Raw genomic sequence first — 72,089 nt, forward strand, 5'->3', positions numbered from 1 at the left:
TTTATTTTAACTCAATCTTCTTAAATCAATTTTGGTGACCAATTTGTAAGTATCTTAAAATATTAATTAATCTGATATTATGATGACCAATTCCATAATTAACCCAATTTTATTTGGAGATTAAATCCAATATGTTAACCTGTGAGGCACCTCGCACATATATTCATTTTCCTCTTTTTTTCCCAAACCCTAGTGTTCACTAGAGTGGAGACGATCGCTGAAAGCTTCAAAACAAGTTATATTATAGTGCAGTCTGAAGTTTTATAGGTATGTTTTCATATCTTTCTCTGTTTTATTTGGCTTAATAGTTGATATGTAAAGTTATTGTGTGTATCTTCACATCTAAAACTCAAGAAAACATCATAATTCTTTCTAGAAATAGATGGGAAGATAAAGGTAACAATCGGAAGTATATGAGCATCAGTAAGAGAAAAATAAATAAAATTTGCCAGAAATAAAACAAAGGTTTCTAACAATTTATGCAAAAGAGTGTAATAGTGGAAGTAATGGGTTTTTGAGGAAGAACCCATTAATAAGTAGAAATACACTTTGACAATGAACTTTTGTTTTCATAGTTATTGTGTGACCTTTAGTTTGTGGAATAGACTTTAGGTATGTTAAAATTTTGAATGGTGGTTTAGCAATAATATCAGTTATGATATGTAGCATCGAAGGGATTTCGGATCTATGTTATTGCCTTGTAGTCCAATTTGTACCGTTCGAAATCTTCATGCTGTTAAATTTTCTACTCTGTCAACGGAAAGGATCATTAACAAACCTCACTAAAGTCTGACATTGATGTCAAAACTTTAGCCGGCAAATTTATTAGAATAACGTAGTGGAAAATGATTGTTCATATGTATCATAAACCACTAAGATAAATGTTATATCGTTAAATTAAAGTCGTGTGAATCATTTAATATATTTAAAAGATCGATCGAAATATTTAATATTTTCAAACATTTCATTACTGCTAATCAGCTCTTACGCTATTTATCACTGTAGATATGGTTGATTTGCATTGTCGACTATTTTTCATGAAAGAACAATGGAATGTAGGGTCTCCAACGTTTATGTTCTTTTATGTTCGTGTTCATTTGTTCGTGTTCGTTTAAGTTCGTGTTCGTTTATGTTCGTTTATTTATTAAATGAACATGAACAAGTTATATTCCTTAATAAACGAACATGAGCAAAAAAAATTTTGTTCGTTTATGTTCGTGTTCGTTTATGTTTCGTTTTTTTTTAAATGAACGAACATGAACATACCTTCGTTCGTGAGCGTTCGGTTCGTTTACAGACCTAAGCTTGGCAGATCAGCAAGGCATCACAAACGACGTCTCATCTGAAAATGGAATTAGGAAAAACTCATTATTGCAAAAAGCTTGAAATCGAAGACAAGTATATCAACAAAAATGAATCCTGGGATTTGGAGCAAACTATCAATGGAACTTCAAGAGCACATACTTTCCTTTTTGACTTATATAATGGTCTTGAATTTGAGGTTAACTTGTAAGCATTTCAAGTCTCTGTGTTCTCCCTTTCTTTTATTTCCAAACACTCTGCTTCTCATTTCTCTTCGCTTTTTGCTTTCCTATCCTCAATGCTATGGCCATTTCCCTCTCTATGACACGATCTGTGCGGCTTGGCGCAATTTATCACTACCCTTCTCTTTCTTGTCGCCTTCTGTTGCTCAGTTCAATCTCCTTTCGTCGTGTAATGGACTTTTCTGCTTCTCTATCCCATGTTCGTCTTCTTTCATTGTTTGCAATCTCTTGGCCAAATCTTCTAGGGTTATTCAATTGCATTTCTTCTCATATGCTTTTGAGATGCTTACTCTGCTTTCCACGATGAATGGATATAAACTCTTTTTGGTTTGCCCTAAATTCTCTTCCAACTATGCTTTTGTGTACGACTCCAAGGATCATTCATGACATCGTAAGATAGTGTTCTGCCGCTCCTCATTGAAAATTTCCAACAGAGAGGTGTGTCCTTCCATGGGTCTTTGTGTTTTGCTATTCCTGAACCCTATTGATTTGTAGCGTCGAGGGAAAAGAATGGTTTATGGATGGGTTTTGAGAGACGATGAATAAGACAAAGGATATACATTAGAATAAAGATAGATAAAAACAAATTTGATCACATCGGCAAATGAACCAAAAAAAATGATCAAGTTACTTAAAGACCACCGACAAATCGCAAATCATACTCGAGCAATGTGAAAAACTATCAACGAATGTAAATCGGATATCCAAATCCAACCTGATGGTCCAAAGTAAGAAAGATCAACAAGATAACATATAAGCGTCATATTGATTAGTCGTAACGATGTCAAATTAATCCTTAGAAAATGATAAATGAAAACGACGGTCAAATTACTAAAAACATGCTATAAAGACATATAAAAATGTCATACATGAAAATTTAATAAATAAAAAAGACAAAAAATTAAAGATGTGATATAAGAAAAAGATAACATAAAAAATATAAACAGTCAACAACCAATATTAGAATTAATACTATCGTGGATAATAAAGACAAAAAAGAAAATTGATGAACCGCACACCAAGGATAAAAAACTAGGTTACTAGGTTAAACAGAATTCGTTGTTTTATGAAAGTCAATTTAATATTGATTCTGTTTAATCTTAAATTTAAGTATAAGATGAAAATATCGTTATTAGAATTATACTTTTAATTTTATTCAATTTTAAATATAATTAGAATTTATGTAATTACAAATATTTAAAAGTCATGAACCAGAAAGAAGAAAAAAACTAAAGTATATTACATAAAGTAAAAGTATTTATGCCTTTATGCCATTTTTCTTAAATATAGATATGCTTTTTTTCTCTATCAAACTTATTCTTTTAATAATTTATTATCGGATTACATTTAAAAATGGTTTCTGTTGATTTACCTGGAATCCTGGGCAGAATCATTTTTTTAATCTTTTTGACCATTATGAAAGGGTTTTTAGCTGGATTCTGGCTAAGTTGCTAAAGCTTAGAAGTGAGGCTTGGAGACTGTTTTGCTCTAGCAGTAACTTGTCCCAAATTAAAGTTGGGTGGATATGGGACAACGTTCGGAGTAAGCTTGATAAGGTCAGTTGGCATCGTTTGGTGTGGTTCCCAGGGCATGTTCCAAAATTCTCCTTGATCTCTTGGATGATTATTTTGGACAGGTTGCCTACAAAGGATAGGCTTGCTAGGTTTGGCCTCAATATGGATGTCTCCTGTGGGCTGTGTAACTCTGGTATTGAGTCCCGAGATCACCTATTTTCTGTGTGCGTCTTTGCGAAGAGCATATGGAGTGATGTTCTTCTCTCCTGTGATCTTGTGCAGGAGCCTCTTTGTTGGAGTGATAGTCTTAGATGGTTGTAGAAGAATCTCAAAGGTAAGTCTCTTCTGGTTCATCTACTCAAGTTGGCTTGGACCGGTTTTGTTTATTACACTTGGGAGGAGCGAAATCACAGGTTTTACAGAGGTCTAACTCGGTCGACTGATACTATTGTTAATATAATTAGAGATGCCGTGAGAATTAAAATGTATAGATCTCATATGAACATATTAGACGCTGTAAATATGCAATTGTGTGCAGCTTGGGGGTTGGTATAGTTGTTTTGTGTCTGTACAGGGGATACGTTGTATTGCAGCTCGTCTGCTTCTTTTGGATGAATGAATTTTTACTTATCCAAAAAAGAAAGGGTTTTTAAAAAACATTATTTTAACAAAAGGATTTTTAAAAAACATTATTTTAATAAAAACTTTTAATTAATAAGGCGTATGTAAAAAAATCTCTCTTAGAGATTCACCCCTTAAAATCAGGTGTGCAACACGAATCAATCGAATTAATCAAAACAAAACTTTGAAAACCGAGAGAACAACAAGAAAAAGATAATTATATTTGTGTACATTCAAATCTATACTCTCTTAAGTATTATAACTATAATAACACTAATTAAATTAATACTCAGAAATAGTTAAAACATTTAAAGTTGAAGTTAATGAAAAATAAAATATTTTAGTATTATTTTGAAATGAAGTTGATTTTCCATTTATTTATAATATATAGCATACCGTAAACAATTTTTTTTTATGAAAGTGTGAACAAATTAATTATAAAAGAGTGGATCTTTCTAAGTTTCTTATGTATCTAACGTTACAATAATTGAGTTAGAATTAAGATTTAGGATTATAATATTTTTTAAGGTTATATAATTTTATTTATTTTAAAATTAATTTTTATCTAAGATTAAATTTGAAATTTAAGATTTTGATGAGTACATGCAATATAATCATACATATTTTAATTTAGTTTCTTTTAAATGTAAAAGTTATATAGGTGAAGTACACAAATGGTTCTACGAACTATAAGGCGTTATTTTATTATTGAATGTTATAAAATAGTTCATCGATTATAAGGTATTGTTTATTTTAGTTATCTAACTATTAAAAAAATATAAAATGATCATTCAACTACGCATATGTTTCAAACTAGTCATTTTTCGTTAAAAAATTGACGACAGTCTGATCTGGATGTTAATCAGTTGACTAAGATATGATAAAATATTATCCTAAAATCTCAAACGACTATATAACTTAAACGATTATGGGTTCAAATTTTATCATATCCCACTCTGCATGTTAACATCCATATCAGGCAACCATCAACTTTTTTTTAATGAAAATGACAAATTTGAAACATATAAATATTCGAGTGATCATTTTATAACTTTTAATAATTGAGAAATTTAACAAAGCAGTGTACTATACTCGACATGGACGACAAACAGGTGAGGCGGATGCAAATAACCATTCCCCCTCCCCATACCTACATAATATTTCCGTATACACCAACTATACACCACGCATGAATTGTGAAAATTTTAAATGTACATACGTCCACGCTGTTACATTCTTAATTTCACCCCACACCTACTACACAACTAGATACATATCATTCATCTTGTACCCGCTCATACTCGCATGTGGAACAAAATAGAAATTTGCGAGTACAAATGACAACAGGAAAAAAATAGAAAGGGATAGAGAAACATTTATCCAAAAAGTCTATGGCGAAAAAGAAACCATTTAGATAGGAGAAACAACGGTCTTCAATTCTAAAAATATTTATACCCTAACATTTGAATAAATTACAAATCATGCCCTATAAAATCTTAAGATTTACAAAATAATCTATGAAATTATACATAAATTGATAATGGTTTAAACGTTATGAATAATTAGTGGGCGGACAAATGTTAAGGAGACGAATATGAGGTGGATAAAGTCCTGAACCCATCATATGTATACTATATACGGTAAATATGATCTTTTACATCCATACCTACTCATTATCCACTAAAATTATACCTATCACAGTCCTAATTAGGTTTCAGATTGTCCGAACTTCCTGTACGTACAAGTGGTCGTGATTTGAAACCAATTTAATTATTATGGTCATTCTCAATTTACCTACTGATAGTTTTTCTAATGAGGAACTTATAACTTGAGGGATCAGATTTAAAACTATTAAAATTTTATTTATTTATAAAATATTTAAATTATTCACCGTTTTAATTCTAAAATAAAAAAATAATTAGGTTTAAGTTTAATATTTTTAAACTATTACAGTAACATTGAAAAAAAATTATTTTTCTTGAAATATATTTATTAAAAATTTTCATTTATATAAATGGGTGGATTTAAAAAATAACATGGGTCCCCATATTTGCCGGATCTCCATACGACTACGTCATATGAAAGTGCACCGCTGCAACTCCCTAATGCGTTTGACTTTACCCATTATCTCATCAAATAAATATCTACGTGTATCAAACCATATAATACATTAATGAAAAAAATTATTGTTTTGTCCAAAGTATGTTAGGGATAGGGTCGGTTTTTTTTTCACCCGACTCGACCCGAAAATAAGGATTCTTCCATCCGAGATTTGATCCGACTAAAATAAAATTTCATCCGATCTAACTTGAAATAATAATAATATTTTTATTTTTATTCAATAAAAAATAATGACTTAATTGAAAAAATAATATATAGAGGGTATTATTGTAATTATTCTAGATATATAAGGTAAAATTATATTTTTTCGGGTCGGACAGGGTCGTTTATTTTTCGCCTAATTCCGTACCCGAACCCGATCCGAACATCACAATTAAAAAATCGACCCGACATAACCTGAATACGATTTTTAAAAAAAAACCCAATTCAATTGGGTCGGGTCGGGTCGGGAGTTTGAGTCCCATGCACATCCCTTAACTATATTGTCCATTTCAAAATTTCTAAAAAGAAATGTATAGAACTTGTAGTTAAAGGAAGATTTTGAAAGCAATAAATAGCTGAAAACGATAGACAGGCAATCCATGCGTGTAAACAAGACCCCGATAAAGAAACCTATGATTGCTAAGGGTTGTCAAAAATGCCCGAATAATGCAGTTGAATCCTTTTTTTTTCCATATAATATATCTATATTTTTATTTTCTCGATAGGATAAATATTATGAATATCTATTCTAGACATAATTTCTTAATAAAATTTATTTTATTTATAATATTAAATTTAAACTCTAAATACAAATGTAGTTATTTATAATACTCGTTATCTAAAAATATCTAAAGATGATTAAGCGCGTATCGTGCATTGCACTCAAGCCCCAAGCCGACAGCGACCCATCCTAATTTTTTCAATATTTTATAAACATTATATTGAGAAAAGGAAAAAAATCACGTAAGAGTTTGAATTTTGTTTTGTAATATTCAAAATAATAATTTTCTCATTCCAACTATATAGAATAAATTGTGATATTATTCAATATGCTAAAATAAATTATATAGTATAAATCAATTATTACTATTTATATTATGTTTAAATTATAAATTTAATATTTATATATATTTTATTTTAATTTATATCTTTTTCAGATTTATAATTTCATTTAACTATTTCATTATTATCATTTGAATTAAAAATATCATTAACATTTTGTTTAAAACGGTAAGTAGAAAGAAAAATAAAATGTAAAACTTAAAATGATAAAATAAAAATAAGGGTAAATTATGTGTTTAGTACCTCAACTATTAGTTTTTGTATGTTTTAGTATCTAAACTTTTAATTTTTTTCAAAATTATACCTAACATTTAGTTTTTATTTCATTTTAATACATCGTCGTTAAAAACTTAACGGATTATTTGCACATGACACCTTTTTTATGGGTAAATTGTATCATTCATCACTAAATTATCTTATCACTCATATTTTGGTCACTAAAGTTTAAATTTTCTTGATTTGATTATTTAACTTTCAAATTACTCCTAATTTAATCACTTTAACTTTCAAATTTATTTTTATTTTTTTAATTATATATTAATAAAATAGTAATAAAAATGTCATATAACAAAAATTATTAATAAAATAAATTAGAGTGATTAAAATAAGAGTAATTTAAAAGTTGATAGTTAAATTGAACATTTTAAACTTTAGTACCAAAATATTAGTAAAAAGATAGTTGAGTGATGAATGGTTTAATTTACTCATAAAAAGTATATTGTTAAATTTTTAATAGTGAGATACTAAAATGAAACAAAAACTAAACGTTAAGTATAATTTTAAAAAATTAAAAATAATTATTTAAATACTAAATACGTAATTTATGTTAAAAATAATGCCAGTACTGCAAATTTGTTTTGTTAAAAATGTATGAAGAAAATCAAAATTTGCATCACATCCAAAAAGGAAATATCGAAACCTGGGGAAAGAACAAGAAAAACCCTATCGGTTAAAAGTTTTAAAATATTCACCACCAGAAGTAATACAAAAAATAATTATATTAAAAGAAGTAAACGCGTAATAAACCCGCTCAATCCCCTATTTCCCCAAAAATAAATAAAAATAAAAATCCAAAGCGGCTGCCACTTCCTTCAAAGTTCAAACTCCCCTGATTTCAATTTTTCTTTTCGGTTTAATGCGATGTCTCTCCGTTACGGCCCCGGCACTCAGTCGGGTCCACCGCAAACGGTGCCGCCGGAAGATGAGCCTTACACATAATCCCTGTCCACAACCTGCTGGCCGACCACCCTTCCCTCCGTTTTCCCGAAGTACGCGCCGCAGCCGCCGCTCTACGCGCCGTGGGAGATCTACGGAAGCCTCCTTATGCTCAATGGCAACCTTCCATGGACCTCTTGGACTGGCTTGCTCTATTCTTCGGTTTCCAACAGGACAACGTCAGTAACCAGAGAGAACACCTTGTGCTCCACTTGGCCAACGCTCAGATGCGGTTGACTCCTCCGCCGGACAACATCGACACCCTCGACGCTAGCGTCCTCCGTAGATTCCGCCGTAAGCTTCTCAAAAACTACACTAGTTGGTGCTCTTACTTAGGCAAGAAATCCAACATATGGATCTCTGATAGCAGCCGCTCCAGCTCTGATCACCGGCGTGAGTTACTTTATGTGGGACTTTATTTGCTGATATGGGGCGAATCTGCGAATCTTCGCTTCATGCCCGAATGCATCTGCTACATCTTTCACAACATGGCCATGGAGTTGAACAGATTCTCGAAGATTACATCGATGAGAACACTGGTCAGCCGTTATGCCGTCTTTATCCGGAGACAACTCGTTTTTGAATTGCGTCGTGAAACCCATATACGAGACTGTAAGGGCTGAAGTTGAGAGCAGCAAGAACGGAACAGCACAACATACTGCTTGGAGGAATTATGATGATTTGAATGAGTATTTTTGGAGTAAGAGATGTTTTCAGAAACTCAAGTGGCCGATTGATGTGGACAGTAATTTTTTGTTACTTCCAATAAGAGTAAGCATTGGGAAAACTGGATTTGTTGAGCAAAGGTCGTTTGGAATCTTTACAGGAGTTTTGATAGGCTTTGGGTGATGCTGTTTTTGTTTCTTCAGGCGGCGATTATTGTGGCTTGGGAAGAGAGGGAGTATCCGTGGCAAGCATTGTCAATTAGAAATTGTCGTGTTAAGATTTTGACACTGTTTATTACTTGGAGTGCGATGAGGTTTTTGCAGGCTTTATTAGATGCAGGGATGCAGTATAGCCGTGTGTCGAGAGAAACATTGGGTCTCGGCATTAGGATGGTGTTAAAGGTGGTGGTTTCTGCCTCATGGATCGTGATTTTTGCGGTTTGTTATGCAAGGATCTGGCAGAATAACCATGGTAGAAGATGGACTGCTGAGGCTGATAGGAGGGTGCGCCTCTTTTTACAGATAGCCTTTGTTTACGTGTTACCTGAGTTATTGGCATTGGCTTTATTTGTGATTCCTTGGATTAGGAACTTCATTGAGCAGAGGAATTGGAAGATCTTTGACCTGTTGTTTTGGTGGTTTCAGAGTAAGAGTTTTGTTGGTCGGGGATTGAGGGAAGGGCTACTTGATAATGTTAAGTATACCCTGTTCTGGGTACTGGTGTTAGCTACGAAATTTGCATTTAGTTATTTCTTACAGATCAAACCAATGGTTAGGCCGTCCAAACTAATGTTGAATATTAGGGTGGAGTATGAGTGGCACGAGTTTTTTGGTGAAAGTAACAGATTCGCTGTTGGTTTGTTGTGGCTGCCTGTGGTCTTAATTTACTTGATGGATATTCAGATTTGGTATTCAATATATTCCTCGTTTGTAGGAGCAGGAGTGGGGTTACTCCAGCACTTAGGTGAGATTAGGAACATTCAACAGTTGAAGCTGAGGTTTCAGTTCTTTGCTAGTGCAATTCAGTTCAATCTGATGCCTGAAGAGCAGTTATTGAATGCCAGAGGAACATTCAGGAGCAAGTTTAATGATGCTATCCACCGGTTGAAGCTGAGATATGGGCTTGGGCGTCCTTTCAAGAAGCTTGAATCAAACCAGGTTGAGGCTCACAAGTTTGCTCTGATATGGAATGAGATAATTACCATTTTCAGGGAAGAAGATATCATCTCTGATCGTGAAGTTGAGCTGCTAGAGCTGCCTCCGAATTCTTGGAATGTTCGGGTTGTTCGCTGGCCATGTTTCTTGCTATGTAACGAGTTGTTGCTCGCTCTCAGCCAGGCAAAAGAGTTGGTTGATGCTCCTGATAAGTGGCTTTGGTATAAAATATGCAAGAATGAGTATAGACGTTGTGCAGTGATTGAAGCGTATGACAGTATCAAGCACATGATGCTTGCAATTCTCAATGTCCAGTCTGAAGAGCATTCAATCCTCACTTATTTGTTCCAAGAAATTGATCATTCTGTTGAGATCGAGAAGTTCACCAAGACATTCAAAATCACTGCACTACCCCTGCTTCATATGAAGTTGATAAAGCTTGTTGATATTTTGACCAAACCCAAGAAGGATGTTAATCAGGTGGTTAATACTTTGCAGGCCCTCTACGAGATTGCGGTCCGTGATTTTTTCAAAGACGGAAGGAACATTGAACAGCTGAGGGAGGATGGATTGGCTCCTCGTGACCCTGCTGCCATGGCTGGGTTGCTGTTTGAAAATGCTATTAAGTTGCCTGATTCCAATGACGATAAGTTCTATCGGCAAGTTAGGCGTTTGCATACGATTCTTACCTCCAGGGATTCTATGCAGAGTATTCCAGTTAATCTTGAAGCTAGGCGAAGAATTGCATTCTTTAGCAATTCGCTCTTTATGAATATGCCTCATGCTCCCCAAGTAGAGAAGATGATGGCTTTTAGTGTCCTCACTCCTTACTACAATGAAGAGGTGCTATATAGCAGAGATCAGCTCCGAACTGAGAATGAAGATGGGATTTCAATCCTTTATTATTTGCAGACCATATATGATGATGAGTGGAAAAATTTCATGGAAAGAATGCGACGGGAGGGAATAGTAAAGGATGATGAGATATGGACAACCAAGATGAGAGATCTGAGGTATTGGGCATCTTATAGAGGCCAGACACTTTCACGCACTGTCAGAGGAATGATGTACTATTATAGAGCTCTGAAGATGCTGGCTTTCCTTGATTCTGCATCAGAGATGGATATTAGAGAAGGGGCACGAGAACTTGGTTCTATGCGGAGAGATGGTGGTTTGGATAGTTTCAACTCTGAGAGTTCTTCTAGGAGTTTAAGCAGAGCAAGTAGTTCTCTGGGTCTGCTATTCAAGGGCCATGAGCAAGGCACATGTTTGATGAAATACACATATGTGGTCGCTTGCCAGATTTATGGGGCTCAGAAGGCCAAAAAGGATCCGCATGCTGAGGAAATCCTGTATCTGATGAAACAACATGAAGCTCTTCGAGTTGCCTATGTTGATGAAGTTTCAACCAGGAGGGATGAGAAGGAGTATTTCTCTGTTCTTGTGAAGTATGATCAGAAATTAGAGAAGGAAGTGGAGATCTATCGGGTCAAATTGCCTGGTCCACTGAAGCTTGGAGAGGGCAAGCCAGAAAATCAAAACCATGCCCTTATCTTCACCCGTGGTGATGCTGTTCAAACTATTGACATGAACCAAGACAACTATTTCGAGGAGGCATTGAAAATTCGCAATCTCTTGGAGGAATACAGGCACAACTATGGTATACGAAAGCCAACTATCTTGGGAGTTAGGGAGCACATTTTTACTGGTTCTGTTTCATCACTTGCTTGGTTTATGTCAGCTCAAGAAACAAGTTTTGTCACTTTGGGACAACGTGTCTTGGCAAATCCTTTGAAAATTCGAATGCATTATGGCCATCCAGATGTCTTTGACAGGTTTTGGTTTTTGACTCGGGGTGGGATCAGTAAAGCTTCCAGAGTAATTAATATCAGTGAGGACATTTTTGCTGGCTTTAATTGTACTTTGCGAGGAGGCAATGTCACGCATCATGAATACATCCAGGTTGGCAAAGGAAGGGATGTTGGGTTGAATCAAATATCTATGTTTGAAGCCAAGGTTGCCAGTGGGAATGGTGAGCAAGTTCTTAGCAGAGATGTGTATCGTCTGGGTCATAGACTGGACTTCTTTAGGATGTTGTCATTCTTTTATACTACAGTGGGATTCTTTTTCAACACAATGATGGTCATTCTTACTGTATATGCTTTTCTGTGGGGCAGACTTTATCTGGCTCTTAGTGGTGTTGAGAATTCTGCCCTGGCTAGCAACAGTGACAACAATAGAGCACTTGGTGCCATCTTAAATCAACAGTTTATCATCCAACTTGGTCTTTTCACTGCCCTTCCAATGATAGTGGAGAATTCCCTTGAGCATGGATTTCTTCAAGCTGTCTGGGATTTCTCGACAATGCAGCTTCAGCTTTCATCTGTTTTCTACACCTTCTCCATGGGTACCCGTACTCACTACTTTGGCCGGACTGTCCTTCATGGTGGTGCAAAGTATCGTGCTACTGGCCGTGGTTTTGTTGTTCAGCACAAGAGTTTTGCCGAAAATTATAGACTGTATGCACGTAGCCATTTTATAAAGGCTATTGAGCTTGGTCTCATACTCACAGTTTATGCATCTCACAGCCCTGTAGCTAAGGCCACATTTGTTTACATAGCTTTGACTATCTCAAGTTGGTTTCTGGTTCTATCGTGGCTTATGGCCCCCTTTGTATTCAATCCTTCTGGTTTTGATTGGTTAAAGACTGTTTACGACTTTGATGAATTTATGAACTGGATTTGGTACCGTGGTGGTGTGTTTTCAAAGGCTGAACAAAGCTGGGAGAAGTGGTGGTATGAGGAGCAGGATCATCTAAGGACAACTGGCCTCTGGGGAAAGTTACTGGAGATAATATTAGACCTCCGATTTTTTTTTTCCAGTATGGTATTGTATTCCAATTGGGTATTGCAGCTCATAGTACCAGTATTGCCGTTTACTTGCTGTCTTGGATCTATATTTCGTGGCATTTGGAGTTTATCTGGTAATCTCATATGCTCGGGACAAATATGCTGCTAAGGAACATATATTTTCGGATGGTTCAGTTCCTGGTCGTTATTCTTGGAATACTTGTTATTATTGCACTGCTTGAATTTACGGCCCTCAGATTTGTTGACATTTTCACCAGTTTATTGGCTTTTATTCCGACTGGCTGGGGACTTTTGTCAATCGCTCAAGTACTTCGACCTTTTCTGGAGTCCACCCGGCTTTGGGATTCTGTGGTTTCTGTAGCTCGGCTATATGATATAATGTTTGGAGTTCTTGTTATGGTCCCACTGGCATTTTTGTCTTGGATGCCTGGGTTTCAGTCAATGCAGACAAGGATCTTATTTAATGAAGCGTTTAGCAGGGGCCTGCGAATTTTCCAGATTGTTACTGGGAAAAAATCCAGCGACTAGTATTTTGAGGTAATTTACCAACAATTGTCTCTTTTATGGTTTCTGTTGCCCAGAGATATAGTAAAATTACTCCGATGCCTAACTATTTATTTAGTAGTTTAAATGCTAAGGGGTTATTTGATTTGTGAGTATAATTATACTTTAGCATGATTCTGTTTGGCTAGTCTTAGGTTTTGGTTTTTTTTTCTTTCTGAAGTTTTTAAGTTCAAGTGAGATTAATTTCTTTTTCACTCCATAATTTGTCACTTTCTTGTTCATAATTGTCTTTAAAACTCTGAATTTCATTCAATTGTCTCTTTCTGCTTTGGTGCTAATTTTCTGTATCATAATGGTATTAGACGCTATGGGATTTATTCCTTCTCTTTTAGGTAAATTGATCCTGTTTGTGGACCATGAAGTTTTTTATGCTTTTGCAATTGCATGGGCCGTCCTTTTATTTTACCTTTCTTTGTTTGGTTTTAGGGTTTCATATTGAGCTTCTTAACTTCATTTATTGGAATAAGTTGGGGCTAGGTTGGTTCATGCTGCATCCTAAGCTCTGTTTTGAATTTGATTTGTTATGCAGCAGGCTGCAGATTATGGTTATATATTTTTGGGTGATAGAAATTGGGGGGATGTGGATTTATGGATTCTTGCCATGAATGCTGAATTTTTGTAGCCATTTGCTACTTTACTGTTTGGGTCAAGTTTGGTCCGGTTCGATCAGGCGTTTTTGGTTTTTGGAATTGCCCATGATATTTTGGCTCTATTCGGTTATCAAATTTTCCATATTAACTTCGGGATTTGGGTTTCTGGATTAAGTTTTGACAAAATGGGTTTTGTTTTAAGAAAATAACTGCTGCTCCAAGAAAATTCTAGTAATACATTTGATTGATGCAATTTTGCTGTGCATTCCATTTTGAGATGTATTTTGTCCTTGAGGCTTTGATTTGGTTGTCTGTCCATCCATGTTTGTTGAAGTTCAGAGTCCAAAACTAGCGACAAGCTTGATATGTAATGACCATTCGGTCATTCTCAGTTCAGTATCCCTGGAAACATGCATTAAATCACATTTCGTAACTTGTCCTGTAATTGTCTACTTACCATTTGAAGTTTCTACTTTCTATTATCACGTTTAAACAGCAGCTATTGCTGCAGTTATATAATGGTACTTGGTGAAGCTCTCCTCGCTGTGTTTTAAGTTCATATCAAACTACTGAATTTCCAGTTGAAACCTGTTTTGTTTTCTTAGCGACTTATCGTAGAATATAGTACCTTAGTTTCTGATTTGAATACCAAGTTGTAGAGAAGGCTAGAATCAGACAAATTGTTTACCGTTGGAGTCCTTTTGAGCCTTGATGTAGAATGTCATTGTCTGTCTTCCAAGTTTCTCGGGCCAGTGCTGATTGAATTGTCGTGGCTTATAAGTAGGGGAGCTTTGGGAGTATTCCCATGTAACTTGGGTGCTTGCTGAAGCTGTTTCCATGCCGTGTTTTTATAGATGCGAACCTGCTGCACACTAGGCCATTTATTCGGGTTTCAAAACGCTTCTTGTTGATCTTCTTGGAACATTTAAATCAAACAGTGAACACTTAAGCAATGTCATGGATACCTTATGGTTGCTTGGCATTATGTTTTGCAGGTTCATCGCAAGACTATTCAAACTAGAGTTGATTTGGTAGATTCTTGAATGAGAGAGATGTGGCGGCCATGCCGTTAGTTCGATTCTGAACTTTGTGGGGAAGAATCTGATCGCCATCATAACGACATATAGTGTTCATAATGGCCTGCTCCATCAGATCTGTTTGCTCTTATTGTAATTAGGCATTTCATTTTGTTTATTCCCACGACTTTTGCTGGGGAACTTGGATTCTACTTTCAAATTTTCCCAGATTTCCAGAGGTACGCATTATGTAGTGTTTGTTGATAGCCAGTATAGCTTTGTACTCTGCTGAGAGATGGTTCAATCAAATATTTGTTATTCTTTTGTCTGAAATACACCACTTATTCACTTACACCCTACATTTTCAATATTATATACCAAAAGTAGTCATAACCAAGTTGGACAAAATTGCCTTCACCTAAAGGTATACTGTAACAGCTCTAAATTATAGCTTCTATAATGGCTTAAGGCATCCCCCATCCTACATTTTATTTAGATCTATCAGCTTAACTAGCCTCAAACCGCTTGCAGTCTGTTGATCCGTTTTTCACAAACTCTTTAGCCATCACATTGATCATCTTAGGTATTGTTCCTTTAAATTCCTCCGAGCTACCTTGTACGATTTTGTTAGGGTCTGCAACACCGTCTTTAACCACAATGGAGCCTACGTAGCACCCTCTTCATATGCTTGACATGCCACAAGGATGTCATGTGCACGGTTGCAAAAATGACCAGTAACAAAGTCCTCGAAATGCTGTAGAGAAAACATGACTGATTCGATCAGGTCCAAAAATATCAAGAGAACGTAAATTTTACAGAACATTGTGCATAGAAAAAAAAACTTGCAGTGCGACAGCATAAAAATGACAGTAATAATATTTAACAAACTATGACTATATTTAAGACTGAACAAAGGCAGACAGGGAATGAAGATTAAAGTAAAAGGGGCGTTTCTCAGTGGCAATGTATCTTTCAGCATCTTACCAACAAAAACGGACTTCATAAAAATAAATGACAATAAAGACAGAAGAAAATTAACGGATAAACTAGCTATTGGAAGATACCTTTGGTGGTTTTCTTAGCGTGTAAATCATCGTCTTTAGTGATAGAATAAATGCTTCCTCATTGTACCTCCTGGACTTTCCTTCACCTTCAACCCCAATATACGAACTTTCATGCCTGGGTTTAAAGAAAGGTCGAGCATTCAAAATAAGAGCTAGCATGGTTGATTGCCCTGGAACCCACATCTCATTCTAGTTTCCATGCCAGGTGCCCAAAAGGCTTAGGCATACTTTACCACAGTTGTATAAATTTGGATTTAACCGGAGGCCACCAGAGTAATAGTAAACCATCTGACAAGAAATTACCGCATATCCGTTTAGCAGTGTAAAATAAGGTTATACTTAATAGTACTCTAACATGACAATATTTTGGGAAGTGCACAGATGCACACTAAACATACCGGTGGCTCATGTGGATATTTTGGAGGGAAGAGACAATAAAAAACAAAAAGGCCATCGTGGTATGGAATACCAGCAGGTCCTATAATGATAGCCCTTAAGAGATCCATCCTTCCTTCATAGACTCTCACATATATAGTTTCTGTAGAAAAACGGAGAGAGAGGGAGCATGAGTCATTCGAACAAAATAACTCCAGGTGTTACGAAGCAAAAAGTAGTAATTTTCATAATAAGAAGCTACAAATTTCAGAAATCAATGCAGCTGTCCTACAGAGTTTGATATGTATAATTTTAAAGATGTTATTCAGCTAATGAATGTTCATACAATCAGTTATGAAAGTAGGTGGCACTTGATAAAAGTAATTTAACGAGCAACAATTAACTCCTTATCAATTACTATGAAAATGGCACCTGATTTCAGAAAAAAATGCATCCATATATCAGAACTCACCTGGTAAGTCCTCCATAATCTTCCACTCCTCTTGTATTTGCTTCGCCCACTCCTTTGGTTGCCATCAATAGAAAGTGCAAAAATCAGATTATATTAATGACAAATTTAGCATGACAGAGAAACAAGATGCATACTCACCCCTTCTGTTGAAACTGAGGAACTTTTGCATATCCCCATTTTCTTCATTTCCTTCTTTGCAATCAGACCCTGAGTCTCTTGGGACTGTTGAAGTACTGGTAGAAGCTGGCTTCAGTTCGCTATCAGCCAAATTTGATGTCATGGCATTCTTGCTTTTATACAGATTTCCAATAAGAACAGAGTCTTTCAACCAAGGAACTGAAGCCTATACCCCAGGAGGAAGATCCACATTATCAAAATGGGATTGCATAATTGAATAATCATCTTGATATAAGAAATCACCATTGCCACCATAATCAGAAACATAATCAGCATAGTCATCAAAATCCTCCTCCTCATCAGCATAGGACAAATCAGAGTTAGAACTATTGATATGGAAAATGATTTGATTAATTAAAGAAGTGTTTAAAAAGAAAGAAGACTGATCTTTCCCGCTCACCCGTAAAATGCAAAAAATATTTTCTATAGAGAGGGGAAAACCCAATAAAAAAAACAGAGTGCGAAAACAGTACATGATTCTATTTATAATTTGGGTAAATTAACTATTTGGTCACCCAGTATTCCCGTTTTATGTTGTAGTCATTTAATTATTTTTTTAAATCATATTCAATGTTACATTTTGTTTTTGTTTTAGCCACTAACCATTAAATTTTTATCGTTTATTTAGTGAAAATGATAATATGACATGACATAATAATAATTTTAATTTTCAATTGATTTATAGTTTAATATTTTTTTTAATATTTAAAAATTCTATTAATTTCACTATATAATAAATGAAATCGTTTAACATTGTTATTACGAAAAAAAGATTGATCTCACTCCATCGTAAAAAGCATTAAAGCAAAAATCATTTTCTATAGAGAGGGGAAAACTTATAAAAAGCTAGAGGGAGAAAATTGTACATGATTCTTATTTATAGTTTGTGTAAACTATCTATTTGGTCATTCATCTATTCCTATTTTTTATTTTAGTCACTCAATTGATTTTTAAATTATTTTTAATAATATGTCTTGTTTTTTATTTAGATCACTAACAATTAAATTTTTACCATTTAATTAATGAAATGATAATATCATATGATATAATAATAATTTTAGTCCATAAAATGTACACATCCTGTCAAATTAGTTATAATTTAATAATTTTTTAATATATACAACTTATTAAATTATAATTAATTTAAAATAATTTTATAATATTTAAATATCTTATCAATTTAATAAGATTTTTAACAGAATTGAATTGAGAAAGCCCAATAGAAGAGAGAGCCCAAGAAGTGGGAGAGCAGAAGGAGAACCCCATTAAAAGATGAGAAAATAACCTCAGTGACCAAAAATCTCATATAATATATGATTTTAACCAACTTTTTTCGGATTTTCCAAAATGACCAACAAAATCGCAATGCGATCGATAATTCGCAACGCGATCTCCGGTATCGCAAATCAGTTTCCAGATTCGCAACGCGATTCTGACTATCGCATTGCGATTTCCCAAATTCGCGTTGCGATTACGTAAATCGCAATGCGAATTAGGAAAATCGCAATGCGAATACGTAAATCGCAATGTGAATCTGACTATCGCAATGCGATTTACATAGCGCCATTCGTATTAACGCGTATTTTTTTTTTCAAATTCCAAACACGAATTTTTTCTTAATATATCGGAAACTGAACCGTCCACAGCAATCGCAACTCATAACCTCAAACCTAAAATCACAACATTCAGTCCCATCTCCATCTCTCACTCTCTACGACGAAATCTGTCCCCATCTCCGAAGATTTCCGTCCCCATCGCCGGCGAAATCCCTCACAACCATTCACGGTCAGAAATCCCTCACAATCATTCAGAAATGGAAAATCAACCTCCGAGGGTTAGTTTTTTTTAATTATTTTTATTTTAAAATTTTTGCATTATTTTAGGTTTTTCATATTGAAATTGATGATAAGTTTACTGGTAATTTCAATAATAGATTAACCATTTCACTTAGATTTCTTATTAAATTCATTCGATTGCTGCCAATACTGCTAAACTGTTTAGTATTTAACCTTGTGAAGTTAGTATTTGTCTTTGTTTTGTCTTTTGGTTGAAGTAATGCAGAAGAAGAATAGTTTTGAGAATGAAAATCGCAACGCGGAAATGACTATCGCAACGCGAAATGAAAATCACAACGAGATAATCGCAACGCGAAACCAAAATCGCATTGCGATTTTCATTTTGCGTTGCGATTCTCTCGTTGCGATAGTCATTTCCGCGTTGCGATTTTCATTATCTCGTTGCGATTTTCATTTCAACCAAAAGACAAAACAGTGTTGCAAATTTTAGTTTCAAGAATAAACTACTATTTATGTTTATTGTTTTTGGTATATCTTCACAGTGTAGTTTTTGGTATATCTAACTTGGTATGTTTATTGTTTTTGTAGAAATTTTTTTCGGCTTCATTGACATTAAGGAATAAAGTTAGCCTAGCCACTACAATTGCTTCGAAGCTTTCACCTGCACAAAGAAAATTGTTTGAGGAAACCTGCTTCGGGCCATGGCTGAGAGTACAGCATCCGAGTGAAGATGCTAATTTGACCCATTTGTGGCTTCAGACCATGACTAGCGATCTACCCGACAGTATACAACGTGGTGAGGAAGTGATATGGTTTCATTTTCCACCGGCGTATACTTGTTTTGGGCGGAAGGAGTTTTGCTTAATCACTGGTCTACGATTCGGACACGATGATGTAGGCCGGTACACTCGTCATATCACCCGCCCATCATGGTTATTTCCTGATGAGTCAATAGAGAAGCCGAACTTACACGTCGACGACCTGAAGAAATTGTTTAATAAGAAAGATGGTTTTACTCGGATGAATGACGTCGATGTTGTCCGAGTATGCCTTCTACTACTTTTGTATGCCGGCTTTTTAGGCAGAGAGGCCAGATAACCTATTTCTCAGGAGCAATATTATTGGTAGAGGACCTAAATGCATGGAATCTGTTTCCGTGGGGTTCGTATATATGGAAAGCTACATGGACTAAGTTGTCGTCTGCCTTTGATGACAGCAAAAGTTTGCGGGGCGATGGGTCGAAATACACTTTGTCAGGCTTTTTTGGGCCTTTAAGGTAAGAATTTCTATATAATGTTTTCAAAATTATAATTAATTATTTTAACAATTACTAATGTTTGTTATTATATTGTTTGTAGATTTGGATATTCGAGGCTTTCCCCAGCATGTAGACATATGCATTAAAAACCTCAAATGATATTCCTAGGGCTATTTCCTGGAAGAGGAAACGTCTGTTGGATTGGGAAGACTTAATACCATATGCGACAATAAATAATGTAAGTTAACACAAATACTATCATATATAAACAAGTTATTAATAGTAGACGTTTAACTTTGTATGAGTTTTTATATTTTTAGGAGGCCAACACTCCATTAATGAGACTGACACCCACGGAGGCTGAGCTTGCCACTGATTGGTGGCAAGCTAGTCAGCATTTTCTTGATGGCACGAATGATGAGCAGCCTCCAATTCCTCCACTTCGAGAGCCATCACCTCACCCAGAGCCATCACCTGATCGACCCGACTATACACCTCTATAACGAGAGCCATCACCTATCCCGTCACATCATCGAGCCTCTTCTCCACCATCACCTCATGATAGGCGACCGACAAAGATGCCACGACTTCTATCTCCCTATTCTCCACCTCCACCTCCACGGGATGAGTCAAGGGAGTTACGTGATGAGGTCAATGCCTTGCGTGAGGAGATCGGTACTCTACGCGATAACGATGGTGCATGGTGTGTGGAGGTGTCTACTTTACGTGGTGAGGTTGCCGCTCTACGTGAGATGGTAGTATCGTTGCAGAATGAGGTTCATACTCTACGCAACGAGGTAAGTTTAAGATTTTCCATATTTAACTTGATGATAAATTTACTCGTAATTTCACTTAGATTAACCATTTCACTTAGATTGCTTAGTAAATTTATTCGGTTGCTGTCAATACTGATAAACTGTTTATTAACACTGTGAAGTTAGTATTTGTCTTTTGGTTGAAGTAAATTTATTCGGTTGCTGCCAATTCTGCTAAACTGTGTATTCTTTAACACTGTGAAGTTAGTATTTGTCTTTGTTTTGTCTTTTGGTTGAAAGTAAATTTGTTCGGTTGCTGCCAATTCTGCTAAACTGTGTATTCTTTAATACTCTGAAGTTAGTATTTGTCTTTGTTTTGTCTTTTGGTTGAAGTAATGTAATCCATTCAAGTTTCAATTTGCATAAGAAGAAGAAATAGTTTATTCTTGAAACTAATTTAGTAACACTGTTTTGTCTTTTGTTTTGTCTTTTGGTTTCGCGTTGTAATTTTCATTTCGCGTTGCGATTCTCTCGTTGCGATTTTCATTTCGCGTTGCGATAGTCATTTTTCACGTTGCGATTTTAAGTTCCAGAAACTATTCTTCTTCTGCAAATTGAAACTTGAATGAATTGCATTACTTCAACCAATAGACAAAGACAAATACTAAGTTGACAGTGTTGCAAGTTTGAAACATATTTGCCTTTGTTATCTGATGTATTTTGTGAACTATGATAGAATAATGACTTGGGTGAATTCAATGCAAGTTTGAAACATATTTGTCTTTGTTTTCACAGTTTAAATATCATGTCTGTTTATTTACTGATATTTGTATTTAATTATTTAGCGGCCCGATAAGGTGGATGCTTTACGTCGGGTTTTTCTTGCACAACAAAGTTCATGCATCAGACGGCGTGCACGTGCTATTAAGTCTCCGTACACCCCAATAGTGCGAAGACACCGCAAGAAGAAGCCTGAATCGCATGTCATCCCTCAAGAGTCCACTCCTATCGTTGAAGAGGCCCCTATCATTCCTCGAGAGTCCCCTCCCACCGTTCAAGAGGCCACTGTCATCGTTGAAGAGGTCCCTCCCACCATTCAAGAGCCCGATTCACATGGCGTCATATGTAGGATTCTTGAGAAACCCTCTGACGTGCCGGACATGATGGATTCAAGTTGGCTCTCGTATGAGTTACCGGCCAGTACCATACCGGTATCTGAAGTGGAGAGGAGACAACTACCGGACACAATTCTGGATAACACCCTTTGGGCTAAGACCGCAGTTTATTTTTATCTACATGAGCGGAGCCAGGGGTGTTTCACTGACATATGCAAGCTCAACGATGATATCTATTTGTTGCTTGATCGGTCTTGGTGGGGCGTATTATTAGGGGTCGAAGACAATGGCTATTTTGATGGAGGGGTAAGTCTTATATTTTTCTTATATTTCAATTTGATTATTTTTTTTAAATTTATGTAAGTTACTAATATATGTCTTTTTTTGTAAAACAGCATATCGATGCGTGGGTGTCACATCTTCTAATAATTAGGAAACTTAAGGAAAATAAAAGAAATACACGATATACAATTATGCCGACGTCTTTTAACGCCGTTCACTTGAAGAATCAACGAGATGAATCATTTGCGTTGGGCAATGGACAAGCTAAACTTTATCATGCATGGTGGGAGGTCGATAAGGTTAGTATTTATTTTAGATTGAGTTTAAAGGTATTCATAAATAAGTGCGCAAATGAATGAATTATTACTTATGATTGCAGGTGTTTATCCCTGTTTTAGAACGTAAACATTGGCTTCTCGTCGAGCTTCAGCTCCCATCCCTTAAGACAATAGTATATGACAGCATGATAAATTACATATCATTGGCTGATTTAAGAGATATTATTAAGGGATGGAGCTCTCATTTGGCTAAAATCTTGGATGCGATAAATTATTGGACTCGTTCTGGAAACAAGAAGCCAAAGAAGCTCAATATTACAGTTAGCAGAGACGAGACCACACCAAAACAAACGAAATGACCCATAGGGGATTGTGGTCCTCTCGTATGCTTGGCGTTGGAGCGTTTGATCACAGGAAGTATAAAGTATCTACCTCCCACCGATAGAGATAGAGCTGCAGTAGGCTTGTGGTTTCAGTATTATATGGCTAGATCGATATATACGAGACGCTGCCTACCTGCATCCGCGTTATAAAAATGTCCATAAACAATTGGTAAGTTTATAGGCTTGTGGTTTGAAAATATTTGGTTAAGTACCTAGAATTCAATAATTTGCTGTTTGTAGGTTTTAGATGTGTAGAAAGTGTTGTTTGAGCAAATGTTTGGTTTCTGCAGGTTAATCTCAGAAGTGAGCTGCGTGAAAATGATGTATGACTGCAAAAGTTGATTCAATAGTAGATGAGGAAATAAGAATTATTGCTTATTTTTTGATTGTTTAATTGATTTGTAAAAGTTTATTTGTTTAATTGATGTGAACATAATTCTTATTTGTGCTTGTTTAATTGATTGAAATGTAATGGTTGATTTTGTTGATTTCAATCTGCATTATGTTGAAGGAAAAAATGACTATTGTAACATCCTCCATGTCGGGTTAGTGATTAAATTGCAAAGTTTCAACATTTGGTGATTTAAGTAAAATGATGGAAGAGTGTAATGATCTATTTGAGTTATTTGGTGTATGATTGAATTATAAAGAAGGGGAATTAAGAGGGTAAAAGAGTAATTGAGTAAATGAAATAATTAAATATTACTTGGGGATTATATTAGAACCACGTGGGCATTAGGTTCCAGAATTGTCTTATTTCTTCTTCCTTCTTCCTTATTTTCTTCTCTTCCTTCTCCCAACGTGAAGCTTGCAAGTAAAGGTAAAAATCTGAACCTTGGTAGTTTCTTTGATTTTTAGATTGGAAATGGAAGTTTGGATGTTATATAAGCTAAAGGAAAGCTTATATGACATTAAGACAACAAGATGAGTGTTTTAGATATAGATTTGGAAAATGAATTTTTAGATGAAATTTTGATATGAATGAGTTTTTGAAGTTTGAATAAGATTTTTGACTTGTCAAGAAGCTAACTAAGAAGTATAAGGTGTTAGAATTCAAATTAGAACATATTGGAATTTGGGTTAGATTCTTAAATTCTACATGGAGAATTAGATTTCTAAGTTTTAGAGGTATTTAATGGATAATAATTAGTTAAAGTAAGTGTATGAAAGCTAAGAGTAGTAAAGAGAGTGAAATATGTATGTTTGAGCTGAAATGGGATGATTTCCGAGCTCAAAATAGGATTTCTGGGTTAGGGGAATCGGTACCCATTCAAGGGGAACCGATACCCCCTCAACGAATATGAATTTCCAGAATACTAGAGGGGAATCGATACCCCCAGGGGGAACCGATACCCCCTCAACGAATATGAATTCCAGAATGCTAGTGGGGAATCGATACCCCCAGGGGGGGAACCGATTCCCCCATGAGAAAAAAAAAAGAAAGAAAAGAAAGAAAGACTAAGCTATAAATTCCTTAAATTAGTAAGCTATTAAAGCTTAATTTCAAGACATAGACATCTGATGATCATCTTGAAAATTATGTTTATGTAGATACCGAGTCTACTCGAGTTCGGGAACAATCTACAAGTAGAATCGATCGAGGAAAAGGCAAAGAAGTATAGGTGAGTGCATATGCATAGCATGATTATAGAAATATCCTGCATTCTAGACTTGTGATAAGTCTAGATTTTTATATCTTGATACATGAGCATATTCTGTATTATGAGACATGACATGAGTTCATATGAAAATGCATTATATGACATGAATATGTGGGAAAAATTATGAGCTATGTGAAAAGGTAAGAAATTACATGTCTACGCGATATAGACTACGTGAAATGTAAAAGCCCATGTTATGTAGATGAGAACTATAGGTATAGTTGGCATGCCAAGGGTAGAGGGTGCAATTCTACGCGGTTCTTTAGGACATATGTATATCCTTTGGAACATGTGTGAAGTCTTGAAAGACACATACTTGATCCATAGTATATGTATATGATTCTTAAGGAATTCTATGTGGTCCTTATGGACATCATTATATGGCACTACGGTGCAATTCTACGGGGCACTTCGGTGCATTTATACGAGCTGTGGTGACAGTATAGTGCACAACCTCACATTACTCCGATACCTTAGGTTCTCAATATGCTATCATGGGCCAATAAACTTATTAATACAGATTCATGAATGTTACAGTCATACGCTTACAGGTATGGATATTGATGAAGTATACTACATTGATTAAGTACATGTTTGCATCTCATCTCATATGATACTGACATTTTCATTACATTACATTGCCTTGTTATTATTATTGCCTCACTAAGTCGATGACTTAGCGTGTGAGTGTTTCACACGTAGGATCCGAGGAATTAGACGAGACAGGTGAAGCAGTTTGACAGTATTACTCCTGCAACCATCAGATCAGAAGCAACTTAATCAGTAGGTCATTTTGTTATGTAAATAGCAGTTGGCATGTAATTAAAGGGTTAAGTTGTGTATGCTCTGAATATTTTGGTAAACTTATATTACAGTATGTATATTATTGTATTTTCTTAATATAAGATCAAATATTTTACTATTATTTATTAAGAGTTGTGTTTTAAAGTCAATGTAGTATCTCTGACTCATATCCGGGTCGGGTATGGGTTGGGGGTGTTACATTTAATGGTATCAGAGCTATGGTTTAGCCGATTCTAGGCATAAACCAGAGTCTATAGAGTCTTTAAATGAAATACATGCCAACAAATAGTGAGAACTTCTGATCTGGTATAGTATGAGTATGTTGTTTTGCTAATAGAACAATGTGTTTATTCTTATTAGATGTCCTGACATAATAGCTCCCGAAGTGAAGCGGGAGAAGATAGGCATGCTGAAAGCAGTAATTCACCTGCCCTGGCCAGGCAGGGTGAAGAACAGGCATCTCAAGGGGTGCCTGTGCAAGATCAAGATACGTTCTTCAGAACGTTAGACGCTATTCTGACGCGTCTTCAACCTCCTGCTCCACTAACTCAAAGAATTAATGTAGCAAAAGAGTTGAGAAGTTTAGGAGCTCCCGAATTTAAGGGAGAAGCTGAGGAAGGTCCAGTGTCAGCGGATCTTTAGTTGAATGATTTGAAAATCATGTTAGATGGTCTCCACTGTTCCGAAGTGGAAAAATTAGATGGAGCTGTGTCTTTATTGAGGGGTCAGGCGAGGATATGGTGGACGAACGTCACCATGAGGATGTCAACCGACCAGTTGACTTGGTCTTTGTTTTTAGAAGAATTTAAAAACAAGTATATTGGAGATCAGTTTATCCGACAAATGAAGCAGGAGTTTATGAATTTGAAGCAGATGAGCCGCTCTGTATATGAGTACGAATGTGAGTTTAATAAGCTGAGCAGGTTTGCAGCTGAGCTTGTGCCTACTGAAAAAGATGCTTGCGAGTGGTTTGTGGAGGGCTTGCGCCCTAGACTTAAAGAAATGTTGATAGTATTAAACTTGTCCTCGTTCCAGGAGGTGATCAATCGTGCAAAAGCTCTTGAAATGGCTCAAAATGAAAGATTTGGAGACTCAAGAGTTCAGATATCAAAGAGGACGACTACTTCTTCTAGCTCAGTACCAATAAAAAGGGGAAGAGACTCGGGATTTAGATCGCAAACTAGATCAGAATCAGTTGCATCGTCTGCTAGGGGAGCAAGTCAGGCAAGACCTAGACAGACGCAGTCAGTGGAATCTGGTGTTGGGAGATCTACTCCGAGTCAAGGGAGACAGTGTCAGCACTGTGGGAAAAATCATTATGGGACTTGTCGTATGGCTGCTGGGACTTGTTTTCGATGCGGGGATGCCGGACATTTTGTCCGGGATTGTCCATTAATTGTTGGTGAGCCGGCACCATCTGGAAGAGCTGGTTCTTTCTCACAAAGAGGACGAGGAAGAGGCAGAGGAAGGAACCCGTCTGAATTCTCTGCTCAACCTGAAGTTCGATCCACTGCTCGAGTATACAACCTAAAGACCAGTGAAGACCGGATGACCCTGATGTTATAGCAGGTACTTTTCAGTTGTATGATAAATTAGTATTGGTGTTGATTGATCCGGGTTCTAATTATTCTTATATTACAAGTAAGTTAGTAAAGGAGTTGAGGATTCCTATAGAAGCTACGAGTAATGTGATGATAGTAACTAATCCGTTAGGGTATAGTACTCAGGTGGACAAAGTCTGTAAGGGGTGTCCCATAAAGGTTCAGGGAATTGAATTCCCTGCTAATCTGATGGAATTACCCTTTGACGAGTTTGAAGTGATTCTGGAATGGATTGGTTGTTTCATTATTATGGGAATGTCGACTGTAGATTGAAAAAGGTAACCCTGAAGAGTCCAGAAGGAATAGAAGTTAATGTGATCAGTGAAATGTGTAATCCTTTAGCAAATGTAATATCTGTGATGTCTGCCAAGAAATTATTGCTACAAGGATGTCAGGGTTTTCTTGCAAATGTGATTGATTCAAGAGCTCAAGGGAAAAGTTTAGAGGAGATACCAATTGTTCAAGAATTCCCTGAAGTTTTCCCGGCTGAGTTGCCAGGATTACCTCCGAATAGAGAGGTAGAATTTCAAATTGAAGTAATGCCAGGAACCGCTCCGATTGCAATGACACCTTATCGGATGGCTCCGAAAGAATTGCAAGAGTTAAAGAATCAATTGCGAGATTTGTTAGAAAAAGGATTTATTCGACCAAGTGTGTCACCTTGGGGAGCTCCGGTGTTATTTGTTAAAAAGAAGGATGGATCAATGCGTCTCTGTATTGATTATCGACAGCTTAATAAGGTGACCATCAAGAACAAGTATCCCCTTCCGCGCATTGATGACTTGTTTGACCAACTAAAAGGAGCTTCGGTATTTTCGAAGATCGATCTACGTTCGGGTTATCATCAATTGAAGATCCAGGAGAAAGACATTCCGAAAACAGCTTTCAGAACGAGATATGGTCATTATGAATTCATCGTAATGCCATTCGGAGTAACGAATGCACCTGCTGCTTTCATGGATCTTATGAACAGGATTTTTCAGCCTTATCTGGACCAGTTTGTTGTTGTCTTTATTGATGACATACTGGTTTACTCGAAGTCCATTGAAGAGCACAACACACATTTGAGGCTAGTTTTGCAAATTCTCAGGGATAAAAATCTCTATGCGAAATTGTCTAAATGTGAATTTTGGCTAGACGAAGTAATTTTCTTAGGGCATGTGATCTCGGCAGTTGGGATTAGAGTAGACCCTCAGAAGGTTAAAGCTATAATGGATTGGGAAGTTCCTAAGAATGTGTCTGAAGTTCGGAGTTTTCTGGGACTTGCCGGTTACTATCGAAGATTCGTTAAGAATTTTTCTATGATTGTGCTGCCTCTAACAAAGTTAATGAGAAAGAACGTACCATTTGTTTGTACTTCTGAATGTCAAGAAAGCTTCGAAGCTTTAAAGAGAATTCTGACGGAAACTCCGATATTGGTTCAACCGGAATCTGGCAAGAATTTTGTAGTATACAGTGACGCATCCCATAACGGGTTGGGGTGTGTATTAATGCAAGAAGGAAAAGTGGTAGCGTACGCATCGAGACAGTTGAAACCACATGAAAGGAATTACCCCACTCATGATTTAGAAATGGCTGCTGTAGTATTCGCCCTCAGGATTTGGCGTCATTATCTTTATGGGGAGCATTGTTACTTATATACGGATCATAAGAGCCTGAAGTACCTGATGACTCAAAAAGAATTGAATTTGAGACAACGTAGATGGGTAGAGTTCTTAAAGGATTATGATGTGATAATTGACTATCATCCCGGAAAGGCTAATGTGGTAGCAGATGCTCTGAGTAGAAAGACGTTTGCAACTTTACGAGCTATGGATGCAAGATTATCTTTAACGGGAGATGGTGGTCTTTGTGCAGAATTAACCCTTAAACCAGTATGGTTGGAACGAATAGGAGAATTGCAAAGTAAAGATGAAAGGTGTTTGAAAAGAATTGAACAAGTAAAGAACAAAGAGATTAAAGACTTTGAGGTTAAGTCAGATGGAAATTTGTATTTCAAAGGAAGAATTGTGATACCCGACAATGAAGATTTGAAGAAAGAAATATTGACAGAGGCTCATTGTAGTCCATTGACGATGCACCCGGGTGGAACCAAGATGTATATGGATTTGAAGGATCGATTTTGGTGGTCAGGGATGAAGCGAAGCATCACAGAATTGGTGTCTAAGTGTTTGATATGTCAACAAGTCAAAGCTGAGCATCAAGTTCCATCAGGATTATTGCAACCGCTTTTCATTCCTCAATGGAAATGGGAAAATGTTACGATGGATTTTGTTTCGGGGTTACCCTTGACCCCGAACAAAAGAGAATCAATCTGGGTAATTGTGGATCGATTAACTAAGTCAGCGCATTTCCTTCCGGTTAGAACGGATTTCTCTATGGAAAAGTATGCAGAGCTGTATATTAGAGAAGTTATTAGATTGCATGGAGTACCTGTTTCCATAGTCTCTGATCGAGACCCTCGATTCACTTCTAGATTCTGGAAATCTTTGCATGGAGCGTTGGGAACTCGTTTAAACTTTAGTACGGCTTTTTATCCTCAGACTGATGGGCAATCAGAGAGAACTATTCAGATATTGGAAGATATGTTGAGAGCATGCGTAATGGAATTTAAAGGATCATGGGAAAAGTATTTACCGCTGGCAGAGTTCGCTTACAACAATAGTTATCAGTCTAGTATAAAGATGGCCCCATATGAAGCATTATATGGAAGAAAATGTCGTACTCCATTAAATTGGTATGAACTCAAAGACCGAAGTGTTCTTGGTCCGGATTTAATTCAAGATGTAGAACAGAAAGTTCGAGAAATTCAGCATAACCTCAAAGTGGCCTCTGATCGGCAAAAGTCCTATTCTGATCTTAAAAGGAAAGAAATTGAATTTCAAGTTGGAGATAATGTGTTTTTAAAAGCGTCTCCATGGAAGAAGGTGTTGAGATTTGGTCGAAAAGGAAAATTGAGTCCTCGGTTTATTGGACCATATGAGATTGTAAAGAAAGTAGGACCTGTAGCATATCATCTAACTTTACCACCTGAGATGGAAAAGATACATGATGTCTTTCACGTTTCAATGCTTCGAAGATATCGATCGGATCCCTCCCATATTGTAAATCCAGAAGAGATCGAGGTACAACCGGATATGACTTATGAGGAAGAACAGATTCAAATTTTAGCACATGAAGTTAAGCAATTGAGGAACAAGACTATTCCTTTGGTCAAAGTGTTGTGGAGAAATCACAAAGTAGAAGAAGCAACGTGGGAGCGTGAAGAGGATATGCGACATCAATACCCTCATTTGTTCGTGCAATGAAAAAATTCGAGGACGAATTTTCTTAAGGGGGAGAGATTTGTAACATCCTCCATGCCGGGTTAGTGATTAAATTGCAAAGTTTCAACATTTGGTGATTTAAGTAAAATGATGGAAGAGTGTAATGATCTATTTGAGTTATTTGGTGTATGATTGAATTATAAAGAAGGGGAATTAAGAGGGTAAAAGAGTAATTGAGTAAATGAAATAATTAAATATTACTTGGGGATTATATTAGAACCACGTGGGCATTAGGTTCCAGAATTGTCTCATTTCTTCTTCCTTCTTCCTTATTTTCTTCTCTTCCTTCTCCCAACGTGAAGTTTGCAAGTAAAGGTAAAAATCTGAACCTTGGTAGTTTCTTTGATTTTTAGATTGGAAATGGAAGTTTGGATGTTATATAAGCTAAAGGAAAGCTTATATGACATTAAGACAACAAGATGAGTGTTTTAGATATAGATTTGGAAAATGAATTTTTAGATGAAATTTTGATATGAATGAGTTTTTGAAGTTTGAATAAGATTTTTGACTTGTCAAGAAGCTAACTAAGAAGTATAAGGTGTTAGAATTCAAATTAGAACATATTGGAATTTGGGTTAGATTCTTAAATTCTACATGGAGAATTAGATTTCTAAGTTTTAGAGGTATTTAATGGATAATAATTAGTTAAAGTAAGTGTATGAAAGCTAAGAGTAGTAAAGAGAGTGAAATATGTATGTTTGAGCTGAAATGGGATGATTTCTGAGCTCAAAATAGGATTTCTGGGTTAGGGGAATCGGTACCCATTCAAGGGGAACCGATACCCCCTCAACGAATATGAATTTCCAGAATACTAGAGGGGAATCGATACCCCCAGGGGGGAACCGATACCCCCTCAACGAATATGAATTCCAGAATGCTAGTGGGGAATCGATACCCCCAGGGGGGGAACCGATTCCCCCATGAGAAAAAGAAAGAAAGAAAAGAAAGAAAGACTAAGCTATAAATTCCTTAAATTAGTAAGCTATTAAAGCTTAATTTAAAGACATAGACATCTGATGATCATCTTGAAAATTATGTTTATGTAGATACCGAGCCTACTCGAGTTCGGGAACAATCTACAAGTAGAATCGACCGAGGAAAAGGCAAAGAAGTATAGGTGAGTGCATATGCATAGCATGATTATAGAAATATCCTGCATTCTAGACTTGTGATAAGTCTAGATTTTTATATCTTGATACATGAGCATATTCTGTATTATGAGACATGACATGAGTTCATATGAAAATGCATTATATGACATGAATATGTGGGAAAAATTATGAGCTATGTGAAAAGGTAAGAAATTACATGTCTACGCGATATAGACTACGTGAAATGTAAAAGCCCATGTTATGTAGATGAGAACTATAGGTATAGTTGGCATGCCAAGGGTAGAGGGTGCAATTCTACGCGGTTCTTTAGGACATATGTATATCCTTTGGAACATGTGTGAAGTCTTGAAAGACACATACTTGATCCATAGTATATGTATATGATTCTTAAGGAATTCTATGTGGTCCTTATGGACATCATTATATGGCACTACGGTGCAATTCTACGGGGCACTTCGGTGCATTTATACGAGCTGTGGTGACAGCATAGTGCACAACCTCACATTACTCCGATACCTTAGGTTCTCAATATGCTATCATGGGCCAATAAACTTATTAATACAGATTCATGAATGTTACAGTCATACGCTTACAGGTATGGATATTGATGAAGTATACTACATTGATTAAGTACATGTTTGCATCTCATCTCATATGATCCTGACATTTTCATTACATTACATTGCCTTGTTATTATTATTGCCTCACTAAGTCGATGACTTAGCGTGTGAGTGTTTCACACGTAGGATCCGAGGAATTAGACGAGACAGGTGAAGCAGCTTGACAGTATTACTCCTGCAACCATCAGATCAGAAGCAACTTAATCAGTAGGTCATTTTGTTATGTAAATAGCAGTTGGCATGTAATTAAAGGGTTAAGTTGTGTATGCTCTGAATATTTTGGTAAACTTATATTACAGTATGTATATTATTGTATTTTCTTAATATAAGATCAAATATTTTACTATTATTTATTAAGAGTTGTGTTTTAAAGTCAATGTAGTATCTCTGGCTCATATCCGGGTCGGGTATGGGTTGGGGGTGTTACAACTATCGCAATGCGAAATGAAAATCGCAACGCGAAATGAAAATCGAAACGAGAGAATCACAACGTGAAATTAAAATCACAATGCGAAACTAAATTCGCGTTGCGATTTTCATTTCGCTTTGCGATTCCCTCGTTGCGATTTTCATTTCGCATTACGTTTCTCTCGTTGCGATTTTCATTTCGCATTGCGATTCTCTCGTTGCGATTTTCATTTCGCATTGCGATAGTCATTTCCGCGTTGCGATAGACATTAAGATGATTGCGAACGTCATTTCCGTGTTGCGATAGTCAAATGATTGCCTAATAAGTGATAGCAACTGAACAGATCATAGCAATTTTCAAACTCAAGTTACTAATACATCCCTAACTGAAAATGTTAAAAGTTCACACATAAAATCTACATAATACAACGTTTGCATTTAAAAATCACCTAAGTTAACAGTCCCAAAAGGTGAAGCCAGTTGTGATTGGGATTTTAAAGATGATTGCGATTTTGATTGCCTTTTGCTTGACACCATATGAGCTTTGGATTTTGATGAGGATCCATATTTTGGTAGAGGAAAAGATGATTGTGATGGCACTGGTGATCCACATGTCAACCTTGTATGACCACTTTCCTTGCACCGACTACATGTCGATCTCTTCTTCTCTTCACCCTTAGACGGTATACGATCGTGACTTTTTGGTCGGCAAGGTAGCCTTCTGTCCATGGCTGGTGGCAAAACTGTTTGTAAGTCATCTGGTATGTCCCACTCAGAAGGATGTGGAATAGGGTAGACAATCTCGCCATAAGTCTGTCGATATACTTCTGTAGTGTAGCAATCCATAGCGTATGCGCTTGAATCATCTTGGTTTAGATGAAGAGAAACTTTTATAACATGGCCACACGGATAACCAGATGTTTGCCATTTCATACAACTACACGTCTTTGCATTTAGATCGACAAGCCCATTTAAGTTATTATCCAGTATTTCAAACAAAGTGTTTAAACAAGGTTCAACTCTCCATGACGTTGACTTCACAACACGTTCGTTATCTTTTTTTCTGTCCATGGTGTAACACGATGTTCCAATGTTCCTGTAAATTTAAATAAATAATACTTAGTAAAATATATGATAAGTTACGAATTTAAAGAAATAATACCTGCATGGTTTCTTTTCTTGTAGTACCACTGTTGAATAGAGGCTCGAAAAAACTCCATTAACATAGTAATGGGTAATTTCCGGGAATGACGACTTAGAGCGTTGATTGATTCTGCACTATTAGACGTCATGAAACCATATCTTGCTCCAAGTTGATGTACTTTTGACCATCTTTCAAACCCGATATCTTCTGGTGTTTGAGCACATTGAGGCAAAACACGTCTTAAACAGTTTATATACTTATTAAAATCCACTTCCCGATAAGCTTTTACAGCCTTCCAGTATGTCCATTTGTGATTTTTTATACCAGCAGACCTTGATTTTAGATTTCTATACAAATGAACACCACAAAGTCCATGAAAAGCATCTGGGAAACACCTTCTAACAGCGTTGTCAATTGAGTTTGCCCTATCGGATATGATTTTCAGATTGCTAATAGAACCTATACAATCCCTAAGATGCCCCATAAACCATGTCCATGAATCAGAGGTTTCAGATTTGCCAACACCGTAAGCTATTGGCAATATCCCATTGTTAGCATCCATGGCTACTGCTAATAAGTTTACTCCAAGGTATCGACCTTTCAAATATGCTCCGTCAACTATAATAACTGGGCGCATGCAAGTAATAAACGAACGAATCTACAAAATAATATACACAAGAAATATAATCATTTAAATGTGAAATACATGTAACTAACAAAAATGAGTCAACATAATTATATTGATTTACTAACCGCAGCACCAATGGCGATAAACAACAACTCAAAGTGTCCATCTCTATCTGTTTTGATATGAGTTACCGACCCAGTATTTTTCAGCTTTAAATTGTGACAATAAGCCGGCAGTTGGGCAAACGATGCTTCTGACGACCCCTCAACAATTCCAAAGCATAATATTTGGCTCTCCAAGCTTGAGAATATGATATACTAATCTTGAATCGAGCATTCATGTCAGTCATAATTTCATGTCCCCGATATACCCTGCCATTCAAAAACATTAACTCAGCCAGAAAACCACTCAACACCTTTTTGTTTGTCTGTCTATGGTGAGGAAAAACTTGGGTTCTTGAACATGTATGTTTATCAATAAAAGTCCTAACTTGAAACATTTCGCAATCTTTTATCCTCTTTGCAATCATACGCCACGTACAATTTTTGTCAATCATACACCTTGTTTCGAAACGATCTTTGCTTGATTTGTTAACTTTTAGTTGATAGCCATCTTCCACACATTTCGTATACAAAGCTATCTTCAAGTCTTCCTTTGTATCAAAACAATCATCTTCCTTGATACGAATAACTTTTGTGTAACAATCAACTGCTTTCTTTACCAACTCCTCTTCCGGTATCTGAAGTAATTCTGGCATATTCCAGTTATACTCCCGTGGCATTTTCTTTTCTTCGGGGACTTTTTCTTCTTCTTTTTCTTCTTCAGGATTATATGAATTACAGAATGGATGTTCAACATGTTCATTCACAGTCGTAACTTCCTCCTCATTATCATCAACAACATCTTCCTCGGCAACGGCTGTTTCATCATCAAAATTCGGGTATTGACCAATATCAAAATCATTACACGCAGTGTATGTTTCTTCTTCTGAAACATCATCAAAATCCGAGTATTGACCAATATCAAAGTCCGGGTACTGACCAAGATCAAATTTCGAATACTGACTAGTACTCACAATTTTTTCTGTTGGCTCATCATCGTCTAATTGGTCAATACGAAAACCGGAATTTGGTGCTGAAAGTTGATTGGGATTTGGATTAGAGAAAGGTTGTGGGTTTTGAGAAAAACTTAGTTGATTACTACCCGCTACTGACCCAACAATACTACTTCTAGGTTCAACAACATACAATGTAACATCATCACTTGAAACACTAATGTAAGCAATGAATCGTTCAACATCTTCATTGTCGGTTAACAAATAAACTTTACCATTTCTCTGATAAGATAGCCTAAATCCACTTAGGGGCTCTAAATTCAATTTCTTTGAAACATGTAACATTAGAGTTTCATAAGTTAACTTTTTTTAATGACAGTTTTAGTTGAAGATTCATGGGTAAAGGCATATATTGTAAAACACCATGAACATTCTCCCATGACCCTCCAAAACACAAATCTATCCAAACATGATCAATATTAGATGATTTCATGGTTGTAAATTAATTTACTAAACAAACGAGCTGCGAAACTAAGACCTGTTGCCGGATGGGGAAGGATGTAGAAACGGATATAGGAACGGATGTCGCCGGAGAGAGTGATAGATGGAGATGAAATGAGTTGCGATTTAGGGATTTAGGTTATGAGTTGTTGCTGCTGCGTAGATATATACCCAAAAAATTTGTGTTGCGAAACTAAAAACCTATTGCGAACTTTGAAAATCGCATTGCGATTCTGTATTATCTCGTTGCGATAGTCAGAATCTCGTTGCGAAAGTCAGAATCGCGTTGCGAAAGTCAGAATCGCGTTGCGAAAGTCAGTATCGCGTTGCGATTTTGTATTATCGCGTTGCGATAGTCAGTATCGCATTGCGATTTTGTTTGTCATTTTGGCATATCCGGAAAAAGTTGGTTAAAATCGTATATTATATGGGATTTTTGGTCACTGATGTTATTTTCTCTTAAAAGATCAAGAAAAAAATTCTAAGCATCTTTGCGGTGAGCGTGGATCGAACACACGATCTTCAATCCGACGCTCTCGCAACTGAGCTATCCCCGCTGTTGTGCTATGGATTATAACACATTTTTATATCGATTATTCTTTTGGCTGCATTGATGAACACTGGACAGCTTTTAATGTAAACCCAAACTTACAAACATTTGCCCAAATGGGAAAAATAGAAAAAAAAATTAAGCTCGGAAAATCCTTAATAAAAAATGATACTTTTAATTAAAAATAATTTATAGGCAAAAACTATAAATTTTTAATAATTTTAGTAAATAATACTTTTAATTAAAAAATGACATGACTCAAATTTAAAACTCTTTAAAATATATAAAATATGCAAGCTTAACCCCGAACTTAAAAATAAAAGCTTCTGTAACAAAGAAAAACCTTTTCACTTACAGTTGGTTTAGAGGGGGGAAATCTAATATATATATTTTGATTTTTGATAGTAAAAGTTGATAATTATTTTAAAATTTAAACAATGCAATAAATTGTCTCTTAGTACAAAAAATTATGGTAAAAATTCAAATTGAATGAGTGATGATTTCATTTGCTTTAAAGAAAGCAAGCAGTACATATCTAATAAGGAAAGACAAAATTGTTTATAACGTATAATAATCTCCAATTTGTAATCTCCAAATCATGGTTGTTCCTCTCGGCCCCGGCAAGTTCTACGGCAGCAGTCTCCCTCGGCTAAGTGGCGGATGTACTAAGCCCCGTAGAGGCCAAATACATTCCATTATTTAAAAAAAAATAGTTAAATTTAACTTAATGTGTTAAGGAGAAAAATTAAAATTTTTCCTTGCCTATTATTTTTAAGAAAAGAAAATTAAAATTTTAGATTTCATTCTTAAATTTTTTTGAATCCGTCGCTGCCTCGTATCTATACCGTGACCCGGTTCAACTCTGAACGCGTGGATCCTCCGGTTCCGGTTCTTGATCCGCTGCTGTCCTGGGCCAATGAAGCGCATTGGTCCATGGGCGGTCTCAGTTTCAAGCGTCTTCGTCTCCAAGGGCGGATCGAAGGCAACGTTAAGAGACTGAGCCCAGAGCGAGAAGCTCCTTAACGACAAGGATGATGATCCGATTCTTAATAAAACCAATAGGGATGCTTCGGTGTCTCCCCATTCTGCTCCAACGGCCGTCAAGAGGAGGAGATTCTTTGACCTTAATGACGATGGCGAGAAGGAGGATGTGGATGGCGATGAAATGGTGGTGAAGAGAGAAGCTAAGAGGGTGCTGAGGAAAGGGGCTGTGAGGAAACTGGGAGATGATTTTGAGAGAGTGGCCAATGATAAGGATAGCGCAGGACGAGTAAAGAGGAGTTTCAGCGATGGTATCGGTATTGATGTTGAGTCCGAAGTGGTGAATAAGAAGTGGATTGTAAAGGGGTTGAAGAAGGGTAAAGACGAATTGCAACCGAGTGGGACAAAGACAATAACAAGGTGTTATCCGAGATTGGCAAAGCGTGGTTGATAAGTAAGCTTAACTTGTGTTTAGAATATCACAGGACGTTCAATGGTGAAGGGACTTCAAAATCCCAACCTTAACATAATCACTCTTTGATTTGTAAACTTTGCAGTTTCGTACAATTAAGAGAGCTTTTAGCAATGAAAGAATTACTGGATTGGATTCATTCAAGCTATTTTATTGGCTGTGAATGTAATTTCTACTAAAACCCACCATTAAATGGGGTTCATTCAAATTTCTAACAAGAACCCAGAATCAGAATCATTGTAGATAGTTCGCAGCTGCTAGGAAAATTTGGCAGCAAACTTGCAATCATGTACCATATATATATATATATCTGCATATCTACTTAGCTATATAGTAATTTGTATGGATTTGAGGAAAAAAAGAAAAGATACAATACCAAATAAACTTATACCTCGCACAAACTACTTAGTCAGAAATAATCAAATCGAATTTTCTGATTGTGTCGTCTTCACTTGGAACACAGATGTTTTAAGTTTTTGTTTTCTTCAACAAGTCCTTGGATTCTAGCCAATTTGCACGATTGTTCTACGGTCAGTTTGTAGATCCGAGGGAACTCCCATGGTACGATCCCAAAATCATCGCTATATTCTGCCATTCCTTCAACAAAGTATTGCCAGACTAAGGCACCTGCCCCAGACCCTTTCTTCTTTGCAGATTTATAAATGATGTCCAGAATGGTTCTATAAAACAGCTCTCTTTGGGTTGGCTGGTAGTCTCTGTTCTGATCTGACAAGCCATATTCGGTGAACATAACTGGCTTCTTCAGTTCCTTGTCGCAATCTTCAATGTGCGAGCGCATCCACTTGGAAACGTAGTTCAGTTTTTCTTTGAACCCCAGATGATGAAACCTACCAAAGAGGGTACGAAAAAAAAAAAGATTAGAGAAAATGCTCATTGAAGAAACAGCAGTGCCTACTAGAAAATGATAAGGCTTCATTCTGTATCGTGCAAAAGATCTTTTACATACATACTGATACAATTTCATAAAGAGCGGTCGATATTGCTTACCATTGGTCGGCGTATATATGAACAGAGGCAAAATCAACATGTGTAATGTTCGAGTTGCGCATAAAATCAGACCCAAGGAGTGAGGCCCACTCTTCCGGATTCACAGTTTTCTTCTTGGGGCTTTTTGGACCATAAAATCCTTCTAAGCCGATGGTCAATAAATGGTTTTTATCTATTGATTTTATGAAAGAGGACATCTCTTCTAACCAATCCTACAATGGAATGCCGTAAAATTGAATTCACATTAAGATACGAAACGATATATCTTGGAAGAAAGTAAAACCTCGCTCTTTGAGGTGAACACATACAACATATAAAAACCCGTTTTCTGAAATATGAACATTTTGCACAACACAGTCGCATTCATCTAAGTTAAGGATAATTGGTCTAAAGATTATACAGACTTGGTGCTTAAAAGAGCATGTGTACGGTCTGATCTCATAACTTACTTGAAGAGTATCCCCAGAAGGATCGGTCATGCAACGAGGTTCATTCATCAACTCCCAAGCAAAGATGGTGGGATCATTCCGATATTCGGTCCCAGTGATGGTGTTCCTCCTGGTGAGGACAGTCTAGGAGAAAGAAAAACATCACAATAAAATTTCATTGCACCTTAGAAAAGCATTTTTGAAATTATTATCCATCAAATATAGAAAAAGAGTATTGTCAGAAGAAACTACATTATCATATTTCTTAAAAGTTCGTAATGAGGTTCGGTCCATAGTCCATACTCTAAATTAGTAGAAGAACCCGGAAAGATACTGTTTTCCAACTTATTGGCCGGCACCCGAAAAGAATCTTACTTGTGCCATACTGTCTAATATGCTCAAGCTCATAATGATGAATAATATTTTTGCATTTTCAAAAGGCAGAAATTAGGCTAACATAACCCTTATTTTTTAGAAAAGAACGAAAAATGGAACTATCCTACAGATTTCCCTTCTGTCCAAAAATGAGAAAGAAAAAGGAAAGCATAAAAAGCTTCACACAGAGTATCAACACATTTCCTTTCACTTCCGGTTCTCTTTCACAATCAAATTGTTCAAGTTACTTTTGTGTTTGTCATCAACAGGCGAAACGCCTGGTAATTGTTGTTTACAGGGCTATATCCAATAAGGAGTAAATTAATAAGCAAGTTGATGCGACATTTGCAGCATCGGATTCCCCTTTGAACATTAAGATTTGTCTATTTCAATAGTGTAATGTCAGCACTCCAAGAGCAATTCACAGAAGATATGCAGTTATAGATATGCTTTGTGATGCAGGGGAAGAAAATTCTCATCATTCAAATATGAGAAAATAAGATTAGTGAAACTTAGATAGACGATGAGATACCAGGACGTAATTCTTGAAATATTTGCGGATTGATGGATCAAAGAAGAAGGAATCATTAGAAGAACTCAAACCAATGCCTTCTTGCCACGCCCAGTTGACATACTGCGTCTTTCCGCCATATGGTTGCAAGTTATTTACTAAGCTAAGAAGCAGCCTGACTCCATGTTGCCTTGCTTCTGCAATGACATAATCCAAGGCCTGGAGAAACTGATATTCGTCAACATAAATGAAAATAATTGAGAAAATATACTCTACAATCATACTAACTGACATTAGAGAGCGAAACTGAGTTGATGAATCAAGGATTTTTGACAGACTTCTAATCAAGCAGCCTAGAAATAGAAGCAATTTGAAATCTGAATTGCTTATCCTGCTATTCTCTTTCATTTCCAACTATCTAGGTTACATTTTTAGAAAGCCCTATCATATTTATATTCAAGACAATCCTAGTTCAGATTAGCAACTGTACAATAATCTACATCTTCAATATGCACATTGCATATCTCTTGTAAACTTGAAACCGAAACCACGCATGTATTAAACACCCAGATCATATAGGATTGAGATTATACAGCTGATAATTTGCAATGCAGATATCAAAATATACAAAAAGAAAAATCTGAATCTCTAACAAATACCTTGAAAATTCGCTCATCGAATTGCCCTGGGGAAATCTGGAGAGCATTATAGCCACCGTCATTAAAGGCCCAGGTTCTACAAACAGTGAGACCCATCCTTGCACCAGCTTGAAGCATTGCACTGACCTTAGGCCTAGTATTTTCCTCCACAGAATGGGACATTAACCAGTAAGAATTCCAGCCATTAACGTACAATGGTTTCCCATCTAAAAAGAATCGAGTCCCATTCCTTTCCACAAAACTTAATCCCCGTTCCCTAGGGAAACTACTAAGCTTCAAATCACCAAAAGACATGTAAATAAAAGCCACACACGAGGCAAATCCAAGAATTGGGTATAACATCCCATTGCCAGCCATCGTCTTCCTATATATAGTAAGCAATCTGAAAATCAATTAACATGCAAAAATCCCAGAAAAAAAATAAGAAAAAAAGATAGATTATTTGGGTACCCTTCTGGCTCTATTTTAACGAAGTTCCAAAATTTGAGGATACCCAAAGTGAAGATTACATACTTACAGTACCTTAAACTCCAATGTGAACGCATATCCTTCTTCATAAGGTCACGCACACAAAAAAAACAGTATAAAAGATGACTCCTTTCAAGGCATAACAAACAGAGGCAGATAGATTTGCATTGCAAGTTTAAGGGGTTCTATTTAGGATTTGGAGGGTTTTAATACCAGAAAACGAGACCACATTAAGGAACTGAAAAGGAAGGGCAAAGATTAAGACAGTTTCAAAGACAAATGTAAGATTGGGATGGAGGAATGTTGGTATCATCAATCTCAGATATAAGCACTGCACCTGATTTCCCCACAGTTTCCTTGGATTTTACTTAGTTACTGAAACAAGCAAGTCTCTTTTATTCAACAACACCCGTGGATTGGATGGCCCATGTTATTACCTCCCCCTGTGAAAAAAAATGAATATTTACTGGGAAAAAACACTACGAAAATTATAATAATAAAGAAAAAGAATCCCGACCTTCATGTGCAAGGGAACTAGGATTCTCTTGGCGTTTGCAACTGTTAAAGTCTTGAGCTTTTCCTCTTGTTTTCTGATTTAAAATAGGTTAAAATAAGAGTGTGGGATTCCATTTGTTTTGGGATATATGGTCGCATCTGATATGAAAAATCTGATTAGGTGAAGGCAACCTCTTAATGATGCCCGACAAAAGTTTTCCCATGTGAAGAGCCCGACAACGTGGGCTACACTCATTGCACGTCTATACTTACACAACTTCTTTCTCTCGTGAGAATTTTTCCTTTGATTGTTACTTTATTTGACAAATTAATTCTCGGTCATGTAATCAGCCTCTACTTTGAACTATTTCGTAGGCAAACGCAAGACTTTTTCAGATTTGGTATTTATAAAAGTTTTGATTAAATTTGGACTTGAAAAAGTAATTTTATTAATGTAATAAAATTTATTTAATTATATTAATTTCGTTCTTTAATTAACATTGATAGTTAATAATAATAATAATATGACGATTCATGCTTATGATGTAATAATCTACGATACTGACAAAATGATTCATATATAAATAATTACATTTTTTTGTGTAATCATTGGTTTTTGATTTATTAATCGACTAATCCGGATTGTGTACTACAAAGGCAAAGATAATCCTCCCAATCCAATTTGCTCAATTCGCAAATGTCAATATTCAAATTCCTGACATTTGCTTAAAGGATCTAGTTCCTCATCCCACTATACCAACTGATTGTTAGTTATATGAATATTACATTGACACAATACTTTAATTGATTTTTTCTTAATTTGATACATAATTTATTATAATTAAACTTTTGATGAATTATTTAATTTTAAAATAAAAAAAATATTATTGACATTTTAAAAGTATTAATGATTATATATATATAATTTTTTTTTTCAGAAAATAAGTAAAAATTAAAAATATCAAAGCTATAATTTTAAAACTATAAATTTCGATTATATACTATTATTTATTGAACATGTCTTTATAGTAGTGATATTTTAAAATATAAAATTTTAATTATATAGTTGTTAAAAAAATTACAAATATCTATAAAGTACTCAAAAATTAAATAATTTCATCGAAAAAGTATTCGATTATTTCTCGTCAATATATGCCTACTATTATTCATTAAATATGTTTTTAATAAAATCAATCGATCTATTGATTGACTAGTCTGAATTAAACATTGTAGAGACTCACTATCGGAAGATCCCACTACCTACTTTACTTCACTCACAATATCGCAATTTAAATATTTGAACTTGCTTAACAATTTAGTGTATCATCGCACTAAATAAAGTGATTACTTGTATAAACAATCTGTCTTAGTTATCACACACCTTGTAAACGCAACTGCACGAACCTAATATCTCTAACTTGATGAGTTTGAAATAAATTTTAACTTCCATTTATATTACAAATCTTTAATATAATCATATTATATTATTCAAATTTTATTAATAATAAACTAATTCACTCACGTTACCACTGTTACATAATTTGAATAGAAAAAGTGAAATAATACTTTTATTTAAAATAACTTTTACATATAATCATCAAATAATATTTAATTGATATTTTGAATTTAATTAAAAAATTATAATCTAAATGATTTTTTTTTCGTCTGATATAATTAGAATATAATATATATTCATTGTTTTTTTTATTGTGTAAAGCCAATGTTATGATTTGGAATGAAAGGTACAATTGTCTAGCAACGAATAAAACAAAAAAAATAGAAAATTAATAATAAAAGGCAAAAATTTAAAGAAGGAGATTTATGCATGCACGCAAAGAACAAACATGGATAGATATTAATTGCTAGGAAATTAGGTCACTGGCCAGCGTTGGGGGACCACATGTAATTACACATTAATGTACTGATGTTGCTATGATCAGTATTATTAATTTGAAGGAAATATTTAAAAGTTGTTTAAATTTTAATGGATGATATGATTTCTTTATTTTATTGATAATTTATGTATTATTAATCTTTTAAATATAAATACAAAATTATTAAACTTTGTGATTAATTAATAATTAGCACTGCAGACTGATCAGTGGTTGGGTCGTTACAACCAAATGTTTGGTGTCGGCAATCTTTATTCATGTGGCACTACCCCAAATTACTGATAAATCCTTTTTCCTTTTAAAAAAAGGCAAAAACGTATCGTTTGAAAACTAATTTTGATAATTTATAAATATTCAATCTAAATATATGAAAATAGATCGATTATATATAAATATTGAAATCTATAATAATAGTAATGAAACTAAATTGAGTAATGAAACTAAACTCAGTTATTTATTTAGTAGCTTTTGTTTATTTAACTGTATATTAGGTCCTGTGGGACAATAATAATGCAGCTGAAAAAGATTCAAACGTTTTGCTTTAGAATAAAGGAAGAGTTAGGTGACGAGTTAAATTTTTTATAATTTTATAATATCATTTTTTTTAACTTTATTAAAAACATATTAATTGTACAATGGGTGTTAAAGACAGATTTGGACCTTGCAACCCACATCTTGAATATAATGGCATTGTTTCAAAATTCTCAGTCAAAACCAACAGACGATGCATTCCATCATCATCATCAGGCTGCTTAAAGTTACACCTTAATTCTCATTTTCCACTCAAAACAATATGACCCTAAATTTAAACAAGTTTTTTTTAGTATATTCACTACAAATTAATACCCCAGCTAATACAAAGGCTCCTATTTACATCATCCCTCTTACCAATACTCTTATGAACAAGCTTAGTTCTCACAATTCCACAAATATCGTCTAGAATGACCCCCAAATCCCTAGCAACATTCGTGAATTGCCTGCTATTCATTTTCTCTCAAACACAGTAAACAAGTGCATCCCCAGCAATCCTAAGGATAAAGGAGATTAGAGATTTACCTTTAAAAAAAATAAGAAAACCCATTTCAGCTCCTCATCCTAGTTCATTACGTTCCTGGAGAGATTACATAAGGTCAGTATAGCCTAATTTCCATACATGTAGGAGTATATCATGAATTACCCATAACTCCTCCATAATAATTAAGTATCATCCCAAATTATGCGAGAAGTCGAATTTTCAAGAGTCACTAACATGTCAATTTATGCCATCATAGGAGGTAATTTTATTATTGTCACGAATTACCCTGTTCATATTAACTTTAAATCACTCGAAAGGTGACATGATTCACTTACACTTGTCAAAGGCATTATATAAAATATTATATTTTTTAATATTAAATTATTTAAATATTCGTAGGTGTCGAGATCTAATGTAATTTTTGCATTAACCTCTATTTTTACAAGAAACCATGAGGAATATCTTCATTTCTATCATTTGACAATGATAGATGACCTTACAATGACCTTGACACTCATCGATTCGTTGACCATGTCTAATTGTAGGCATATGGAAGAAGGTGCTTACTTTGTTTAAAATATGAAAATATTTGACTGAAAACATGATGTAAATAACTTGTATAAAAAAAAATTACAAACGCCACTAGATCAGAAGAAACGATGGGTATATAATATTATTATAGAGGTAAAGGGAGACTGAATCAGTCTTAAACCAGTCACATTAATTAACCTAATAATGTATCGATTTAGGACAGAGAGTACAGTTGACCCGTCTGTTTAATTTGTTGGATTCTCATTTTTCAAATACATAAGTCAACGTCATGTAGATGTTAACTGAAAATTAAATAATTTCTTATGCATTTGCCTACGGTTTGAACTGTGACGTGGGTAACCAAACAGCACCAAGTCATGTCAGCAACCAAACCAGGCTTTGACTCTGAAAGAGTCAGTGAAAATATTTATTAATTGGGTTAAGAATAATATTGGGTTTCTCCAATCTTTAGAGACACATACATATTAAGCCCATTAGGCCTAATTCCCATTACCTGATTCATATGTTGTGTAAATTTTAATTTATAGAAGGTTTATATCATAAATAAATATCTAAATTATATATTTTTTTATTTAATTATTTAAAGTATTTTTTTTATCAAAGTAAGAACTTATATGAAAAGACTAAATACTTTAGAAATCTGATTTGACTAAAAAATACTTTAAGTATTTATATGAAAAAATAATTTACTTTAGATATTCATTTGTAATATAACCACTTTATACAAATCTGTTTATTTAGATGTATAATTTAAAGTTTAATTTTACAATTTAGGGAATGTTTGTTTACTTCAGAATGATTAAGCGCTGAATGATTCAAATACGGAATGATTCAGAGGCTCTGTATAAATAAGCTCTGAATGTGACATATTGTTTGATAATGGCTCTGAATCATTCAAAATATACTTCTGTGCTGAATTATTCAGCACTGTTTTGTTGAATCAGTCAGCACTGAATCATTCAGAGGTGAGAAACAAACGCGCTGAATGTTGAACGGTTAATCATTCAGCGCTAAATGATTCCATTCAGAGCCAAAGAAACAACCCCTTAAACTTTAAGAAGTATATTTTAGGGTTTATATAGGCAAGGTTGTTTACACATCCCGTGTATAAAAAAATACTCTTATTATTATTATTATTATTTTCTCTATGATATATGTTCATAACGTGTGACCGTCTCTCTTAATAATATCGTCTTGAAGGTTTGAACTTAGATTTTTTTTAGAAGTACAACATGTTTTACCACTACACTCAAAATGGGTCAATTAAGTAATGACAGATCCATAAATACCTTTTAAGAATGAGTACACATATATTAACAATACAAATTTTTTTATATGAGATAGAAAAATTTCAAGATAAATACAGTAAAAAACATATGTAACTATTAGGAGAAAATTCGGATTCCAAGATGAACACTTTTTGTATTGATTACTTTTTTTTATAGTCTATAGTGATAAAAATGTAGCATATGTTCAGAATCTTTTTTAACCATTGATAATGTACATACATTCTACAGATGCAGTTGTTCGAACCTATAACCTTAAGAAAAAATAATATTCCCTTTAACCACTAAAATCACTTGATAAAATCATTATTTGATTATTTTAGTTGCGGAAAAAGCTACGTATCGATAAATGCATACTCATTTCAAATGCAATGTGAATGTGAAGATGGCCTGGGTGAGACCACTTTCAATAATTATACGGTAGATGGTCCACAAGCGACCACTTGAATCCTAGGAAGATGTCGAGCATCCAATGATAACATTGGCAAATGTTCCCCGGAAAAAAGCTGGTGACTTTCATTTGAAAGGCAAGCAATATATATATTGACTCATATATTTATCTTGTTCATCTATTGCACAGCAATTCACATGGCTAGTCCCTAAAGGCTAACTCGAGCACAACGCTCTCGCCCAATTAGGGATGAGCATAAGTCAGATTTTTTGTCCACCCGATCCGAGAATAAGGAATTCTTCGCCTGAAATCCGGCTCAACCGACCAAAATAAGTTTTGACCGACCCGAACCTGACCCGATATATAACTTAAAAATCTGACCCGACCCGATCCTAAATAATAATAAAAATATTATTTTTATTCAATAAAAACAGCGACTTAATTAAAAAAATAATATATAGAGATATTATTATAATTATTTCTAAATATATAAAATAAAATTATAGATTTTTTTGAGTTGGATTAAGTTGGGTACTTTTCACCATAAACTCAAACTCAACCTGAACATCACATTTAAAAAACTCAACCCAAAATCGATTTTTTTAAAAAACCGACCCAATAGGGTCGGATCGGATCGGAATCCGTGGAATTCGAGTACATTCCCATCCCTACGCTCAACACCCCCTATAAAAACTCAAGACCAATTATGTTGTAAATATGATGTGCAGCTCGTAATTCCACATTTCCACTTGTACAGAGAACCAACAAAAACAGAGGTAACTGTTACATAGCGTTGTAATAAAAAGGCTTGTCTTTTCTTTTCGTAATGCCTAATCCAAGTGAAATGAACAAAAACCAAAGAATTAGATGGACACAAGAGAGTAAAAGTTGACGAAAATCTACATTTTCTTCTTCAAATATCCACCTAGCAAAAACCTGATATCCGGCTAAAATAAGGCCTCAAATCACTCACCGGAGTTCTTCCCTACGAGTACAAAGTAGCCCAAAATGGCACAAACAGCAGCTACCAGGTTCCCTTCCTTCAACAAAATCTTGAACAAGGAGCCAGCGATCTCTCTCGTTATTTTCCTTCCTTCAACCACCAAAGTCCTCTTCGGTTTCCCAAAGAAAGCGAGCAAAACCACGACAGTTATCCAGGCAACCAAAGTGGCCGGAACCGCCACAGCCAGCACCGCAACCATGGAAAGCAACCCGAAAACCGCACCGAAAAGGACGGACGCATATACGGCAGGCCAACCGTAGGAAGGAGATTACTGCTGGGCTTGGTGTTCGTACCAAGAGAGTATCAATTTCAGGGAATTCCACGAAGAAGCTAAAAGGATGGCATAAACTGTTGCGGAAGACGGCTATCGGATAGAAAAAAATCGTAACTGATAATTTGAGAAAATAAAAATGAAGATAAAAAAAGAGACACAAAATTTACATGGAAAACCCCTAAATAAAATAGGGTAAAAACCACGGGCAACGGTAGAAGAATTTCACTATGAGAAAATAGGAATTACAGCCTCTCTCGATCTACCAATGAGAAAACAATGATAATTCTCTATAGATAAAAAGGAGAAAACAACTCTCAAGAAACTCTCTAAAATTTTCCTAGTATTGGAAGAAAGCTAGAATGCTTTGGGATGATTTTGAAGCTAAATGAGCTAGGGTATTTATAGTTGAAGCTTAAGGATTAATCTTATAAATACCCTAAAGTACAATGACTAAATTGTGTAATTTACCCTTTACCAAAAATTAACAAAAAATACAACCTTTTTGACAATTCCACCATTCGGTGGAATTATATATTTTTTCTCCCAACTTTCGGTGCAAGTTGCACAATTTTTCAACAATCTCCCACTTGAAGATTCGATTGGAACAATCTTATCTTCACACTATTCTTTCTACCTTATACCTTCATGTTACTTACGTTTCTGACAGGCCACAGGAGGATCGACACCAGGTAAATTTATCAGCGTTGATCGCATTCGTCATGAAATCTGCTATGTTGTCTTTGGTATGGATCTTCTGCATATCTACTGTCCATTCTTCCACCTTTTCACGAATGAAATGGTACTGAACTCGTATGTGTTTTGTCCTTGAATGAAATGCTGGATTCCTTGCTAGATGCAAGGCGCTTTGACTGTCACAAAATAGAGAGACATACTCTTGATTGTGCCAAAGCTCCTCCAATATCATCTTCAACCAAATTGCTTCTTTACTGGCTTGTGTAGCCGCTACATATTCTGCCTCTGTTGTGGATGTAGCCACAATTGACTGTAATTTTGAAACCCAGCTTACAGCTCCACCAGCAACTTTATACACATATCCTGTAGTAGATTTGCTTTTATCCAAATCCCCTGCATAGTCAGAATCTACATACCCATTGATTAGTAAGTTTGATCCTCCATAACATAATGCAACATTTGAGGTCCCTTTGATTTATCTCAGGATCCTCTTTACTGTATTCCAATGTTGTTTGCCTGGATTCGCCATGTATCGACTAACCAATCCCACTGCTTGTGCAATATCTGGTCTTGTGCATATCATAGCGAACATTAAACTTCCCACTGCTGATGCATACGTTACTCGAGACATCTTCATCCTCTCTTCTTCACTGCTAGGACTCATACTGGAGGATAATTTGAAGTTAATAGGAAGACGGGTAGAAATTGGCTTACAATCTTGCATGCTAAATCGTGACAAGATTTTCTTCAAGTAATTCTTTTGTGAAAGCCAAATCTTCCTATTACTTCTGTCTCGGTGAATTTACATCCCTAGAATCTTATTTGCTGATCCCAAGTCCTTCATTTCAAATTCCCTATCCAGTTGTGCCTTCAATTCTTCAATATGATCTTTGTTGGGTCTTGCAACCAACATGTCATCTACATACAACAACAATATAACAAAATCGTTATCACCAGACCTCTTGAAATAAGCACAAGGGTCTGCATTAAGTTTGTTGTATCCAAGGTACATAATGAAGGAATCAAATCTCTTATACTAACACCTCGGTGCCTGCTTTAGACCGTATAGAGATTTGTTCAACCTGCAAACCAAGTTCTTCTTTTCTTTTTCTTCAAAACCTTTAGGCTGGAGCATATAAATTTCTTCTTCAAGATTTTCATGAAGAAAAGCTGTTTTAACATCTAGCTGCTCTAGATGTAAGTTCAACGTAGCACACATTGCCAAAACTACTCGAACTGTTGTTAGTCGAACCACAAGAGAAAATATTTCATTGAAATCAATACCTTCCTTTTGAGCATATCCTTTAACCACCAGTCTTGCACGATACCTCTCAACTTGATCGTCACCATTTCGCTTAATTTTGAAGACCCATTTGTTACCAATTGGCTTCCTTCCTTGTGGTAGTGGCACAAGGTCTCATGTATTATTTTTATGAAAGGCTTCGATTTCTTCTTGCATCGCCATCATCCACAGTGAAGCATCTGAGCTGTTTATTGCCTCCTGGTATGTTGATGGCTCACCGTCCTCTGTTAAAAGGCAGTATGCAATATTACCTTCTATAACATAATCTGAGTGCCAATTGGGACGTCTTCTCACACGATCTGATTGACGAGTTGTTGGAGCTTCAGAACTCTCTGGTTCTTATTCATCATGTGCTGGTTCTGCTTCAGAAGAATCTCCTTCTTCAAACTCTTTTTCCACATGTATCTGAGTAGTCTCTAACTTTTCAGCGCTATCATCGTCTTCTTTTCTTTGTAGTTTATCCTCTACAAAGATAACATCTCTGCTGATGATCACTTTACGGGCAGTGGGATCCCATAAGCGATACCCCTTTACACCATCAACATATCCCAAGAATTTGCATTTCCTGGATTTTGGATCTAGCTTTGAAATTTCTTGAGCGTTGTACATCACGTAAACAATACTTCCAAATACATGGAGGTTTGAATAATCAGCTAGTTTACCAGTCTACATCTCCATTGGTGTCTTCAGCTTTATTGTAGTTGATGGAGCTCGATTCACCAAATAACAGGCGGTATTGACTGCTTCTGCCCAAAATGATTTTTCTAGGCCTGCGTCCCTCAACATTGCTCTTGTTCTTTCTAACAAGATTCTGTTCATCCGCTCTGCCACTCCATTTTGTTAAGGAGTATTAGCCACTGTGAACTGTCTTTTGATGCCTTCTTTCTTGCAAAAGTCATCAAATTCTTCGCTTGTGTATTCTCCTCCATTATCTGTTATGAAACACTTGATCTTATTTCCAGAATCAAGTTCCACCCGCGCTTTGAAGTTTTTGAAAGTTGAAAACACGTCTGACTTCTTCTTAATAGGGTGCACCCAACATCTCCTAGAGTAGTCATCAATAAATGAAACAAAGTATTTTGCTCCACCTAGGGACGTTACTGGTGCTTGCCATACGTCAGAGTGAACCAATTCTAGAACACTTTTGCCTCTAGAATTTGATGTGTTGAATTTCAACCGGTGCTGCTTACTTGTTATGCAATGCTCACACAAAGGAAGTGATACATTTGTTAAGCCTGGAAGTAGCTTTTGCTCCACAAGGACTTTCATTCCTTGTTCTGACATGTGTCCAAGTTTCTGATGCCATAGCATTGTCGAATATGAACTACATGAGGCAACAGAGGCTTCTGCTTCTACCAAAGTCTCTCCCTTCAGCATGTACAAGTTTGCAGCTATCTTTTCGCCTTTCAGCACCACAAGCGCTCCACGGAACACCTTCATGATTCCTTTTCGTGTTTCAATCTTGCTTGCATTATTATCCAACAATCCGTAGGATAATAAATTTTTCTTCAGGCCTTTCACGTGCCGCACATCTCGAACAACTTTAATTGTTCCATCATACATCTTCAATTTGATGGTTCCCACGCCAATGATTTCTAAGGCATGATCATTGCAACTATACACAGATCCTCTTGAGACTGGTTCATAATGATGGAACCATTCTCTTCTTGAGGTCATGTGATATGTTGCTCCCGAATCAATGAGCCATATATCTGCATATCTTTTTCTACCTTCCACGGTGGTTGACGCTTCACAACATAGAGCATCTCCATCATCTGAAGTGTTTGCGGTATTGCCTTGTGGATTGGAGTTTTTATTTAGACTCCAACAATCCTTCTTCAAGTGACCCTTCTTTCCACAGTGGTAGTGTCGTAACCGGTTTTCGTCCGGGCACGAAATATTAAAATTGGCGGGGAAATTAATGTTAATAAATAATTTTGAAAATAATTTGTGAGTCGCCATCGACCTTTTGGATCAGGTAGGTCGAATACCTAAAAATTTTCTTTTAAAATAGTTTTTAAGAAAACCATATTTAAAAGATGAACTGATCTGCGTTTTATAACCAAAAATTTGTTCTTTTTAATAATAAAAAGGGGTTCGTGGTCGGTTACGTTTAGGGAAGGATTAGCACCCCTACAACGCCCAAAATTGGTACTTTTTAATTATAAATTGTCTCTATTATTAAAATTTAAAAAATCAAAAATATATTTAATTTATTATTCTATTATTTCAAAATTATAAAAAAATATTTATTTATTTAAAAATATCAGAAAAGAACTTCTAGGTGCCTTAAGACAGCTCTTTTCTTTGATATTGATAAATATTAATTTAAATAATATTGTTTATTTTTTAAAATATCAGAATAGGACATCCAGTTGTATTAAGACTGTCCTTTTCTTCGTTATATAAAAAAAACAAATATTAAAAAATTTTATATGTATATTTATGAATATATATATAAAAATATTTAATAGTATAAAAATAAAAATCACTAAAACAATATATTTTAAGCAATAAAATGAAAACATATAAAATAAATAACTAAATTATGAATAAGATAAAACTAAATCTAATTCCTAATTAATTGAAATTATAGGGATTAAATATATATTTTTTTTAATTTAATAATTTAATGACCAAAATAAAATTATCTAAATTTCAAATTTTATAATAAAATAAATTAAAAGTATGAACTAGGGACTAAAAAATTATTTATTAAAATTAAGGGATTAAATCTATCATTTATCCTAAATATATTATTTTAATTAAAAAGACTAAAATGAATAAAATTAAAATTCAAAGACCGAATTAAAATTCTTATAAATTCAGTTTAGTGACCAAAATGTAATGTTTACAAATTAGGAGGACGGCGGACGGGGTTTAACCTTTGTGAAATTACAAACAGATCCCTCCCCAAAACGGCGTCGTTTGGGGAGGGCTATTTAAGTCCCTTCATAGCTGGCCCGAAGGGCCAGCAGCTCATTCTTCTCATTTCTTCTTCTCTCTCACAAACGAGAGAAGAAGAAGCTCTCTCTCGGCTCTCTCTAGCTTCCCTCATCGGAGGGAAGCCGGTCACCGGGCGGCAACCGTCTGCCGCCGTGACCCCTGCCGCCGGCCACCGCCTCCGGTGGCCGGAAATTCTCAAATTTACCCAAAATATAGATCTAAACGCCCTAAGATCGAATCTAGTTTTTGTTTTCCCTAAAAACCTTTATGTTCTTGTAGATCTAAATTTTTACCTCCGAACTTTTGATTCCACGGTGGTTCGGCAGCTCTTCGATGGTGAGTTTCTTCTTCGTTTCTCTCCTTCTGTCTTTCGTTTTCTTTGGATATATTTGCTCTCGTCGTTACTGTGTTGTGTCTTGCTGGGTATTTTGGTTTGTTCCGTTTTGCTGTCGATCTCCGGTTCTTCCTCCTTTTTTTTCTTTTGTTTCTGTGTCTCGTTCTGTCTCTCTTTTTTGTCTCGCAGGTGGGTGGTGGCTTTTATAGCCACCACCGGTGCGGTCATCGGACCGGTCCAAAGAGAGGGCTTTGGTGAGTCACCGGACTACCAGTGGTGACTCACCCCGTAGCCTTGGCGTGGACGGCCGGCGTTGATCTTCTGGAGCCTTCATTCGGGACGTGGCAGCGGCGGAGGCGTCGGCAGTGGGCCATTGGACCACTTGGCAGTGAGGCGGCGGCTGGGATCTGGAAGCATCAGAGGCGGCTGGGTGTGGCTAGGGTTTAGAAACCCTAGCTGAAACCTTACTAATTGTTTAGGGTTTCTGGTTGGCTGGACCGGTTCTAGTTGGCTTGTAACTGGGCCGGTCCAGTTGTAATTATTTATTAAATAATAATAATATATAATAATAATATATAATATTAATAATAATAATAAATACTAATAATAATAATAATAATAATAATACTAATAATAATAATAATAATAATAATAATAATAATAATGATAATAATAATATTAATAATAATAATAATAAAATTAATAATAATAATAATAAAATGGATAAAAAAATAGTATCTTCAGCTGCCCCTCTTTGCTCATTCTTGTGTTAACAAGAATAGGGCAAAGATGAAAAGATAATAAAATTTTTTATCCATTTGACTTTACTTTGATTATAATGGAGATATTGAGTAAATTCTTCTCTCTCTCCAAATAAGTTCTTCTTATTATGAACTCTCTGCTGGGGATGATGATGACCTCCTTTCTGTGATAGAGTCATTCAAAAGGTTGAATAAACTCTTGATGAGTTCTTCTCATTATGAACTTTCTCTTCTTTCTTCAGATGATATCAAACAAAGGTTGAACAAGCTCTTCTCATTATGAACTTCTTCTTCCTTCTTCAGATGAGTTCTTCTCATTCATGAACTTTCTTTGGCCATGTTGATCCATCAAATGATGAATTTAAACAAAAAGTTGAACAAGTTCTTCTCATTATGAACTTCTTCTTCCTTCTTCAGATGAGTTCTTCTCATTATGAACTTTCTCTGGAAAAGATGATCCACCAAATGATGGATTCAGGTAAAAGGTTGAACAAATTCTTCTCATTATGAACTTCTTCTTCCTTCTTCAGATGAGTTCTTCTCATTATGAACTTTCTCTGGAAAAGATGATCCACCAAATGATGGATTCAGGCAAAAGGTTGAACAAGTTCTTCTCATTATGAACTTCTTCTTCCTTCTTCAGATGAGTTCTTCTCATTCATGAACTTTCTTTGGAAAAGATGATCCACCAAATGATGGATTCAGGTAAAAGGTTGAACAAATTCTTCTCATTATGAACTTCTTCTTCCTTCTTCAGATGAGTTCTTCTCATTATGAACTTTCTCTGGAAAAGATGATCCACCAAATGATGGATTCAGGCAAAAGGTTGAACAAGTTCTTCTCATTATGAACTTCTTCTTCCTTCTTCAGATGAGTTCTTCTTATTATGAACTCTTCTTCTGGAAAAGAATGATCCATCAAATGATGGATTCAGGCAAAAGGTTGAACAAGTTCTTCTCATTATGAACTTCTTCTTCCTTCTTCAGATGAGTTCTTCTCATTATGAACCTTCTCTGGTAATGATGATCCATCAAATGATGAATTTGAATCTTTGCTAAAATCTTTGAAATTCCTGTTAAAAATTCAACAAGAATAAAATGAATGAAAATGCACCTATTTTTGTAAACACCTAAAATATGATGCATGAATGTTAAGTTATTTGATTTCAGATTGGTGAACTGAATATTTCTTCAGTTGTAGAAACCCAATAAATCTTTCTTCTTCAAATCAGAGAATCTATCCTCTTTGACAAATGTAGAGGTAGATATAATGTCACAAAAATTTCTTGAGAATAAAACTCAATTGTGTAGGCTCTTGAAAAGCTTGCATTCAAGCAACATGTTGATTATGATAACAGCTCATCTGATTATGAAATGGTTTTTCAAGATGATTTCACAGATATCGATAGTTCTTCTAATACCAAAAAATCTTGACTTCTGATTCTGATGAGGAGAATAAACTGTTATACTTGACAAAATGGGATTCTCAAAGGCTGAAGTTTCAATAGCCATGTAGAAATATGGTCCAAACTCATCAATTGTAAAATTGATAAATTTTATTTGTGCTGCTCAAATGACTAAGGCTGCTGATGCACTTTTTCGGATCAAATAACTCAAAGAACACTTCCAGAAGATGCTATGTTATGATCAAACAGATCAGATAACTCAAAGAACACTTCCAGAAGATGCTATGTTCTGTCCAACCAGATCAGATAACTCAAAGAACACTTCCAGAAGATGCTATGTTCTATCCAATCAGATCAGATAACTCAAAGAACACTTCCAGAAGATGCTATGTTATGTCCAACCAGATCAGATAACTCAAAGAACACTTCCAGAAGATGCTATGTTCTGTCCAACCAGATCAGATAACTCAAAGAACACTTCCAGAAGATGCTATGTTATATCCAACCAGATCAGATAACTCAAAGAACACTTCCAGAAGATGCTATGTTCTGTCCAACCAGATCAGATAACTCAAAGAACACTTCCAGAAGATGCTATGTTATATCCAACCAGATCAGATAACTCAAAGAACACTTCCAGAAGATGCTATGTTCTGTCCAACCAGATCAGATAACTCAAAGAACACTTCCAGAAGATGCTATGTTCTGTCCAACCAGATCAGATAACTCAAAGAACACTTCCAGAAGATGCTATGTTCTGTCCAACCAGATCAGATAACTCAAAGAACACTTCCAGAAGATGCTATGTTCTGTCCAACCAGATCAGATAACTCAAAGAACACTTCCAGAAGATGCTATGTTATATCCAACCAGATCAGATAACTCAAAGAACACTTCCAGAAGATGCTATGTTATGATCAACCAGATCAGATAACTCAAAGAACACTTCCAGAAGATGCTATGTTCTATCCAATCAGATCAGATAACTCAAAGAACACTTCCAGAAGATGCTATGTTCTATCCAATCAGATCAGATAACTCAAAGAACACTTCCAGAAGATGCTATGTTCTGTCCAACCAGATCAGATAACTCAAAGAACACTTCCAGAAGATGCTATGTTCTGTCCAACCAGATCAGATAACTCAAAGAACACTTCCAGAAGATGCTATGTTCTGTCCAACCAGATCAGATAACTCAAAGAACACTTCCAGAAGATGCTATGTTCTGTCCAACCAGATCAGATAACTCAAAGAACACTTCCAGAAGATGCTATGTTATATCCAACCAGATCAGATAACTCAAAGAACACTTCCAGAAGATGCTATGTTATGATCAACCAGATCAGATAACTCAAAGAACACTTCCAGAAGATGCTATGTTCTATCCAATCAGATCAGATAACTCAAAGAACACTTCCAGAAGATGCTATGTTCTGTCCAACCAGATCAGATAACTCAAAGAACACTTCCAGAAGATGCTATGTTCTGTCCAACCAGATCAGATAACTCAAAGAACACTTCCAGAAGATGCTATGTTCTGTCCAACCAGATCAGATAACTCAAAGAACACTTCCAGAAGATGCTATTGAACACATATAAAAGGTTGAATTGTTTATAAACATGTTCAGGAAGTGCCGAATTGACAGAAAGGGTTTGTAAGGCTTCTGAAGCCCATGACAATGAGCCACCTTCGAGTGTCCAAAAGTATGTTCTTGATGAGTACTGAAAATGGAATCTAGTATAGGTTGGAAGGAATAAAGTTACTCCACTTGAACCTGATGAGGTGGAAATGCTTCTAGGTTTCCTTAAAAACCATATACAAGGATCTGTATAGAAACATGTTTCCCATTGATATCAATGTCTTGTTTCTTTTTGTTGGAATCAATGCTTCAAAGGTTGACTTTTATTGTCTTAGTATATTTTTTCAAACAGATGTGCAAGAACTGAATGGTGATCGGTTGGAACAATTGATGAGTAGATTTGGCGGATTCGACCTTGTTGTCGGTATCACCACTTGTAACAATCTTGATGTTCATGACTTTAAGCTAGTGATGATTTGCCTATTTTGTATTCCATGTATTTAAAAGTATTAACATAAAGTGATATTCAGAAATCTTTAATTATTTCAAAATTATGTTAATTCAGTAGAAAAGAATTTATTGAATTTCCAAAAATAAATTAAATCTCAAATAAATTGAACTTGAAATAAATAGAATTGTATTCAAATTTATAGCAAACATAATAATGATAAAAATTCAAATGTCTCAACAAATTATGAGCATAAGTATTTCTAAATTAATCAAGTTGACACAACTTAGAGTAATGATGTAAGCCTTTGTCTGGAAGATCTCAATCGTTGTCAAAATGCTTGTAGATGTGAAGCTTCTTCCAAACCATCAAAATCTTAAGAGAGTTCAATTACCAGATGCCTAATATCAAACTGCATTTGAGCCGCCTTTTCAGGTTTTCAACTCAAATCCTTCCTTTGGTTACAAGATGCCCTTTGTGGGTTTTCACCTTGACCCCCTTTTTCTTTTTTTTTTCTTTTTCATTTTCTATTTTTTTTCTTTTTTCTTCTTTTTTCTCTTCAAGCATAATATTTCTTGACAGAATCCGAGTTTATTGGATTTTTCAGAATTTTTCCATCCATTTCTGCCAAGATCAACGCTCCTCCAGAAAAAGCCTTTTTCACAATGTATGGCCCTTCCCAATTAGGCATCCATTTCCCACGGAAGTCTTTATGTATAGGCAAGATCTTTTTTAGTACTAGATCACCCTCTTGGAATTCTCTTGGATGTACTTTTTTATCATGAGACTTCATCATCCGTTTCTGATACATCTGTCCATGGCAAATAGCTTTCAATCTTTTCTCCTCAATAAGGTTCAATTGATCAACTCTAGCTTGGATCCATTCAGATTCATCCAATTTTATTTCTCAATATTCGGAGCGATGGAATCTCAACTTCAATTGGTAAGACTGCTTCCATCCCGTAGACTAAAGAAAAAGGCGTTGCCCCAGTAGATGTTCGAACAGTAGTTCGGTATGCGTATAGAGCAAAAGGTAACTTCTCATGCCAATCTTTGTAAGTTTCAGTAGTCTTCGTAATGATTCTCTTGATGTTCTTATTTGCTGCTTCAACTGCCCCATTCATCTTTGGACGATATGCCACTGAATTTGCATGTTTGATCTTAAACTGTGCACAAAGTTCGGTCATCATTTTGTTGTTCAGGTTCAGAGCATTGTCTGTAATAATCCTTCTGGTAGACCATACCGGCAAACTATCTCTTTCTTTATGAACTTGCAGACTGTGGATCTCTTAATATTGGTATATGAAGCAGCTTCAACCCATTTGGTAAAATAATCAATTGCCACAAGGATGAAGCAATGTCCATTCGATGCTTTTGGTGTGATTGCCCCAATGACATCTATTCCCCACATAGAAAATGGCCAGGGTGCTGTCATTACATGTAAAGGAGATGGGGGTACATGAATCTTGTCTGCATATATCTGGCATTTATGACATTTCCTTGCATAATCAATGCAATCTGTGTACATGGTAGCCCAATAATATCCATATCTCATTATTTTTCTGGCCATGGAAAGACCATTTGCATGTGTTCCACATATTCCACTGTGTACTTCTTCAATGACGTTTCGAGCTTCGCTAGTATTTAAACATCTCAATAGCATTTGATCACTGCTTCTTCTATACATAATCTCTCCATCAAGAAAATATCCAGCAGCCATTCTTCTCAAGGTTCTTTTATCAATTTCTGATGCATTTGGTGGATAACTTTGATTCTTGATATATTGCAGGATATCATGATACCATGGTTTACCATCTACCTCTTCTTCCACACTATAACAATGTGCAGGAATTTCATATACTTGCATTTTGATTGGCATCATATCAACCTTCTGAGTTGCCTGAAACATAGCAGCTAATGTAGCCAAAGCATCTGCCATTTGATTTTCTTCCCGAGGGAGATAATTGAATGTAACTTTCTCAAATTCTTTCACTAATTCGAGGGTAAAATTTCGATATTCCAACAATTTGGGATCTTTTGTTTCCCATTCTCCTCGCAATTGATACACCACTAAAGATGAATCTCCATATATCTTGAGAAATTTGATTTTTCTTTCTATAGCTGCTTTCAATCCCATGACACAAGCTTCATATTCCGCCATATTATTGGTACAAAAGAACTCCAGTCTGCTTGTAAAGGGATAATAAACATTTTCAGGAGAAATTAACACTGCCCCGATTCCTCGTCCCAAAGCATTAGATGCTCCGTCAAAGTAAAGCTTCCAAGTTGCAAATTCATCATTTGTTCTGACTTCTTCATTCATGGATATGCATAACAAATCTTCATCAGGAAAATTGAAGTTCAAAGGCTGATAATCATTTGATACACGACTGGCCAAAAAATCAGCTATGACACTTCCTTTTATCGCTTTTTGGTTGACATATACAATATCAAATTCAGATAATAACATCTGCCATCTAGCCATTTTGCCTGTCAAAGCTGGTGATTCCATTAAGAACTTTAAAGGATCAAGTTTTGATATCAACCAAGTAGTATGGTATAACATATATTGTCTGAGTCTTCGAGTAGCCCACACCAAGGCACAACATAATTTTTGTATTGGTGGATACCGAACTTCACAATCAGTAAATTTTTTGCTCAGATAATAAATAGCTTTTTCTTTCCTTCCTGATTCATCATGCTGTCCTAGTACACATCCCATCGAATTTTCAAAGACCGTTAAGTAGAGAATTAATGGTCTATCAGGCATTGGTGATACTAAAATGGGGGCATTGGATAAATATTTCTTAATAATATCCAAAGTTTCCTGACATTCTTCATTCCAGACTTCAGGATTATTCTTTCGAAGTAACTTGAACACTGGATCACATTTGTCAGTCAATTGAGAAATGAACCGAGATATATAATTTAATCTCCCCAAAAAGCCTCGAACTTCTTTTTTTGTGTTGGGTGGTGGAAGATCTTGAATTGCTTTTACTTTATCTGGATCAATCTCGATTCCTTTTTTGCTGACCACAAATCCCAAAAGTTTCCCAGAAGTTACCCCAAAAGTGCATTTAGCAGGGTTAAGCTTTAATTGATACTTCCTCAATCTCTGGAAAAGCTTCCTCAGATTTTGAATATGTTCTTCTTCCGTTCTGGATTTGGCAATCATGTCATCTACATATACTTCAATCTCTTTGTGCATCATGTCATGAAACAAAGTTACCATAGCTCTTTGATATGTTGCCCCTGCATTTTTCAATCCAAATGGCATCACTTTATAACAGAATGTGCCCCACATGGTTATAAATGTTGTTTTCTCCATGTCTTCAGGATTCATTTTTATCTGATTATATCCTGAAAAGCCATCCATAAATGAAAACCATGCATGCCCTGCAGTATTGTCCACCAATGTGTCTATGTGGGGTAAAGGAAAGCTATCTTTCGGACTAGCTTTGTTGAGATCTCTGTAATCCACACACATTCGAACTTTCCCATTCTTCTTTGGTACGGGAACAATGTTGGCTACCCATTCTGGGTATTTAGATGCCTGTAGGAAACCTGCATTGATTTGTTTCATCACTTCTTCTTTGATTTGCAACAACATTTCTGGCCTCATTCTTCTGAGCTTTTGTTGGACCGGTTTATATTCTGGATTGATTGGAAGCTTGTGTATCACTATATCTGTGCTCAAACCAGGCATATCCTGATAGGACCAGGCAAATATATCTTTGAACTCTTGAAGGAGATTTATCAATTCTTGTTTTATATGAACTGTCAGAGTGGTACCAATTTTTACCTCTTTTCTGTCTTCATCTGTTCCCAAATTCACAGTCTCAACCTTTTCTTTGTGGGGTAGAATTTGTTTGTCTTCTTTTTCTACCAATCTTAATAGTTCAGTAGGAATATCACATTCCAGTTCATCTTCACAACCATTGATTTCTTCCAGACATATAGGCTGCTCTAAATTTATCACTGGATTAAATTTAGGAATACACATGCTATTAACACTGTGACACCTGCAAATTTAAATCGGAATATTTCCGAAAGAATATAGTAAATTTATGAAATGTAAAAATGTAATAAAATGTAAAGAATGATTGCCATCTGAAAATTTTAAAGAAAATTTCTTATATTTAACATAATTTCTTTTTACAAGATAACAAAAAGTTTTCATATTTTTGAGCTAAACATAAAGATTAGTTCTGAATATTACTCTGCATTAATATTAAAAACTATAGGAAGATCTTCAGTGGTCCAATTGGTGAGTGTTTCTCCAGGAAGACATGGTCGAATCCTATCCAAGTACTTGCCAGTCTTGTTGTCATTCATGATCATGTTGATAAATAATCCATTCATAGCTTCTTCAACTATGTCTTGATCTTTTGTCAACTTTTCTTCTTTAAAGGCTTTAACAAGCTGCTGTTCCACATTAATTGTTCCCCCTGATCTAAATGTTGTCTTCAACTGTGGGAAAGACATGTATTTCCAAAGGATTTCTCCTCCTTTCAATTTTACCTTTCTATCTTCACATCTTCTTTTCATCTCTTTGTTCCTTTTGCTGAAAATTGGGCTTAAACCCTAGCCCAAAACGGTCTTTTTTCATCTTTATACTGATAGGAACTGAAATCCCTTGAAGATTCTTTCCTAGACCTCTTCCAGCTTTAGCTCCGATGCCTAAAGTTTGTTGTACCGTCATCTTGGTGCAATCAGACAATCTGGGATATGGAATTTTCCTTCCTTCTGCAACAAAGGTTGTATTTACAAATTCAAGAGCTCGAAAAGAGCATTCAAGAGCCTCATCATTGGTGTCGATATATGGAACATCGCTTGTTACAGACGCAATGATTTCTTCTTCAGCACTGACGCATATGAGTTGTCCATCAACAACAAATTTCAATTTCTGATGTAATGAAGAAGGAACGGCTCCTGCTGAATGAATCCATGGCCTCCCTAATAGACAATTATATGTGGGGTGGATGTCCATCACCACAAAATCAATATTGTACACGACTGGGCCAATTAACAAAGGTATTTCCATTTTCCCAAGCACTTCTTTTTGAGTACCATCAAAGGCTCGTACCACATTCTGATAACTCTTCATGTGTGATTGATCCAGAGGCATTCTTTGAAGTGTAACTAGAGGCATCAAATCGAGGGCAGACCCATTGTCAATCAATACTCCTGGCAACACATGACCATGACAATGTGTCGTGATGTTTAAAGCTTTTACTGACCCCATTCCGCCTTCTGGTATTTCATCATCTGTGAAGGTTATGTAATTGTCGGCGGCTATATGTCCCACAATTCTGTCAAGTTTATTGAGGGATATATCTTCGGGGATAAATGTCTGATTGAGAATTTTCATCAAAGCATTCCTATGCGCTTCTGAATTCATCAAAAGATCAAGAATAGAAATTCTCGCCTGTTGTTTGTGTAGTTGTTCAACCACACTATACTCACTATGTTTCAAGAATTTCAAAAATTCTTGAGCTTGCTTTTCTGTCACAGGTTCATTGAATGCTGGAAGGGATTCATCTTCAAATACCTTCTGAGGTATTGCCACAGCTTTTCCTTTTGCTTTCAATTGTTCTGAAGCATTAGATGTTTCGGGAGAGTAACATCTTCCACTTCTCGTAAAGAAACCGACTTCGCTTACTGCTTCAGATGTCGATGTAGTACTCAGACTTTGTATTTTCTCTTCTGTTTTTTCTAAAGAAAAAGGTTCTCCTACCATTGAAACATTGGTAGTATAATTCCAAGGTACCCTACGGGTATCTTTGTATGGAAATGGTAGAGGAGTGGTAATAACTACTTTTGGCCTTATTGGTGCCGGAATCACCGTGGATGATTTCACATTAATGATCACAGGATCATTTATTCTTTGATTTGGTTTAGAATCCTCTGATGAGCAAACATCATTTTCTTTTTTCCCGGGTTCTTCTTCAAAGAATTCTATTTCCCTATTGTTCATCAATTTTTGCACCAAGTTTCTAAACTCAGGACATAGTTGAATTTTATGCCCTTTCTCCTGATGATATTCACAATAATTCTTGCCTTCATTCTGCTCTGGCCTGAATTGTTGTGGAATTATACCGGCTAAAGAAAGTTGTTGGAAAATCCAAACAAACGGAGATTTAATTTCAGAAATGTCAGTCTTTGCTTTCTTTCTGTTCTCTTCCTGAATTGCATTCACGTTTTTATCTCCATGATTTGGCAATGGATGACTTGATGCGGATGGTGTATTGAATTCCAACTTCCCAGTGTTGATCAAATTTTGAACCACTCTTTTGAATGCTAGACAGTTTTCAATAGAATGTCCTGTAATTCCTTCATGGTAAACACAGTGTGCCTTTGTATCATACCAAGGAGGGAATGGTGGTTGCATGGGAACCAAAGGATAGGGCCTTATAACATCTGCTTTTAACAGCGAATCATAGATCTCTGCATACGGTACTGGTAAAGGTGTAAAAGACAACCTTTCATTTTCTTTCGAGATCCTCTGGACTCTGCTCGATAGTGTTTATTTCCTCTTTCTTAACCCTTGGCTGGGTTATTGTAACACTTTTCGATGAATCTTTGCTGTAAGAATTGGCATTGTTGACCTCATTCTCCTTTTTCCGGTATGTAGGTCTTTTGGAACTAGATCCATCATTCGATTCAATCTTGCCACTTTTCAAGACATTTTCAATTAATTCTCCAGAAATGACCAAATCTGCAAAATTTCTGGTTGCATTCCCCATTAGATGGTTTAAATAAGGAGCCTTCAATGTATGGACAAACATCACTGTGGCCTCTTTTTCTGACAAAGGTGGTTGAACTTGGGCCGCAGTATCACGCCATCTCTGGGCATACTGTCTGAATGTTTCATTATTCTTTTTCTCCAAATTCTGTAGAGTCCATCTATCAGGGACCATGTCTGTCACATGGCGGTACTGCTCTAAAAATGCTTTAGCCAAATCTTTCCAGGATCTAATGTTGGCTTTGGTCAATTGAGTATACCATTTTAAAGCCGGTCCTGTCAAGCTATCCTGGAAGCAGTGAATTAACAATTTCTCGTCTTTCACATATCCTGCCATTCTTCGACAAAACATAGTAATGTGGGATGAAGGGCATGTAGTACCGTTATATTTATCAAATTCGGGAGCTTTGAACTTGATAGGGAGGATTAAGTCTGGAACCAAACTCAGCTCACTAGCATCAAATCCATAGAATGATTCAGTTATTTCCACGGATTTCATTCGTTCTTCTAAGCTCTTGATCTGTCTGGTCAGTTCTTTATTTACTTTTTGTTTCTCATTCAGCTCATTTAAATCTGGGATCAAATGCTCAGTATTAAGGTCCCCTATTTTCACATCTGATATAAGTGGATTTTTGCTTGAAGATGCAGGATCCATTTGTTGATCTTCATGTGATTTGACTTCTTGTAATGCAGATGTACGAGCATTGATTTGTATAGGGGTAGTACCAGAGTGATAAATTGATTCTGGTGGAAAACCTAGAGGGTATATGGGTTCTTGGTCAAAAGATACAGGATTTTCCTGCATTTTTCCACTGATAGCCTGCCTTTTAAACATATCCTCTATCTTCTTCATCATACTGTCTTGTGAATTTGCAATGCTGGCTTCAATTTTTTCCAGCTTCATTCTCATTTCCTCTTGTTCTTTATGATGCTGTTCCTCAATACGCTGTATTTTATCTTCCATATTTCTCTTAGTAGCTTGTCTAGTACCGTAGTGATGTAGTATTTCTTTTGGCCAGAGTAACTGCGATTGAAAAATCTTTTATATTATTTTCAAATTTTAATTAATGAATTTTAACTTAATAAATAAAATAATAATTCATAGCGAAAATTATGAAATGAATGATGAATGTATGCAAAATGCATGTATGAAAAAACATTGATCCCAAAAAGTTAACTGTCATAGAACAACTTTCATCGGCATACAAAAGTTTCTTTATAATAGTTCAGAACTACAAATAAGGCATAGCTTTCCTATTAAGCTCTATAATTTCTTTCATTAACCATGACACCTTCTTTCCACATCTAGAAACTGGATCAACTTGATGCTCAATTATTTCTGCTTCAACAGCTAGTTCCCCAATATATCTGGCAACCTCGCTTATTTGAACCATGGCCTCAAACACCATATTACTTCTTTCTTCACTTCTTTCGACATAGAACTCGGTTGACTTTTGCCATTGCTCATTCGTTCCTTCAAGAGTTTGCTCTAACTCAGTGATCCTGACTTGACAATTGTGCAGAATTTTTTCAAGATCTCTAATGCGTCTTCGCAGTGAAGCATTTTCCTCATTACTTTCTTTGAGGTCATTAGGCCCTAGACGAACCTTTTCTTGAAACAATGATTCTTCAAGTTGCAAAATGTAAGCATTAAACTCTGAGTTTTTATTTCTAGACTGATCCAGATCCTCTTCAAGTTTTGTTCGTGCTTCTTGCGTTTTTTGATTAAGCTTCTGGATTTGAACATCTTTGTTTCTGCATCTTTGCATCCAATTGCTAGCCACCTCTTGCTCTACCTCAAGTCTGGTATTGAAATTTTTTCTTTCTAACTCCCATTTTCCTTTTTCAACATTGGATTCTTCCATCTTTTGGCCTCTGACTTCAAGTTCAGCAATCAACTGGTTCATTTCAGATTCAAATCCCTTGAACATGCTATTTTTCTCACCTTCAAACTTATTAAAGATATCATTCTTCATTTCTTCTAAATCTTTGGCTCGATCTCTTTCTCTTTGCATTTCATTCATGATCTCGCGATGCTCAGCCTTGTGTTTTATAATTCGCTCTCTTCTGTCGACCTCAAAATCTTCCATTTTTTGCTTCCCTTTCTCAAGGCTTTTGAGTAGACGGCTATTCTTTTCTTTTAGATCTTCAACTCGTCTTTTCTCGATATTCAAATCTCTGGTTATCTGTACCGTTGATTGGCTGGGTCCTGATGCTTTTCGGGATTTGTATAACTCCTGGTAATCTTTCTGTAAAGCTCTGTACTCATCCTCACCTTTTTCTTTATCTTTTCTCAATATTGCACATTGTGACGAATGAAAGTCAATGTCAACCCCCAACATAGCTTTATCTTGTCTCATTTGCTCTAATTCTTTCGACCAACCATCTTTTTCTGCTTCAAACTCAGCTCTCAGGATTTCAATCTCTGATGGAACCACCTTGATGCGATCATCCATGGAAATATCCTCATTTTGATCTGGTAGAGGAATATTTTCATTTTTCCTGATAAATCTCCATTCTTCATAATCAGGAGTTAGCATTTCTTTTGCTGCTTTAGCTCGGATACAAAAAGTTGTTTTCCAAGCTGTAACGGCTTCCATGATATTTCTTTTATAATTTTTGCTGTGGAATGCGAACTCAGATGACTGTAGTCCAGCAGTGACAGGTACAAATTGACGACCTTCATACTGTCTTATGACCAGAAGTGGTGCATATCCAATTCCTCCCCATAATCCGAGCAGCATTATCCAGTTGTAATCTCCACATCTGTAAAAGAATTCCCTTTGGATTTGCCACGGGGCGCGCCAAACAACGTCATTACTTTGCAGATTTCTAAAGGCATTAATCCACATATCCTTCTTAATTTCTTTCGGCCATTCCTGCTCCAGAAATTCCTTTAATGGTGAATAATCCGTATTAAAGCGTCGGTATGAAACCTTTTCTGTCTTCCAGAAATGACTACGGATCCAAACATATAACAACTGGGTACACCCAGAGAATCGTCCACCTCCTAACCTTCTGCAAGCATTTAACGATCTGAAGGTCTCTGCTAGGATGGCAGAAACAGGATTAATCTTCTTCGGTAATTGTTCAAACAAGTCTACCACTGCAGCTTCAACATATCCCAATACTTTTGGGAAGATGACCATACCATATATACCCAGAGCAAATAGATCGAATCGTACTTTAGCGTCTGGATGACTCTGAATAAGCTCTCTAATGTTGGTCCAAGCAATGCCTTCGCTTTCGCCTTTTTGTTTTGTACGGGATGCTACCCATTCTTCTCGTACCCCGGCAATCTTTGCTAATTTAGCTCGAAAGGGTTGAGTTTTAATTGACTTTGAATATATTCGATTCTCCAAAGCACCTTCAAGATGTAACAAAGTTGTGTATTCTTCAATAGTAGGGACCAAGTCTTCCTTATTGAAAGTGAAGCAATTGTACCCTGGATTCCAGAATTGAACTAGGGCTCGGAGTAATTCATCATCAACTTCTACATAGAGCAGATATGGGATATCTCCGTAAGTCTGATAAAACTGCAATTTTTTGTTTGAATCCCAACTTTCCCAAATGCTTCGCAAATCTTGCATATCATTTCTTTTTAGTGAAACTGAAGCATAACTGGATAAGTCAGATACATAATCATCCTGCAGACTATCTCCTTCTTGTCTTTGTAAATCTTCAGCCCACTGTCTTACTTCTGAGTTTAGAATTACTTGACTTGAACCCTTTTTATCCATGGATGAAGGTTTTCCAATGAGACTATTAACACAAGGATCAATGTCTTTTATCCTGTATGATGCTATGCAATCAGAAAAATAAAGAACACAAAAAGAAAATAAATTAGTTTACATAAAAATTCAATAATAACATTTATTTAATTTAAACATGCTTTTCTAATTTAAATAATTTAAATAAACATGTAATTTAATAAATAGATTAACAGGAAAGACAGAATTCATTTCTCCTGTGTGTACACCTATTTTGGACAAAATTTCGGCATGACTTCGGATTGGAAGAGTTTCTAAGGTTTTTATATGCAGGGTTTCAGATCTAGGAGTAAAGGTACCCGAATTGTCCTTGTTAGTGCCCCCTTGGGTTGCTAACCCTCAATCCTAGTCCATTACAGACTAAAGTGAATCGAGTTCAATTCGAGGGGATACATTTCTCTATGCCTGACACGGAGAATAAATTCTCACGAAGACATAGAGCATATGAACCCCGAAAGTTACTTGCTAGGTCTGACACGGAGAATAAATTCTCACGAAGACGTCGCTTTCACTTCCACTTAAAAGGGACAACTCAATTATAGAGCTTTATGTAATGCAATGCAAGTGTTGTGTGTGAGGAGAAATGTTCAAACCTTTGACATAAAAATAAATACTGGAATAAAATACTTGCAAATAAAAAAAATATTTATAAAAATAATAAATAAATAAAAATTTGAAAAGAAAGAATTAAAAATTAAATATATGAATTTTTAATTTTTAATTAATAGAGACAAATTATAATCGATTTTTAAAAGTTTGACCAGACGTCCCCAGCAGAGTCGCCAAGCTGTCGTAACCGGTTTTCGTCCGGGCACGAAATATTAAAATTGGCGGGGAAATTAATGTTAATAAATAATTTTGAAAATAATTTGTGAGTCGCCATCGACCTTTTGGATCAGGTAGGTCGAATACCTAAAAATTTTCTTTTAAAATAGTTTTTAAGAAAACCATATTTAAAAGATGAACTGATCTGCGTTTTATAACCAAAAATTTGTTCTTTTTAATAATAAAAAGGGGTTCGTGGTCGGTTACGTTTAGGGAAGGATTAGCACCCCTACAACGCCCAAAATTGGTACTTTTTAATTATAAATTGTCTCTATTATTAAAATTTAAAAAATCAAAAATATATTTAATTTATTATTCTATTATTTCAAAATTATAAAAAAATATTTATTTATTTAAAAATATCAGAAAAGAACTTCTAGGTGCCTTAAGACAGCTCTTTTCTTTGATATTGATAAATATTAATTTAAATAATATTGTTTATTTTTTAAAATATCAGAATAGGACATCCAGTTGTATTAAGACTGTCCTTTTCTTCGTTATATAAAAAAACAAATATTAAAAAATTTTATATGTATATTTATGAATATATATATAAAAATATTTAATAGTATAATAAAAAAAAATATCACTAAAACAATATATTTAAGCAATAAAATGAAAACATATAAAATAAATAACTAAATTATGAATAAGATAAAACTAAATCTAATTCCTAATTAATTGAAATTATAGGGATTAAATATATATATTTTTTTTAATTTAATAATTTAATGACCAAAATAAAATTATCTAAATTTCAAATTTTATAATAAAATAAATTAAAAGTATGAACTAGGGACTAAAAAATTATTTATTAAAATTAAGGGATTAAATCTATCATTTATCCTAAATATATTATTTTAATTAAAAAGACTAAAATGAATAAAATTAAAATTCAAAGACCGAATTAAAATTCTTATAAATTCAGTTTAGTGACCAAAATGTAATGTTTACAAATAGGAGGACGGCGGACGGGGTTTAACCTTTGTGAAATTACAAACAGATCCCTCCCCAAAACGGCGTCGTTTGGGGAGGGCTATTTAAGTCCCTTCATAGCTGGCCCGAAGGGCCAGCAGCTCATTCTTCTCATTTCTTCTTCTCTCTCACAAACGAGAGAAGAAGAAGCTCTCTCTCGGCTCTCTCTAGCTTCCCTCATCGGAGGGAAGCCGGTCACCGGGCGGCAACCGTCTGCCGCCGTGACCCCTGCCGCCGGCCACCGCCTCCGGTGGCCGGAAATTCTCAAATTTACCCAAAATATAGATCTAAACGCCCTAAGATCGAATCTAGTTTTGTTTTCCCTAAAAACCTTTATGTTCTTGTAGATCTAAATTTTACCTCCGAACTTTTGATTCCACGGTGGTTCGGCAGCTCTTCGATGGTGAGTTTCTTCTTCGTTTCTCTCCTTCTGTCTTTCGTTTTCTTTGGATATATTTGCTCTCGTCGTTACTGTGTTGTGTCTTGCTGGGTATTTTGGTTTGTTCCGTTTTGCTGTCGATCTCCGGTTCTTCCTCCTTTTTTTTCTTTGTTTCTGTGTCTCGTTCTGTCTCTCTTTTTTGTCTCGCAGGTGGGTGGTGGCTTTTATAGCCACCACCGGTGCGGTCATCGGACGGTCCAAAGAGAGGGCTTTGGTGAGTCACCGGACTACCAGTGGTGACTCACCCCGTAGCCTTGGCGTGGACGGCGGCGTTGATCTTCTGGAGCCTTCATTCGGGACGTGGCAGCGGCGGAGGCGTCGGCAGTGGGCCATTGGACCACTTGGCAGTGAGGCGGCGGCTGGGATCTGGAAGCATCAGAGGCGGCTGGGTGTGGCTAGGGTTTAGAAACCCTAGCTGAAACCTTACTAATTGTTTAGGGTTTCTGGTTGGCTGGACCGGTTCTAGTTGGCTTGTAACTGGGCCGGTCCAGTTGTAATTATTTATTAAATAATAATAATATATAATAATAATATATAATATTAATAATAATAATAAATAATAATAATAATAATAATAATAATAATAATACTAATAATAATAATAATAATAATAATAATAATATTAATAATGATAATAATAATATTAATAATAATAATAATAAAATTAATAATAATAATAATAATAAAATGGATAAAAAAATAGTATCTTCAGGTAGCACTTTAAATTCTTCTTGCTCCTCGACTTCGATCTACCATGTTTATGACTGCTGCTTTGGCCACGTTCTGTTGATCTCCCTCTCATCGTTGTCAACGCTTGTGCTTGTTGCAGATTTACTTGTCTGTCTTCCTTGTTCTTGTGGCGATTTTCTTCTTGTAGAACAGCATCTGCAACATCATCGAAGACTAGACTGGTGACATTACTGTTTGTCAAGTTGATGATGAGTTGATCATACGAATCAGGTAGACTTTGAAGTAGAAGTTCAGCACGTTCTTGTTCTCCTATTTTACAGCTTAAGGATGTAAGCTGAGAAAATAAGGTGTTCAGTATATTTAAGTGCTCCGTCACTGAAGTAGATTCTGGCATACGGAGAGTGTACAATTTCCTCTTAAGGAAAATTTTATTGTGCAACGATGTGGCCTCGTACAATTTGGTGAGATGATCTCATATCTCCTTAGCTGTCTTTTTCTCCTCGATGCTTGACAATACTTCATATGCTAATGCTAGATGAAAGTTTGGCATAGCATTCCCATCCATCTCGTTCCATTTGATGTCATCTGCGAAATCCACCGGCCTTTCACTGATAGCTGCTAGACAACCGTCTTTCCTCAGGATGGCCTTCATCTTCAATTTCCACAATGAGAAATTTCTCCCATTGAATTTTTCAATATCAAATTTCGTTGCCATAGCTTCTTTTACGGATAGCTCCCACTATTTCACTATCGTGAATAGTTCTCTGTAACCTTCAAAGAATGTGTAATAACTTCTTATTTTCTTATGTTGGAGGATCCACCTTTTGGTGGCAACCACAAAGACAATAAGCAGATATTACACACTCTAATCTAGCTCTGATACCAATTGTTGCGGAAGATGGCTATCGGATAGAGAAAAATCACAACTGATAATTTGAGAAAATAAAAATAAAGATAAAAAAAGAGACACAAAATTTACGTGGAAAACCCCTAAATAAAATAGGGTAAAAACCACGGGCAACGGTATAAGAATTTCACTATGAGAAAATAGGAATTACAACCTCTCTCGATCTACCAAGGAG

At 35.7% G+C, this 72,089-nt stretch overlaps 3 protein-coding genes, 1 non-coding gene and 2 pseudogenes across 5 annotated transcripts; 4 read left to right on the forward strand and 2 right to left on the reverse strand.

Moving 5' to 3' along the window:
• The first annotated feature begins 1,358 nt into the window (after positions 1–1,358).
• Positions 1,359–2,032, forward strand: LOC120215396 (annotated as a pseudogene).
• A 5,861-nt stretch (positions 2,033–7,893) lies between these two features.
• On the forward strand, positions 7,894–15,247 carry LOC120215185 (callose synthase 12-like). Its single transcript, XM_039212919.1, is given in 10 exon segments — positions 7,894–8,054; positions 8,057–8,563; positions 8,566–8,604; positions 8,607–8,870; positions 8,873–12,745; positions 12,748–12,834; positions 12,837–12,906; positions 12,908–13,286; positions 13,791–13,796; positions 14,899–15,247. Coding segments are annotated over 8 exon segments (5,280 nt in total). The 5' UTR covers positions 7,894–7,984; the 3' UTR covers positions 13,278–13,286; positions 13,791–13,796; positions 14,899–15,247.
• Positions 10,931–11,011, forward strand: LOC120215403. The gene has a single exon (XR_005524945.1). It is a non-coding gene; the product is annotated as a small nucleolar RNA J33 (small nucleolar RNA).
• A 178-nt stretch (positions 15,248–15,425) lies between the features above and the next one.
• LOC120215089 lies at positions 15,426–37,218 on the reverse strand (annotated as a pseudogene).
• LOC120215090 lies at positions 37,217–37,715 on the forward strand. The gene is made up of 2 exons (XM_039212867.1): positions 37,217–37,290; positions 37,346–37,715. The coding sequence occupies exons 1-2, from the start codon at positions 37,217–37,219 to the stop codon at positions 37,713–37,715; spliced, it is 444 nt and encodes a 147-aa protein (XP_039068798.1).
• A 268-nt stretch (positions 37,716–37,983) lies between these two features.
• LOC120215186 (mannan endo-1,4-beta-mannosidase 2-like) lies at positions 37,984–41,616 on the reverse strand. 2 transcript variants are annotated; one of them, XM_039212921.1, is made up of 6 exons: positions 41,240–41,616; positions 40,718–41,081; positions 40,080–40,277; positions 39,194–39,316; positions 38,745–38,956; positions 37,984–38,584 (listed from the first exon to the last, which is right to left on the reverse strand). In XM_039212921.1, the coding sequence occupies exons 1-6, from the start codon at positions 41,272–41,274 to the stop codon at positions 38,185–38,187; spliced, it is 1,332 nt and encodes a 443-aa protein (XP_039068852.1). In that variant the 5' UTR covers positions 41,275–41,616; the 3' UTR covers positions 37,984–38,184. The 2 variants fall into 2 exon arrangements, with proteins under 2 accessions (XP_039068852.1, XP_039068851.1); XM_039212920.1 differs by having other exon boundaries at positions 40,718–41,099.
• Between the last annotated feature and the right edge of the window lie 30,473 nt (positions 41,617–72,089).

This window comes from Hibiscus syriacus, unplaced genomic scaffold (assembly GCF_006381635.1).
Source record: "Hibiscus syriacus cultivar Baekdansim isolate YM2019G1 unplaced genomic scaffold, ASM638163v2 tig00110114_pilon, whole genome shotgun sequence".
Taxonomy (NCBI): domain Eukaryota; kingdom Viridiplantae; phylum Streptophyta; class Magnoliopsida; order Malvales; family Malvaceae; genus Hibiscus; species Hibiscus syriacus.

What these genes read in the sequence shown, in the direction of transcription:
- LOC120215090 (XM_039212867.1), top strand. Translation starts at nt 37,217, where the DNA reads ATGGGCGGTCTCAGTTTCAAGCGTCTTCGTCTCCAAGGGCGGATCGAA. An exon ending in GTTAAGAGACTGAGCCCAGA is followed by an intron (nt 37,291 to 37,345) that starts GCGAGAAGCTCC and finishes TAAAACCAATAG; the next exon opens with GGATGCTTCGGTGTCTCCCC.
- LOC120215186 (XM_039212920.1), bottom strand. Translation starts at nt 41,274, where the DNA reads ATGAAGAAGGATATGCGTTCACATTGGAGTTTAAG. An exon ending in TCGATGAGCGAATTTTCAAG is followed by an intron (nt 40,278 to 40,717) that starts GTATTTGTTAGA and finishes CAGTTTCTCCAG; the next exon opens with GCCTTGGATTATGTCATTGC. An exon ending in CATATATACGCCGACCAATG is followed by an intron (nt 38,585 to 38,744) that starts GTAAGCAATATC and finishes CCTCTTTGGTAG; the next exon opens with GTTTCATCATCTGGGGTTCA.